The sequence below is a fragment of the Patella vulgata genome, chromosome 8 (assembly GCF_932274485.2).
Source record: "Patella vulgata chromosome 8, xgPatVulg1.2, whole genome shotgun sequence".
NCBI classification, from domain to species: Eukaryota; Metazoa; Mollusca; class Gastropoda; family Patellidae; genus Patella; species Patella vulgata.
In genome coordinates this window covers 28,122,276-28,182,943 of record NC_065886.2, presented here as the reverse complement: position 1 = coordinate 28,182,943, position 60,668 = coordinate 28,122,276, and the positions used below count along the sequence as shown (strand labels likewise).

The 60,668-nt window shown below is 34.7% G+C and overlaps 1 protein-coding gene across 1 annotated transcript; it reads left to right on the top strand.

Annotated features, from left to right (window-relative positions):
• Positions 1-12,479: 12,479 nt before the first annotated feature.
• On the top strand, positions 12,480-58,046 carry LOC126829610 (putative carbonic anhydrase-like protein 1). Its single transcript, XM_050559558.2, has 11 exons — positions 12,480-13,577; positions 38,421-38,468; positions 48,158-48,294; positions 48,531-48,722; positions 50,682-50,777; positions 50,887-50,953; positions 51,963-52,117; positions 55,640-55,768; positions 56,329-56,368; positions 56,516-56,581; positions 56,809-58,046. The coding sequence occupies exons 1-10, from the start codon at positions 13,523-13,525 to the stop codon at positions 56,539-56,541; spliced, it is 945 nt and encodes a 314-aa protein (XP_050415515.1). The 5' UTR covers positions 12,480-13,522; the 3' UTR covers positions 56,542-56,581; positions 56,809-58,046.
• Positions 58,047-60,668: the final 2,622 nt, after the last annotated feature.

The following is a 60,668-nucleotide window of genomic DNA, read 5'->3' as shown; positions in this document are numbered from 1 at the left end:
TATCTCGCAGAACATTGCTGATTTAAAATTAGCGTAAAAACGGAAACGATTGAATGTAAATCAGTTTATATACATTCAGATTACATTATTATATGCGTTGCGACCCATTTCTTGTCAATAGCTAGGTCCCAAATATTAGCGATTTAGCTCCTTTAATAAGAAATTCAAAATGTGGCCAGATATGGTCTCGAAATTTTAGACCCGAAACTCTGAAATCCTATAAGGTTCTTCTTTGTACCCAAACGAGTTTTAAAAGATATGGGAGCCACTGTAGCTCGCTAACCGATGTATCGGGTTTGCCTCAGGTGATCCCCCTTGTCCATGGTGCAGGATCGGGGGGGGGGGCGGCATAAACAGCGCCCAGTTGTTTAGATGGGACGAATATCCGCATTCTAGTGTACACGTTGGCGTGCACGTAAAAGAACCCATGACATGGGGCCCCTATCGGGTCAAAACTTACCTCATATTCTGCTTTGTGCAGAAAAGTAGACCTTTAAACACCGTTTCATTCCATTATTCAAAAATAGAGTGTTGCCAAACACGTTTTCAGACCCGGAGCAAAAACTACGCATACAATTGAATGGCAACTCTGAATCTCTATACGATTCATCATTACGACTAGCCGAACACGTTTAAAAAAACTATTCTGTTAGTTTGAAACAAAACTTCTCTCGGTCAATTAGTCTCTTGTGATCTATCAAATCAAATTTATTTTCAGCTTTCTTAGCCTAAATATTAAACAAAAGTGAAATCTTCTCTACTCAGACAACATCGTGTCTTTGATAGGGTTATCTTACTAGAGAGTTTCAGGGGCGTGGGAGCTATATTTTTATTTTGAGTGGGTTGCCCCCCCCCACCCCCACCATGCTGTATCCTAGAGTTATTTCCTAGTTCTAGTAGGCTATATCTGCGTGAATATACCTACTCCTGAAAATATATATTTGGAAACTAAGTCGACATCTTCAAGTAATTACCGCCGTTTGTATACTTTCAATTGTGAGCTTGTGAATCTAAAGGTGTCAAGTGACAAGTGATGAATGTGCGTTGCCAAAATATACCTTATTGCCGATCACCTGTAAAATCTGGTCCATGAACACGCCAACCCAGTCGATCCAGTTCCCGCGCCACTGAACCTTGTTTATCAACCCCCGATGGTTTGTCAGTTAGATTGCACATATCAATATAACTTACGAAAAGTCGAAGTAAATCTATCAGGCAGCACACTTTACACCATAGATCAACAATCTGTCGCCAATGGAAATTTCCGAGAAATAATCCTTGGTGTGCCCAGGTCTGTAGTTGATAAATGGATTTAAGGTATTGTGTTATAAACAGATTTAAATCACGTACGGTCCAAGGGAGGTAAGCATAGATAATTGAAAGCAGTCTACCATCACAGTTCCTTCCAACATTAGTCTTTCTTTTTCTCTCTTTCTCCCATTTGCATGGCTAATTTTGTTGATCTTTTGGTCTAGAATCCACGGAGAAGGCTTGAATTTACATTTTCGGAGGCAGAAAGGTCACACAGTTAAGAGGTTGGCCAGGTGATATGTACGACTGATATTATATTTACATGTTTATAGTATGTCATTTCAAGATTGTGTATCTGAAAATTTGTTGCTCCGTCTGCAGTGAAAAGCGTTCAACCCAGCGGAAATTTGGGGAAAAGAGACCTGAATCAACCTTAAAGATGGTCTGCACCCAATTAAGGTGTGTTTTATTGCCACGAATACAGTTTTTTTTTCTGAATTCAGCATTATGAAATCAATCAGGACAGTTTTGGTGACCCGATCTTGATGTTTTGGTAGTTAGTTTTGTTTAATTTTTGCTTTTATTCAAGATGTTGAATACTACTTCAATTTTATTTCGCCGATTTTTATCAACAGTGTAGTTGATAAAATATTAGTATTTTGTCTTAAAATCAGCTGATCTTTAGTGAAAATGTAAGTCTAAGGGTTACAACTAGTAGTGAGACAAATGTTTGAATTTATTGACACATATTTGCAAATTATTGGGGATACAAACGGACTAACAGAGAATGATCATAGATGTCTCACCCCCAAGGGAGAGGCAATATTAACGGGAAGTTAGGGTCCGATTTCCACCAAATTATATTAATTTATATTAAATATAATTTGACTATACAGTTTAATCGGGAAAGTTGATTGATTACAAACTTTTAGACAAAACAGACGATCAGCTGCTCAGAAGAATAAGTTTTAAATTGTTAATTGATTTCCAAGAGTGCAAAGAACACTCCTTCAAAATACCTTACTGTAATTGGCTTAAAAACCTGGATTTTCGATAATCTAATTATGGATTCCATCTTGATGGAATTGCGTGGTACACCTAATTATGAATTCCACTTATCCCTTATCTATTAATTATAGTTTATAGGATCATACACGATCACAAGTACATTTATCAAAATAAAAATATTTACCCAAATCGATCAATGGCCATTTACGACAGTAACAACGTATTCCATTGATTTTTTTCACCGACTTCTTTATTTGTCTTAATCGAGTAATGACCATTTTACTACCCCTTTCGTAAAGGCAACACCTTTCTTCGTGGTGTATTTTTATCCCAATATGCTTAATTACATTAATTGTCTTTATATTAAAGTAGTACAATTGTTTTAGTTTTAATATATATATGATCGATCTGACATGGGGCCAAATGTGGTAGAATTAATGACCCGAATACATGATCGAAATACTGGGGTAATGAAACTCACGCAATTACACTCTTTCATTCGTAAGTCTATATAAGACACCTAACATTACAAATACTAGCGGTAAATGCAAATGAAACATTCAACAAATTAAAAAAGAAATACCAAATAAACCTTTCTGATACGAGGAAACAAAATTATGTAATTTGATGACTAGGGTAAAGGGATCGTGCTAAAAGGGCAATTTTTGTTATATGATGGTCTTTACCCTATCAGTAGAGTTAGCTCCCATGAATCAGAACAATTTAATAAAAAAAAAATGTCTTTTATGGATGTAGAAATATTCTAGAACACAATTTTCAAGCCTTAATCTTGGAACCTGTTGTCTGACATTTTTTTTTATGATATCCTTAATTTGATATGACGTAAAACATATAATATACTTCTACGTCTGCTTTCATAACTTTGGACATTTCTGGGACCACAAGATAATATCTGTGTGATGTTATGGATATGTATGAAGATATAAGTATTGTATATCAAAATAAATATTTAAAAAAGGTCACAATTTAAATACGTCCTTTAAAAATAACACTCCCCAAAACACACATCACGGTATTACCCCCCCCCCCACCTCTCCCCCATTACACAAGTAACAATACAAACAAAAATTACCAAGTTAGTCTCAAAATACTCGAATTATTGCGCTAACGAGACTTTATACTCCTTTCCGTTCCATAGCTATGCTTAACATAGTGAAGATGGCCTAACAGAAATAGTGGACTTAAAATCGAAACAACTCAACGAATTGACCTTTGATTAAAAAGAAAAACATGACCATTTAGAACATCAAAGCCTGCATCGGAGCTAAAATAAAGTACAACCGTGACCGTGCATTTCATCTTTTGTACATTTATGTATTACCAGTCATATAATGATTTGGTGTTAGGATTTGAACAACATGCTTTTTAACCTGTCACTGAGATTATAGAGAGTAACGCTGTTCCAGATTTTAATGAAGTTTTTCTATGTGCTGAGACAAATCGGATGTTCATATCGATAAGGGTTAATTTCACTTCAAGAATAAAGGCACCCACCAAACAGAAGATTTTTAGTGGGTTCTTTTTTTATCGCTGGAGATTTTCTTTTACTGATTATAAACTCCCAGTTAAATACTCATGTCAACTGAATGATATCTATAACAGCTATCAGCTCTTATTGAATTGTATTATGTGTCCACATGTGCACAATCATCTCTTCTACAGTATAAATTGCTCCCCTTGTTCACTTCTTCAATTCAATTCTCCATCAACAATCCAAATTATTATATGACCATTACCTAAACCATTGTTCGGTTCTATTCTTGAAACTTAAGAATAACTAAGCCATGTAAATGAATACAATACTCCTTAAAGGCCCGGTCCCACTGCACTTACGGATGCAAAGAGGATGTAAAAAGGGGAAAAAAACGTGCCCTACATTTGAAAGTTTGCTCGTCCACTGTGTCCTTTTTGCATACGTTTTGTGTCCATCGGCCACTGGGACCGGGCCTTAACAAATATGTTGAGTTCATATCATTCTAGAGGGTTCTCAATCTTGGTACATGTATTACATACTTTGCCGCCATTTGCGAGGTCTTTGGAATATACATATATCTTTTACGTTTCATAAAGAAAACACTTCTGACCCACGAGCTATGTACGCTATAATCCAAAAAGTTACGATCCGATATATGCCAAAATCGAACCCATAGTCATATATTTAGTGATCCGTATATTCGGTAAACAAATGTAAACGGACGTTCGGATGGACAGTGGCGACGACATAATACGTCCGTATGAAAATGTTGGCATACAAAAACCATAAATGTGATGTTTTCAACTTGATTGGTCGACTTCGTTTGTGGTTCTTAATCAAAGATTCGCAGTTTCTTTGTCTATGTTGTAACACGTACGTGATAATTGAATCGCTGGGTAAAATAACGCAACAAAGCAATAAATTAAAGGAAATGAGATAATATGTAAATTAAGTACACGGGACCATCTATTATTCATGGAGATAAACAAGATGCCATCCCCTAGTAACTGTAAGGTAATTGAGACGTTATTAGAATATGCGTGTTGCAGGATGCATTTAAGAAACAAAGGAAACGAACTAATCTGTTAAGACGTGATGAGAGGTCATTTTGTTATTATTATATGTTTATATTTATCAATAAATAATGTTGTTATTAACCAACAGGTGTTACTCTCTATAGAACGCTTTTTTTTCTACTTAATAAAATGGAGTTTACTGTAGATAATTAAGGTATAATTGTTAAACATTAACAACGAAACGCAGGTGGGACAATATAGCACATGCAGTACAATTTTATTTCCTGTTTGTATTTCCTAACCAGATTTTGTTCATAAATACAAAATGATTATGTTTAAACTATTAAAATAAGCCTTTTTGCTTTTTACTGATTGCTATGCACGGTCAACATAATCGAATCACCCTAAGGGAAGAGTTCAGTTTCAAAGATTTTCTTTCTCAAAGATTCCTTTGGCTTAAGAAACATAGTTTAACTCCGATAATAGAATCCAAATTTTAGAGACATTTTAACGTATCTATTCTAGTAATCAAGACACACATGAAAGAAAACAAACTATTTGATTTCGTTCTCTTTAAATTGAGCCATCGTCCATTGTGAATAGATACGAATTAACAGAGGAGATCAATTCAATATAACTAATTAATTATTATCTGAACAGGGAAGACTACGCCAGATTGGAGGTTAAAATACCCTGTACACTTGGTTTACCAGAAATGCCAAAATGCCAAGTATGGCTATACGTATCGACCGGAGAAGTTGTGTGACATGACTTTCAATGATTTACTTGATTACAAGTTGAACAACAATCATTGGAACATGTCACAATGCCAGACATGTCCTTCGACTAACTGAGTTGCTGTCAGATATTAAAGGATAAGGTCGTGTTGCATGGGGTCATCACCAACCCGATCTTAATCAGTCTGTCAAGGTATTGTCGCTATTTCAGTTAAATAAAATCTTAAAATGAACTTAGCATTCGGTTGCCATCAAATATACATCACCCAACAATTTTCATTGCGTGCATTTATGTAATATCAATGTACATGTATATAAAGTAATTTACGTTCAATTACTAACAAATCTATTGTAATTTTTAATCAATTTATATTCGGTGAAATACCTGAACAGTCCCACTTGAACGGAAGTCGTTTGCACCTGCTTAGATCAGTCTACACGTTGTTGTTTTTTTTTTAAAACTATTTTGTCGTTTGTGAATCAACCATTTTTAAATACTTCTGTATTGTATTGTGGGGTATAATTTTCTTTGTTCATTACAGAGAACACGTGTACAGATTTTAAAATGTTCACTGTGTCTTATATATTGGATATTAGGGTCTCATATTTTCACGGTAAGATAACAACATCCATATTGGTTGAAATGGACCACTTATTCGTGTTTTTAATTTCGAACATTATGGATATTATCGAGTTTTAGCTCCTGTAATGTGTTTAAAAGCATGTTGAACGGCCAGATAGGGTTGACAATTCTCAGTCCAACTACCTTTCCTTCCAACCAAAACTCATCGATGGTTCAGTGTGAAATGTGCTTAAGGTTGGGTTATTTTTTTTTATCTACAATAGGCATCGTTCCTGTTTAAAATGGATATTACTAAGATGGCATAGACTATATACCAACACTTAAATCAAAACAGAAGCTGTACTATCGTATAAAACTCATATTACCAATGACAACAACTTTATAAACTCCTAAACCTATCGAGACCCATTAAAACCCTACAATGGCATGCTAGTGCATTCTGGTCGTTCTTCGGTATCAAAACGGAGTACTAATATCATTTTTCGTAAAGAAAACTACCATTTAAGCCCTTTTACGCATTAGAGCTATCATATCTGTCGAATAGTATTCAGAGCGCTATAAACAGTCACAAATTCCATACAAGAAACCTTATCACTGACAAGAAGACAGGTTGTATGAAGTTTTGAGCTCACAGGATAATTAGTTTTGTAGTTTTTCTTCTCTTTGAAATCGAAACATTTAATATGTCGTATTTATCTCACTGTAAGATGACAGTAATAGAGTTTGACATATTTCATTATTGTTCTTATAGCTGGTTTCCCCTTGTCAGTGATGCCGGACGGAGGACCTGACAAGGACAGCTGTCTAGTCCTTTGGCTGAGACGAAAAACCGAGGTCCCGTGTATATACTGGAATGCACGTAAAAGATCCCCTGGCAGTTGGAATTCGATATAAGATTAGGCGATAGTGCCGCTGCCCGGGCAAAATTTCCCTCGTGGCACACTGTATGGCGTATGCACGTCTTCATCAGCCCAGTATAGGAGCAGAACAGTAGGACGTTAAACCCCATTTCATTTGTTCTTATTGCACATATCTATTTTAGTATAACTATGTATCTGAAGGTATCCGGCGAGTTGTGTACATACTTCGTCTTAGAAAACCAAAAGTGACCTATTTATGGGAAAGTAAGGGGAACGAGCTGTCGTTAAACTCTTTAAAAATCACTAAAATTTGTAACCTAGTAAACTCATGGAAGCTAAAATGTCTAAAGGTCAGTGAATGGTTAAAATCGTTCCATACAATCTTAATTTAAACATCCTATATGTAACTATAATCAAACCAAACTAAATGTTTTTGTACCTATTGATACATTAAATTAATTTAAAGGCAACCTATGTAAAGTCTGAGGTAATTTAGCACAATCTCAGTATATTTATTAAAAAATACGTCAACATTGTTAAAGCCATTCGAATTCAGACATTTCGTTAAGATGGCAAGTCTTTTATAGCCTACCATTAGTTCCAAGAGCTACTAATTCATTACCGTTACAAGTATCATCCAATGTTCGATTGTCTTGTTTCCAGCTCAAAAAGAAAGAAGATATCTAAAAAATAATCACATCATCGTCACCGAAGTCCTGTTACGTAGATCCACTTCCTACACTCGTCATCAATAACTTCTATAATCAACTATTCTATTACAGAATAAATCTTTCTGGACATTTTTAAAATTGCCAATGTGTGTTCTTTAATTACGAGGTAAATAGTTTTATGTCTAAAATCTTGGAAAAGTGCATTTCACACCAATTAACTACTTATGCTGAACAGAGTTGTTTGATAGAGCAATATCTTCGATCCCTGTATTGGCCGAGAAAGTTCATCTGGATTTTCCGAGGTGGTTTCCCCTTGTCAGCTGTCTAGTAGTTCGGGTGAACATTGGTATGCACGTAAAAGATCCCTTGGCAGTTGGAATTCGATATAAGCGTAGGCCATAGTGCCGCTGCCCGGACAAAATTTACCTCATAGCACACTGTATGGCGTATCTCCGTCCTTATTAGCCCAGTCGGAGCAGAACAGTATGACGTTAAACCCCATTTCAGAGAATATCAGATGATAGAGCGATATCAAAGTGCTTACAGAGAATATCACAGCACAGAAACGGCGCTTACACGAGTTCTCAATGATATTCTTCTCTCACTGGACAGTTGAGAATGTGTTCTTATTCTCTTGGATTTGTCAGCTACAGTTGACACTGTGGACCATAAGATTCTACTAAATGGTCTTTCTATTGAATTTGACAGCGCTAACTCTGCTGCACATCTACTGCAATCATATCTTGAAAACCATGGACAGTGTGTTGTCATAGGTGATTTCACATCAAAGAAGGCTGGACTACTTCAAGGAGTACTACTGGAGTACCACTGGGATCTTGATAGGCCCAATTCTGTTCAGCCTGTGTACTAAACCGCTCGGTTCATTTGTCAAGAAATATGGCCTTCTGTTCCATCTTTATGCTGGTGACATGCAGTTATACTGTTCTTAATTTACGCCTGAAAATAATAACTTTGATCGTTCAAAATGCAGCATCGAAAGCTGTATGTAGGAATTTAAGTCATGGATGTGATCAAATTATTTGAAGTTGAATTCTGAGAAAACAGAATGTGTATGTATTGGCTTTAAACAACATAAGTTGATGACAGTCAAATTACTAGGCCTTCATAAGCCAGGAACATAGTTGCTGTATTCGATCGACATGAGTATGGAAGCACAGATAATAAATATCTGTATACGGAAAATTAGTCAGCTTATTAAAAAATATATTAGAAACGATGCAACAGAAACTTTAATCCGTATGTCACGTCAAGACTGGATAATTTCAATTTAATACTCTCTGCAAAATTAATTTTGCAACTAGGTTAATAACTCAAACCAACCATTTCATATCATTTTACTCCCATATAGTATAATCTACATTGGCCACTTAACTCCCTTAGAGTTAAGTTCAAAATACTCTTTCTTACTTATAAATTCTTAAATAACCTTTGTCCCTCATATTTGTCAGATATTCACGCATATCGGAACGTAACGACCTGAATTAAGTCCCCTGATTGTTAAAAAAAATCACGTTTTTCGCTTGTGGACACTCTAGAGGTCACAATTTGTATTCAGTTTTAAAATAAAATTTGTATTTGAATTTCGTAAATATCTGACCGCACAAAATGACCAATATTTATCCAATTTTGATGAAAACTTGAAATGTATGTTTATAACCAAAATATCTCGATTGAATTCGATATTCGTGCATATAGGACCATAACTGACTGGATTATGGCCCCTGATTGTACGAAAAATCGCGTTTTTTTTTAGCTTGCGGAAACTCTAGAGGTCACAATTTTTATGCGATTTAAAAAAAACCCTTTAAATATATCACTATTCCACCCTAATGATGGTTGAGGTTAATTTTCCTGAAAAACGAACCGAAACTGCCCGACAAAATGGCTGCTACATGTACGCAAATAGTGTAAAAGTATGCAATACCAAGGTTGTGGACCCTCTAGAAGTCACAATTTTTATCCAATCATGACGAAACTGAAAATAAATGTTTATATCACAAAGATCTCGCTTCCTCTCGATATTCGTGCATATCGGACCGTAACTTCCATTTTCTTTAGTTTGTTCTCCATCTCTTGCAAAATGTTGGCGTATCTTGCCTGGCAACCGCTAGTTAATTTCTGTACCATATTTTGTAAAGCACCTGTGGGCACTTAGTCGTGGAAGTTGTGCGCTATAAAATGTACAGTAATAATAATAATAATAATAAAGGGTGGACATGATCGAGACTCATTTTAAAGCACACTATTAATACCCATTATATTCAAAAGAAAGTATGATTACATAACCCGGTAACTTTGTAATAAGGTATTAAAACAAACTCCCAATATTGCATTGTGTAAGTATCGGGGGTCACAATGGCTTGGTTACAGTGGCACCAGTTCACTAACCAAATGTTCCAGGATTCGTTCTCGGTGGTAGCCTAGAAATTTCCTTGGGATGTTCAAGACTCATTTCCTCTTGTCAATGACGTAGGACGGGCCCTGAGGACCAGAAGCGACTTCTCACTTGGATGATATTAATAACCGATGGCCCTTCTGTCCCATTCACCAAACGTCAAATATCCCCTTGTATTTGGAATATGCTCGTCTTCATTCGGCCGTTTGATCTAGAACACTAAAACACTCATCCCCATTTCTTTCAAGTGTTGGGCATTTTATTATCATATTAACTAACCTTATTCTCTGATAATATCTCGATCAATTTGTCTCAGTCCGGGTTATGTATTATTGAAACACACGGGACCTCTGTGGTCAAGGAATTAAACTGAACCATAGACAACTTTTGATTAATAGTTTCTTCTAAAGATTTAACCAATGTGGACATTCGTGTTTAATGAAAGATATAGCAGCAGATTCCTTCAATCTTTCTGGTGGGGCGGGGGTAGGGTGGGCGATGGTAATACTGTTTTACAGAAAAAAAAGCACAACATGTGGTGGGTTAATGGTTATCTAGAGTTCTAAATATTCTAGCAATTTCATTAGACCAGAATATAGGAATGTTTTCAATGTGTGGTTTTAGCCTAAAGCTACTTTATATTGATAGCTGTAAATACATCAGTTACAGTTCGATACCCGCAACAATCACTTTATCAACATTTTTAAGTTCTGGAAGACGATGAACAAAAATGAGCTTCTCGCACTTAGTTTTTCAAGCATTTAGTGTCAAAGAAGAGAATGATGTTCATCTGAAAAGAAATATTTGGGTGGGTCAAATTGAGTTGACAAGTTTATTGTAAGCGTTTTATCGATTGGCTTGCTACAATTAATTCGATGACATTAGCCAATAAATGATGGCGCTGTGGTTTGAAATGATTCGAAAGAGGTGTTGACATGTGTGAAACTGTTTGGATTTACAAGGTGCCGTGTTTTAGATTTGTTTTCCTGTGAACATTAATGGACAACTCTTAAAGACAGGACATTGATCTACAGCCTTTGGCATCTATTTTGCTGTAGTTTTGTAGGAGTTTTTAATCAATAAGATGAAAGGATTTTCATGACTGCTGTATAGATGTTTTTCCACTGGCCATTAAATATTAACTATTATCTAAGTCTCTTATAAATTAAGCCCTCTATTCCGATACGGGGAAAAGCTTGACGAAGATAAAGACGGATAAATGGTTGATAGAACAGACGATTTAATAGGTGGATGTAATCTAAGAAACACATGTCTATTTCCAAAGATTTTAAGTAATTCATTGAGTAAATTTCTATTGAATGTTGTAAGCGATATACAAGTCTAGGGACGTTTTGCTGGCTGTCTGATGCTCTAGCGCCATTAATTGGCAGCTTATGTTCGGATATAAATAATTACTATTGTAGATGATAATTAACAGTTCCATCTGGTAAATTATATACTTTGAATGGAATTCTATTATCGGGAACAGGATGCCAAACATCTCGTAAAGATTTCATTATCTATCATATGTTTAATAAGCACTGAAAAAAACATTATTTGCTCAGATGTAATTATAATGTTTGCTTCTGTAGTCGGTATTATCTTGTTTTTTTTATATATTCGCTGCATGTAAACAGCAGACATATTGGAAATAATAGAATTGATCACTGATGCCAAAACGGAAGTTATAACACAGAAACTTTTAAACCAGCATCAGTAACTCTCATACAATTTAATTGTTTGTGTATACAGTGTTATAGACGAATACCACTCTTAAGATTGATTCTTTGCATTAAGTTAAACAAACCGTAGAATTCATCATCGATGGCGGAAAATGAAACATACGGAAAAGATCAACTTGATAAATGACATCGTCGAACCTGCCTGCTGAAGAAGGAGATTGCTCGAACCAGTGAAATTTATTTGATTAAGAACATTTCATTTTTATCTGCCTTTCGCTAGCCTATTGAGAAGAACCACGTTTAGCTTAAAATAGAATCAGCATTATTTCTGTCGTCTGTAAGTCGTGAAAGTCCGAATAACAGAGATAATCTTGTTATGTTTATACTTGTTAAATTAGGTTTGTGACATTTAGACATCTTTCATATTATAGTTCAAATCGGTAGTACAATTTAACATAATTTAACTTGAATTTTGAAATTTGAGAGGAGACTGTGCGGAGCTAGTTTGAAATAAACTCTTATCTTGTGTATATTCATTTAAGATTACCCAAATCGTACAAAGATGATTAAATAACAATCTAATATATTTGTGAGATACTAGCTTATATAATCGCCGGATCACTAATTTTGTGTTTTCATCATTATATAATCGTTCATTTGCTACTTGGATTCATTATAGTGACGTCGCACTGAAGTAACACATTGGAGTACGTCGAATTGGTATGTTGTTTTATGGACACAGCAGATTATTTCTCAGTGAATGATATACACATGACCAATTGTATTTATGAGTAAAAATAGTTGCAATAAGACGAATGTTAGATGCTTTAATGACAGATGGTTTTTGACAGTTAAGGATAGTGAATAGTCCCACCAGGGTTGTTAATGTGCTTATTAAGCAAACAAGTAGAGGGAGGGGTATGACGAGAACATTTCCTTCATCTATTGATTACCTTTTTACTACAACACACAAAGAGTACGAACCATTCACAAACCGCCAGAAATTGATGGAAACTTCACTATGTTCGACTATACCCATTATATCAACGATTATGAATTGTAGTTTTGTGTTAGAACTTAAATAAATATTTGCCACTTAAATGGATGTACTGTGTTTGGAACCACACTTGACTGCGTTCTTTGTGTTACATTTGTGCAACACCTACTTTTCAAGGTGAAAATAATTAATCAATTAATTAATAGCGTTTTATTAATTCTACAATTTTCTTTATGATTGCTGAATATTTTTTCGTACTACTAGTTTGAGATTCAAAGAACAAGGCTGGGATTATTCACCGGCGTCTGAATTGATTATTTTCATTATATTCATTCACAATGCTAAATGTTTACATTGAAATGATCCTTTGAAAAGTGAAGAAATAAATGCCAATATGTTCTGCCATATTTGACAAGCATAATAAATAAGAATAACTGATTAGATTATGAATCAAGAGCTTAGCAAAAAATCATATCGTCTAAACCAGCCATGCGTCTGTTTTCTAAATTAGTTCCTTTAAGAGATCTCAAGGGTTGCCTTTTTATGGAACGCATAGTGTGTATGGAATGAAGTAGTTGAAGAATGCGAACAATATGATTTATATTAATTTGAATTAAAGAGATATCGTCGTATTATGTATTCGCCCGAGTTGATGTGGTTTTAGAGAAGTGCATGTCTGTGGATACTCTTACTTCTACTCTAAGACGCACTTCAAGTGTTTTAGGAGACATACCTGGATTTATGTGAATAATTCAACAGATTGTGAGGACGAATTATGAACTATTGACAAGAATCACTGGTTAAGCATGGAGTATTTAATCTATATCTCACTACTGGATTTACTCTTTTGTTTAGTTGTGGGTAAGTACTATAATTGTATCTTAATGTGTATTATTCATGATCTGTGCTTAAACAATAAACTACCTTTAACGTTTTGGTGCACCTAGGCATACAAAATTTCAGACAAATATGCCTTAAGCAATCTGTGTCCTAAAGAACATCTATATAAGACAAACATTTACATAGTTGGAAAATATTTGATACTTTGGGTGTCTTAGATCATGATAATCGTTTCAGTGACTTTATTGTTGACTAATGCTTTTCTCCAAACTGAATTAATGCTAAGCTTCTAAAAAAATAACTACTAAAAGCACTAATGTATCACCATACCATTTCAAGCTGGTAACAATTTGTGTACCACTTTATAATTGAGTGAAGTATTAGTAAACATGTGACTTACACGAAGATCAGCATAGCAACTCGACATAACCAGATTTTAAGTCTGTAATGCCCTGGATAGTTTTTCTAGTATTGAAATAATTTCACACGGTGAATGGTGTTTTTATAAACTCTAATAATAACGATCACTGGGCATAGTAGAAAGTGGTATTTTAAAATTACTTCATTGCATCTATAGGTCTTTGTGATAGATGCAACAGTCCAATAACCGTTTATATAGTCCCATCCTTGATGATCCTTGATCACCCTTGAAGAGGTGAAGTTATAACTAAATATTCTAGTTTATTTTGATTAATGATGCATTTTACAGTGTGTTAGTATGCCCAAATCATAAAAATGCACCTATTACCTTTTGTAAATGTTTCAGCACAAAGCATTGAGCCCTCTCGAAGTTATCACTAAGGTTTTTTTTTGGGGGGGGGGGTCAGACGAGCGTATTTTTACGCCCCGAATTTTAAAATCGCTCGAACAAATCGTCCGATTGCCCCTTCACGGCGACGACGATTCTACTCGACGAACCATTCGTCCGATCAATCACTTGTATCCAGCATGTTAGATATTTTCGGTCGAATCATTTTTATAAGCCAATCGGAGACATGATTGATATCACATGGTCTCAAAATGTCTGCCTCCACTGCCGAAGCGTGGAATCTAACTCCTGTACCACAAGTTTCGATTTGTCGAACGAGCCCTTCTGGGTATTCTGCGTTTTATTTTTAGCAAATAAATAGCAGGTTACAACAGCAATCTTACGATTTCGGCGATTCGCCATTTAGAACAAGTCACATAATCGAAATAATTTTCTCGTAGAACGGCATACCGAGACGACCGCTACGTGTTCCCGTTCGTGATCGGCCGTAAAAAAAAAATCACTGGCGAATTCTAATCGGCGCGATCAGGCACAAAATTCGCTCGTCTGCCCCTAGCATAAGGAATATCACTGTTCATAGGTTAATTCATATTTGAAACGAACAGGTACGGTTAAATCTATTTGTTAAGGCCAGCTCAATTTTCGTCAATAAGGTTCGGGCACGTGATTGTTGGCAAGACTGTAGGTTAGAGTTAGGGTGAGCATTAAGGCTAGGTCCAGGGTTAGGGCTGGGATTAGCGCTAGCTCCGTTTACATCACGCGACCTTTGACCAAACTTGAAGTTGGCCTTATCAAATAGATCCAAGCATCAGTTACCACTATTACCACGTCAAGTATACAGATACATGGTTATCCAGACACTTATATTCGTGAATATATTTTCAACGCGACATGAAAGCAGAAAGCTTTCTTCGCAAACGGTGCACATAGCTTCAGCTAGCTGGACTGGACAAGGGTAAAGAGTTTCTTTTAAAATTGACTTTAATTCACTTAATTATATCCTTTTAAACGACGTTTGTCCCTTTAAGACGTATTTCGACAACAGATCCTTTGCCTTTCCGGAACGCCCAGTACCACATCTAATTTAGAAATAATTGTTGTATGTTTGTATTGGTTGTTCACTTCCTATAAACTTTTAACAAGTAATGACCTCTCGGCGTCCTATTTGGATTTGCTTAGAGTTATTGACATCAACTGTAAGATAATCTGGACGATGTTGTTGTTAATTCCCTGTCTATATGCAGTTATACACCCCAGTCACCAGCTTACGAGGTGTTTATTTCTCATTTAAATCATTATGCTAAAGGGTATACACGTTATGAATACTTGCTAACTGGGGGTTGAGGGTAATTCTAACGCTTAAACTAGGCCTTCCTTAGAGAACAATATTTAACACATAAAAGCCAAAAACTGCATTAAATGGTATTGGCAAATATAGAAAGTCTGTGTCTTCTAGTATCACAGATCCATACCAATACTTTTTGGCGGGTATCATTCACAACACAGAACTGAGTGTGCTTAATCGTTTCGATTAATCTAATACTATTTTGCCATATCGGAACACACGTGTAGTGTTACACCGATTTGTCTTTATTGTATCTATGATCAATCATACTTTACTGTGAGTGGGTTCACGAAGCTAAGTTCTTGATTCACGCCGACATTTCATTTTCTTTACTGTTTATGCGCAGTTTGTTATACGTATTGTTACGCATTTAGAATCCGCTGTCTATTTAAACTTCACTGTATTTAAATCTGTGATCTTATTTACTTATGTTATTATCGAAAGCAACGGGTTTTGTAATGAAAATGAAGAACCAACAAAGGATTATTACAAATTTAAAGGTATTTACAGTTACCTGTTTGGCAATAAACGTTCAGTTTTGTAATAACCCCTTTTTTATGTTTTATAAAACTCAACTTTTACTATGAAACTCGCCTTTAAAGAGAGAGAGTTTAACGTCCACTCGACACAAACAAGGTCATTTCGGGACTAATATGTGGTTCAGTTTTATTTCAATAATTCGCTTGCGCTTAGGGGTCTTTAGCAGTAGGAGGAAACCGGAGGACCTGGAGAAAACCCACGAGGTTGGATAAGCCACCCCACTCTTTGTCACGTACAACCGGGGAATCGAAACCATGCCAGTTGACTCGATGGCAGAGCTTATGATATAGCGCGCACGCGCTAACTATTCGGCCATCCAACCCCCTAATGAAAAAAAGATGAACCTTTATTACAAAAAATAGGTTTTTATTCTAGAGCATCTTATACCATTTTTTACAATATGTTAATCTGTCTGATCCCAGATTTAAACTAAATCATTAAATTTATCCAATTTCCTTGTTTTCAATAACTCTTATTCCTGCCCTTAACTGGCCAATCAGCTTTATTTTCACATTAAGACACTGATTTAAAGATACATTATGTAAGAGCTAAATCTTTATTTTGGTTTCAAATATTATACAAACTATTATTTAGACAATTATTCACATGGCAAGCCTACATGACCGAGATTTGAATGGATTGGAGCATATTACAGATACATATGAATGTAAATACTGGAGAATATTACCCCCAGGAATATGTACAAGAACTGAATGATATTCAACGACTTCAAAGGGAAATGAATCAATCTGATTATATACACATGTATCAATTTTGCAATTTTTAGTATTGCTATCAATATCAAGAACATCTGCTTTTTGAGTACCATTAATTTCTTTATTCAGAGTTAGTTCGGAAAAATAAATCAAGTATCCATTAGAAGCAGTTACCTCATCAATGTATCGAAATTGTTATCAGGAGTTCGTTTCACAACATAATTTGTCTTTTACATATTTTTTTTGTAGATCATCCCATAAGATAGCTTTTCACTTTAAAGTCATCATTTCCTTAAATTGGATATATAATGCGACGAATTTCATTCAAATTCGAACAAATACGCGATTAAATGAATATAACACAACATTAAAGATACATTATGGGAGATTAGATAAAGAGCTGACGGTTCTCACTATCATAGTTTAAACTAGATAATGTAAAGGCAATTTGTTGAAAATATCAGTCAAATTGATCCACTATGAACCGATAATTAAGGGATTGATTATCCATTTCATGATTAAATCATGAATGAAAGTTGAGCAGCAAATCGGATCATAATCCAATAAATATTGCAGGCTAGCGTTGACATCGAGAGTTGATTATGGTCTGGATAAGTTAATTAATGTCTAATTTATAATTTAGATAAAGAAAGACCTGCAATTGGCATATTTAGCTCTTGAATAATGTATGTTTAAATTAGATCTTTTATAAAAAAAAAGCATATTGTGTTTCTTGCTACCCGGAAATCATATTGCATTGTGACATGGTAATCTCCCGTTTCGAGATGATACACTTTGATCGGATGCTTCTATCCATTGTTCCAGAGCCTCCCTGTAATTGGTGTCCTGCGATCAAGAAATTCGCCAAATACGAGTGTGGTGATCTCAAGACATTGAAGGAGGACTCTTGATCATATAGGCGGCTATTCTCCTTTCAAGTTGCAACCAGTTCCTCACCCGTTCAGCTTATTGGCTCTCTTCTTCTTCTTGCTTGTCTTACCAGTTTATTGTAATTCTGCTCTGCTTCCAACAGAAGATGCATGAAACCAATGATGTTCAAAGGCTTCATGGTTCTGTTCGAAATTTCGAGCCAAATGATGAACCAGAGAGGAAACAGTCCATATTTTTATACCTTACCTAGTTAATCTGATTAAATACAGATCTATATTTCGTTTCGTTTTTTTTCTACTTTCGATGGAGCGGCTTTTAACCTATGACGTCAGACATTGATTAATCAATCAGCGTTGACGTTTCTAGGGGTTACCCACAGTTCCGTGCAGAGAACACCAAGAACTCGCCATAACGACATTTTGAACTATGAAAAACGAAACGAAATAGGATCTGTGTTTTATTCAGATTGTTACCTAGTCCGAGCGTATACTGCAGACGGAGTGTGACTTAGGGTCTATAAATTGAGTCGGTCGTACAGCCATTCGATGCTCGACCACGTCACGTTGTTACACGTCCCTAGTAGATTGGAAGTACGGCAATTCAGTTCGTAACTTATCACTTCGTCTAATTCCAGGAAGGGGGAAATTTTGAACAAACTCAAGTTCTAAAGCACCTTCCCGTCCATGTAGTTCATAAGTAGATCGTAAACAGTCGCTACTACGTTCACTCTATTCTCACATAGTTTGGCAACATTTTCCCGAGCGTAGTGAGACCTAGTTTGGTGTGATGGGGGCTTAATCAGTTAAGTAGTGACGGATGACGTATACTAGTGTGTGTATAACTGGAACTCCCGATACAACTCCCATTTATTTGATGAGATGACATAGCTACACACGCTATTGTTGTGTTTCAGATGCACAAATATTATCAAAAAATATTTAAAACTTAGTTTTTTTTAAAGGGGGACACCTTTATTATGAACTGAAGTGAAATGAAATGGGGGTTTAACGTCACTTTTAATATCCAGTACAAAATTATGGACTAGTACTGCAGAATAGAAACACAATAAAGTCATGAAATGAAATGAAATGTGGTTTAACCTCCTACTGTTCAGCTCCTATGCTGGGCTAATGAAGACGGGCATTCGCCATACAGTGTGCTATGAGCGAAATTTTGCCCGGGCAGCGGCACTATCGCCTACTCTTATATCGAATTCCAACTGCCAAGGGATCTTTTACGTGCATTCCAATGTATACACGGGACCTCGGTTTTTCGTCTCATCCGAAGGACTAGACAGCTGTCCTTGTCAGACCCTCCGTCCTGCATCACTGACAAGGGGGAACCACGCAATAAAGTCATAGGTAATCGATTAAATCTTTATTTATCAACTGGTATTTCGCCATTGATATCCGAGTACGTGTAGTACTGTCACGTTCAATAACATCTGTAGCTGCCACCAATTTATCATCTTATACGTATCCATTTCATTCATCCTATAGTTTAAATATTATAAAATAGCCTTCTCTCTAAGTATTTCTTCAAATGGTTTGTTTCTAAGGTTGACAAATATATTTTATGTGGTAGTTTGTACGTATTTTGAAAGAGATGGTATTCAATTAAGATTACGACTTTTAAAGAAAAATATGTTAAGAAACAAGTCCAAATGTATTAAAAAATTTAGCAAAAAAAAAAAAAAAAAAAATAGGTTCCCAAACCATCTTATGGACGGAACACGACGTATATTGAATATGCATGCCATTTGTATAACCAGTTTTTCAATTCTAATGGAGTTTGCAGTGTCACGAAATGGAATAAAGCTTTTTATCTCAAATTTTTGTTTTGTTTTTGGATAATGTTTCAGAGTAACACGAATTTACATTCTTTAGGGATAATGAAATCAAAGATTTTAAGTATTTTAAAAGCGTCCTTTCACTATCTCTATCTCACGTATACATTTATCAACCGTCCGTGTGATTGTAAAACTAATGAACATAATATGATATCTTCTGTTAATGCCCTGCGTATATTATTATTAACAGATATGAAAATCTTACATTATATTTAACTGGAGGAAAAAAAGCTACTGCAATGAAATACCTACAATCTAAAACCCATTTCGACTATTTGGTTAAAACAGATTGAAATAACTCATCTTTCGTATCTTCAAATCAAGTAAAATGGACATAATAATAAACATAATTTAAGAATACTAGCACACACCATTTAACTTACTTCAGTTGGAGAGTATCAAGCTGCCCTGAACATCACCCGTGGTTCGCGTAATTTTAGTTTAAACATTGTTTAGTTACCGGTACGGTACTAAGACTAAGCAAAATACAGTTAATAGTTATCACGTAATTATTGTTTTGACTTAAACAGGGATTAAAGAATGAATGAAATAATGTTTTTTGGCACGTCAGCACCAAAATCAGGGATTAAACTAAAACGGTGATTAATTTAATCAACGTTCAAGAATACAGCCCCAAATGTAATAATGAAGTGCGGTTTAATATCCCACCTTCCTGAAACCATGAAATTGATTATCATACCAATATTTTGTTCCTATATTTTGGCTCATTTTCTAAGTGGTAACATTTTAAATATCTGTTGTAAATAAAATAAATTTTAATAGGATGGCTACCAAATTGTTCGTAAATTTTAGAGCAAATGCGTCTAGAAAGAAACTATTCTGACCAAGACCAAATTATCATATTGAAAGGTTTACAAATACATTACATACGAGAAACAGTTCATTGTCTCGTGTGATTGTGTTTTTTTAAAAGCACTTTATGGCTTACTTCCTCAAACGTATTTAAATCAATTTGAGTCTTGAATGAGAGATCGTTAAGGACCGATTGCCTGCTTTGGAAATCTCAACCTATGCTTCAAAAAAATAATAAAATCACATTATTTCAATTTTTCATGATAAGACTCTACAACTATACAAATAAATCAAGACATCACTGAGATACAGATGTGTTAGATTTCAATTTATGTAGGAGTCATAAACATTTCTAAATTTCAAGTAGTTTAACGAACGATCGCGCAAAAATGCAGCTTACTAGAAATAAGCCAGTTCTAGGATTTACAATAATTAGGACAGTTTAAGATTATCTTAGAGTCTTAGTGTTTCATTTGCAATTTTCTCAAAATATTCAAATCGATTACTTAAAGGGGCATCATGCAAGATTTAGATAAAGAACTGGCAGTTCAAAAAATATTTCAAAAATAGATAATGCAAATTTAATATATTTAAAATTTCATTCAAATCAATGATTGTAGTTTGGACAAGATGTGTGCATTGGTTGTAACCACCGTACTCGTCATTCAAGTTTTAGCCTCGCTTCTCCATTTTTAAATTAAATCATTAATGGCTGAACCGTTTTAATCCACTTTAAATCGGAGTCATGCGATGCATCGAGTGTTGATTATATAGTCTTGTCATGTTAATTCATGTCTAATTACTAATTATACAACATTTAAGGTTCAAAGAAAGGCGGCAGGGGGAGGGGCGGTGTTGGATGGCCGAATGGTTAGCACGTGCGCTGTATCATAAAGCCTGTCATTGAGTCAACTGGCGTGGTTTCGAATCCCCAGTTGTACGTGAGAAGGAGTGGGGTCGCTTGTCCAACCTCGTGGGTTTTCTCCGCGTCTTTCGGTTTCCTCACACTGCTAAAGACCCCTACGCGCAAGCGATTTATTGAAATAAAATTAAACCATATGTTAGTCCCGAAATGACCTAGTTTGTGTCAAGTGGACGTTAAACCCCATTCTCTCTCTCTCTCTCTCTCTCTCTCTCTCCCTCTCTCTCTTTAGCGAAGATTTTGGGTTGCACTTGCTTGTTTTGACCACTCGTTGTCTGCAGATGATGCCGAATGTAGAAATGATTTAAATTCATCATATTATTGTAAATACTGAACGATAATTAACCATTTTTGGACATAATATATTACTTTTAGAAATTCAACTTTCACAATATAGTAGTTTGGAAGGGATTAAAATTCTCAATTGGAGACTAGCAACTTTCAATCTGATGAAAACCACAAATTCTATTTCGTTTGTTCTTTATAGATCAAAATTTCGATTTACTACACCAGGCTGGTTGATGAGAGGAATTAGCCAATGAAACGGTCTGTTGCAGTGAGTTCTTAGCGTGTGATGTACGGAACTGTGGGTATCCAACTACTGTTAAAAAAACATGTAAGAAGCGCACCATCACTTCAAGACTCGACAGTTTTGACCGTACTGTTATATGGTGCGATATTTGATTGTTCATAATGTAAATATATTCTTTATCATCAACTATCTTTTAAATTATTGTAAATGATACATAAATCATAATTGTAAATACCCTGTACATAGAAGTTAAATTTATCATGTTATATATCATATTAAAAATATTCATGGGTAAAATTTTAGGCTCGTAAAACATGAATTGTCGTAAAAATTACCACAAACCGTGGCATGTTGTAACCCCTCTATACGAAATGAAGTCTCCCGAAGAGTGACATAATCAGCTTCCAACTTGGTATTTGTCGATGTCAAAATTTTGTGTGAATTTAATTTATCAAGAGAGAACAATTTTTATTCGTTGAGATATTAAATTGTGCTAATTTCAACCCCACAGCTGTAAATTTATGATAACCAAAGTTGAGTAGGTTGTTCATAAACGAAGACATCTGTTTAAAATTTACGACAGTTTAGACAGTAGAAACATCAACGCTGATAGGCTAATCTAATGTCTGACGTCAAAGGGTCAAAAGCCGCCTGTATGACTCATGACTCGACCTCCACTGCAACTGGTCAGATCTTCATGTAGTAGAGGCCATCGAAAGTTTATATAAAAAAGAAACGAAACGAAATATAGATCTGTATTTTAGTCAGATTGACCAACTTTAAATAAGATGCCGTTCAGTATTAATTTCTGGTCACTATTTGAACATTTTGGTACTGATGTATGTAGGATGTGGATTGCCTGTATATCTATAAACATACTAAAATAATTAAATTTCCATTTTTGTCTCCAGAATTGTTTATGGCTCAGACATTTAGCCATTAGCGTTTGGTATCATTAACACTGCTTGGTTGTTTCAAGCCTTTATCTAAGTTATTTTACTTATAAACTATCGTGTTCATGTTTTATGTAATTATAACAAGTGCCTATTCCCAGAACCGTGATTACCAGGCAACACTTTTTAAAATATAACGAAATATGCAGAATTAAAAAAAAGAGGACGAAATGTTAAAATTCAATGTTTATCAATCATGCATTTATTCTGTTTTCGAGCTTTGAGACATGGCTCAAATATATAAGCATCTCATATATTGTTTGGAAAGAAAAGTTAATCCATTTACCTAGAGGTCTCTATGTAAACATTATTGTGTTGACAAGAGTGTCGCGATGTAGGGGGGGGGGGGATAGGTGGACGGCCGAATGGTGCGCGTTGTATCATAATGTCTGTCATTGAGTCAACTGGTGTGGTTTCAATTCCCCTGTTGTGCATGACAAGGAGTAGGGTCGCCTGTCAAACCTCGTGGGTTTTCTCTGGATCCTCCGGCTCCTCCAACTGCTGGAGGCCCCTACGCGCAAGCGCATTATTGTAATAAAATTGAACCATATTATAGTCCTGTAATGACCTGGACATTAAAACCCATCTCTCTCTCCCTCTCTCTCGCCTTGTAATCTAGGCGTAAACATAGGTGCATGTAAAATGGCAAATGTCTGTCAAATATAACATTAAACTGATGATCTCATTCAAGGGGAAATAAGTCATCTGAAACCAATTCTATATCAGTAGATACCATATCAGAAGGTAAGAAACGCTGCCACATAAAGTTGAGATCATAGAACACAATGTAGTGTCGTGGATTTTGATTCCACCTTTCGTTGTCAGTGTATTTCTTACCTTCTGAGATGAATTTGTGCCCCAACTTTGACAATCCTTACGAACATGAACGTTATTTTAGATACATATCCACAAAAAAACGAAAGGAAATAGAATCTGTGTTTTAATCAGATTGTGTTACAGGCGCCCGTGGGCATACATTGAAAATACCTTTAGAGATTTTTTAACACTCTGACCTTTGAGACTGGTAAGAATGCGCCTTATCCTTAGGGTGGAACGAACAAGTACCCCCCCCCCCACCTTTACAATGAATTTCGAAAAAAGTTAGGCGAAAAGTCCACAGTTCCAACACTGCTCCATGACTGGCAAAAAGGACTTACATATTGTTCAAGGAAGGGTCACTGGTGTGTACTACCGTAACGTGTGTACTACCGTAACCACATCCTGGCACTGATACTTCTGCCTTTTGCTCAACGTGCAGGTCGACGTTTCATCTTTCAAGATGATAATGCCCGTTCCCACCGCGCTCGTGTCGCGAATTACTACCTCCAGCATCAACATATTGTCCATATGCCTTTGCCAAACACGAGTCCTGACCTTTCCCCTATAGTGCATGTCTGGGACATGATCGGAAGACGTGTTCGTCAACATCAACCGACAAAACTGCAAGAATTGGCCGTGGCACTGCAAGAGGAGTGGGTCAGATTGCCCCAAATCGTGATGGGACGGTTGATTAGGAGCATGCCACGATGAATTGATGAATGTCTGAGGGTTGTTTGAGCAATTACTCATTATATGGACAAAAATCAAAAACGTCCATTTTCACATTTGACAGTGTATCTCTTTGCGAATGAAATGGGGCCGTCAGATAAGCCGCCCATATGAACTGTTTATGTTCATGTGTAGGCAATTGGTCTGTTATTAACATACATTGGTTACCTCTAATAAAAACAGCAGTGCATTTCCGGCAGTTTTGTATTGTTTCTGAATATCCACTACATTTTGTGAAAAGTATAGTTTTAGTTAAAATAAATGTTGAGAATTTGCTGTACTGTTCTTCGATGGTACGAACTAATCTATCTTTAACACGATTATACAGGCACACACCAACGTCTTTATGTTACTATCCCATATAGAAGTATGATGATGATAGTCTAATTTTACATTATCAATGATATTAACCTTACTTAAACCTACCTGAAGACTATTTGATTCCCATGTACACAAATGTTTAGTAATTTGTTCTTATCTTTTACCGATAACGTATTATACGGTTATAGTGTTTTGTTTGAAAGGTAATATGTGAAACACACATACATAATTAAACAACCGGTGACGCGTTTTTAAATTAGTTGCGTGCCAAATCATTCTTTTCATTAAGGACTAGTATTCAGGCGGAAACTTTTTATAGTCGTTTAATGATTGAAAACGCTTTTATTGTTTTTCCATCAAAGGTATTCACAGTGCACACGTTCCGTCTTTATTTATTGACTCATTAACTTTATAACAGTGAACCTAAAATGTAACGATTGTTGCAAAGGCCAGATCAGAAGTAAAAGTAAAAGACATTACTTAAAGATGGGTTCCCAGAAAAGTATTTATCGGGTGGTTATTTCCAATAAAAGTATGACAATTTTGGTATATATGGAAAGTAGAGATATCCAATCTTACTAGAAAAATACTGGATTCCGCGAAAAACATTCATGGAGCGTATACAGGCCAAAAATGTAAGGGTTCCCCTAATCAACAGCCCGACGATTAGAAACTTCTGCACGCGTCATGTCAAAGGTCACAAGCGAACATTGAGCGCATGATGTACACGTTGATAAACTTTATGAGGAGTTAGACGTACAACAGTTTCTGAGATAAAAATGACGAAAAAAGACGCGGGTAGTGTATAATCCGAGAATTTAATTAGGATTCGATATTTGTAATAAATAGTAAACGATTAAAGACAACATCGTCTTATGTATGCAATGAATTCTCCTCTGGTTTGATCGAATTTTAATAGCAGGGCATTCCTTCGCAATTACAATGTTTGAGAAGGATTTGAAGCATAATTATGACAAATTAATTAGTTTGAATATGTTTTTGGTCCATATATACCATTAAATCACCCATTTTGTACGCGGTAACCCATCTTTAAAGGGATCATCCTTAAATTTGGTTCCCTGATATGGTGTCTATGAACCGTTACTCTGTTTTGTAACTTGTTCGTGCAGCCGATGTACAGTTCGGCACAGCCACTACATTTTATGACATATAATACATGAGTTACTTTACAGTTCATACTTTCATTGACAAAAAATTCTTTTCCACTGTCAAATATAAATGATTTACCTTCAATTAAATATCTACACGTGCCACAATTATCCCTTCCACATTTTACAACTTCCTTAATTGGACTGTATGATTCAAATTTAGCCCTAGTTAACAGTGATTTAAGGTTTTTAGGTTGTCTTTTTGACGGGATAAATGTATGTGTATCAATAAGTTTTTTATATTTTTTATCTTGTTGAAGTAGTGGAAAATGTGTTTTAATTACGCTGGAAAAATTAGGATTGTGAGGATTAAAGGTGGTGACAAATGCAATTATATTGTGATTTGTATCTTTTATCTTTACCTGCCCTAATTCCGTTCAAAATATACCCTTTCTTTAAGATGCCGTATTCAGAAACAGGAAAAAGTTACGAAACAGGAAAATATATCAAATTAATAAAGTTCAATTCCAGATAACCTAGATACACACACAGATAATTAATTAGATACAGTACAAGTATTTCTATGTTTACGGTTCATATAAGTAAATGAAAAAAAAAATATGTCCATTTAAAGAAATCTACCACATCTACCATACATTTTTATACATACACACAATAATGGATTATAAATAATATCAGGTAAAATACAACACAAAAGGTATTAACCTATGTAATACATAATATGACATTAATTTACTTGGTCTTCCTGGTATAATCTAACATAGTACAATATAGAAATAATGAGATGAAATGAATGTCCATAGATCAATTATGTAATCAGGCTATAGACCTAGCAATACACAGTAATGTAACCTTTCATTAGAACCTATATCAATCGTATCACCTAATAAACCGATAATAATAAATTAGATGGTTTAATATTCCCTTATAGTATCGAAGCAAAAAGTGTAAAAAGATATATTTAAACATACATTATGCAAGAGCTATCTGCCTATTGCAAGTCTTTATTTAGGCTTCAGATGTTATAGAAATTATTAATTAGACATTTCTTTACACGACAAGCTAAAAATCAACTCTGTAGACTCTCGGTTGGCTTGGATACAGCTTGGATTTAAACAGTCGTCCATTTAAAATTAAATCAATAGATGACCGACCAAGCTAACGTTTACCGTTAGTCACTGACGTCACTACCGGAAACTGGTGATGAAATGCCTACCAAGCGAGGGTACCATAGCCATTGGGACTGTTACGTGATAATCGAGAATATGTGGTGGAGTTATCGTCTGTCAATAAAACGATCGGCAATTCTCGTAGAAGGTGAGGATACAGTTGATGCCTATTTTTAGTCCAAAATTCCAACAGTGACAACTTCGATCAGAATAAAGTAATTCAACTGAAATTTTCAATATTTGCTATTTTTATCATCTATTTTTGAATTATTATAGCAAGAATGGCCAACTATTTATTAAACTCTTAACTAATAAATGTATCTTTAAATTTGTATATTTTACAGGGTGGGAGGGGGCATATATATATCAACATTGCAGTATCATTATTGATTGTAGATTCATAAACCTAGTACACAGAAAAGTAGATCGAAAGTTAGGGTTAAAGATAATCTATTCTAACCGATAAAGACCCGTTTCCTGTTTTATACTAGAACTTCACTTATAAATATCACCACAAAAAAGCCCTTACGTACTAAATTGTCCTAGATTATAATAACCCTAAGGCTATTACATATTGATAAAATGTCTATATAACAGATTTATTCAATATATACCCTGGTGTGATAATGATGAAATGTTTGTTCTTGATTGCATTGACATTAACGTCGGTACGATCTGAAGAATCACAAGTCCAATCCAAGTTCAAGGTCCTATTATACACACAATTACGTAAATAACAGATCAACAGGATGTCCAGGCGATGACATTTAGGGGTAACATTGTTTATTGTACGCACCGAACTAACATAAAAAAAAGCCTTATTCGCTATAAAAGTTTCATCTTCCAGAAATATGGAATATTAACAGAAGATCTGAGCTAAGTCAAATAAAAGATCTTAGAGATTATAATTACCATTGTTACCCAGCAGATGAGTTCTGTCGTTATCCTTTCCATTTTGGAAATATTCTCTTTAAATTACAAGAATGCTCCATGTCATAAAACAGTTACTAGATCTTATTGACATTTACTAAACAAGGTGGGGGGGGGATTGTCGAATGGTTAGCACGTGCGCGCTGTATCATAAGGCCTGTCATTGAGTCAACTGGCGTGGTTTCGAATCCCCGGTTATACGTGACAAGGAGTATATAGGGTCGCCTGTTCTACCTCGTTGGTTTTCTCCGGACCCTCCGGTTTCCTCGCACTGTTAAAGACCCCTACGTGCAAGCGAATTATTGAAATAAAATTAAACCATATATTAGTCCCGAATTGACCTAGTTTGTGTCGAGTGGACGTTAAACTCTCTCTCTCTCTCTTAAACAAGGTACAATGTAAGCGACGAAATCCACCATTCCATAAAGTGATAGTTAATCTTCTTGTATAAAGTGACCAGAAAATATAATAATCCTATGATTGACCTCCATTATACCTTCGGTCAATCTCATTTCTATTAGTACACACCAATTTATAAATTGTAATAATTAATAAATCTCATTAAATTACTGTTTTAAAGCAGCTGTAAAAAATTTGTCTTTAAAGGTGATAGGAACATTTGTCATTTTTTGCTTATTTTATAGATACAACCATTTATCATCAGCCGTTTATCATCAGCTCTACGTACTGACCATTGATACAAAATATTATAATTTTTTATCCTGTTATTATTATTAGTATGACATATCACATATAAAATCATAATATAATTATAAATATATTGCCCTGTTATTATTGTTAGTATGTTTTTTAAAACAATATTTTATTCAAAAATTTAAAGGAATTGGGGACCAGGCATAGCCTATATGACATCTCCCATAAACACAAGAATAAAATGGATACGTAAAAGAAATAGGTGGATAAATAACAAAACAATAACATGGATAGGTAATCAACAACATTTGTATATACATATTTACACATCGGCTATGCAGTTGTTCTTGACCGCATTTTGATTATAATTGTTAAAGCTGTTACACTGAATTTAAAACCTTCAGCTGATGTCAACAAAACAAATGAGCCTTTTCAAAGATATGGCAATTTATACATATATTATTATTGTTAGTAAATCAGTATAAAATACTGTATAACATCATAATATAATTATAAATATATATTTTATTGTTAGTATATTAGTATGACCTACTATATAACATCATAATATAATAATATATATATTGTAAAAGAACCAAAGAACGGTCTTTAATGTTTGTCTGAGAGTACGTATGGTTATATGTATATTATCGTAAATTAAAAGCATTTGCGTGTTTTATTTCTTTATTAGTTTGTGCATGTACTCATATACTCAGCTACTTAATACTGGGCGTAAAATTCAATATTCCTTACGGTTGCCACCATGTTGACTTTATAAACACTGTATAATTTACATTTGAATATATTTACCTAGTTCAAATGCAATATCAAAGGCGAGAAATTCAGAACGATGATATATTAATATTTGTTCTGTGTACGTTATTCCTAAAATCTATAAAACAAAATTATGTTTAGAATTTAAGTCAATGAAGTGTTCTTTTTAAGTTTTGTTTTAGACAAAGTTAAGGTTAGGAAGCTGCTTAGATAAACTGCATTGATAATGTTTTATTGATATTTGGTTCAGGTATGAAAATAAATGTTACCCTATAGACGGTAATGTTCGTTTGATGTTGGTCTCTCAACCCAAACCTTTCTTTTCATAGCGTAGAATCATTTCTCACCATGAAACCATCGATCGTTTTATAAAGTTAGGACAACCAGAATAGACAACAGGTGACCCCATTTCTGTAAAATACATCAATTTAGACTTAGCAAACAATGTATAATTTGCCTTAATTTTTACTGCAATGAAATAATTGATTAGAAGTAGCCAATCGATAGATCTATACACAATAACTGCGAAGAATATATTTTCTCAATTAACCAATCAAATCAAACTTTGACACATTTCCACACCAGTCCTATAATGGAAGTAGTAATAGACGACCACATATGCACACAATGTCAAGTTAATTCAATGAAACGGCATTTAGATTGCTATCGAACTCAAACACAGAATAGTTAATGGTCTCCTGATTGTTGGTATATCGTGGCATGCCAGAAAAGATCAGAAGATATCACGTATAGTTGGCGTCTGTAGAAGTGTGTTGTAAGGATCCTAAAATGAAAAAAAAGAACCCATAGTGATATCGGCTTATTGAAGCACTCTTTACTGTTTGGCTAAACACTTCACAGTACTGTCTACCTTCAACTAAAGACAAGTTAATGTTTATTACCTACTTCACGGTGGCTTAATGCGACCATATACACACACTCCGGTTAGAGGCTGGAATGGCGTCCCTTAGATATTAGCAATTGTTACTTGCACGTGGATTCCGTTCCTAACCCAGCCTTGCATTAATTCCACTAAAAGAGTATACCTTTTTCTCGAATAGGCAGTGAAATACCCTAGACACGAAATAAAGGCACCAATTGTGCCATTAATCAATGGCACTATCTTAGGAGGAGCATACGAACCATAGAAAACAAACCTGCGTACAACATACACACACATTCACGTCATAAGCAATAAACAATAAACGTATATCAAATCAAGTGAATAGATGCGGAGGCCAGCCGAAGCCACTGGTCTGTGTACAGCCTGAGTCTTCACTCAAAATGAAAAATTGCTAAATAGATGTTCCATCTGTTTCTATTAAATTTAGATAACTTTATTCAACCTTTAAAAATATTTAGATATCTTCGTTCAAGCACTACAGTTAATGTGTTTGTTGCGGTACCAATGTTACCAGATCTTTCAATATTGCACCCTCAAGCTTAAAATGGTGATGTTTTTGTTAGTAAATCGGTCATGTGTCTTATTTGTTTGACGCACTCAAATGTCAGTCGTGTTGCTACACTTTCCAATTGGTAATTACTAGGTCTGGTTCGACCATTCACGATAGGGACGCAATTTACTGTTGCGCTTGAACTGAGCCGTCTAGGAAGTTTTGAAAAGTTAATTCTAGTACTCGTCGTTATGGTTCTATGGATAAAATATATAAATACGTTAACCACCACAATTCCAGCATGGCCAAAGGTTCACAAAGCAAAGGTAATAATTTAAAACAGCGTCAGATTTAATACGTTCAACTCTTTTTACAGCCCATTAAGCTTTAATACAATCTGAATCAGTGCCTGCATATCTTAACTGTCAGTATTCGATATGTCAGTTCTTCTAATTATAGCTTTTTATATCAATTATTATGTAAAATTTCTTTAGTGCTACTTCTAATTAAGACAGGACGACCACAGGAGAATTAAACCGCATTAAACAAGCTCATAACTTTAATTCCAGGGAGAGATACAAATGAATATCACTCTAAAACTTTCTACTATAGGGCATTGTGTCTTGTAGAGGGAACGTGCACATACCTCGCCGTTTTATTACCGTCATTGTAAACGTGTACATACCTAGCTGTTTTATTACTGTCGTTGTAATCGCTCTTCAGGACAAAAGCTTTCTGAAAACTATCAAAAAAGTCGCACATCAAAGTTACTGCCCTTGTCATTGACACCTTTTTTTTCCAACTAGCCCTATTATCGCACATAACTGATTTGCAGACGTATTTCTATTGTCATCAATTTCACTATTTTTAACTCTACATGTTGCAGTGGCATGTCTTAAAGATACATATTGAAATTCAGTTTGTCATTGAACTCAAATACGTGTATAGAATACCTTTAACTGTGATGGCGATTTAGCTGTTGGTGGACGTATGTTATGTTGCCAGGAAACATGTTTTTAATAAGTATTTGTTCCTTGTGTCGGTACTGTTTGGGTTTTATTTGTTTAGTTGAGCATATTTGCTGCCTTGTCTATGATATATTAGAGCAGTTTTATTTTTATGCATTGGGCAATACTATGAGTGAATATAGCAAAATAATATTGATCATTCTCCAATACATCTGTTTACAGACATTACTATTGTGGATAAAATAGGCTTAGTGGCAGCGCCAATATAAACCATTTAACGCCGCTAATAACCACCTTAAAGCCATGTCTAGGCTAACATTCTTATAGAAGGATAACTACAAACTACTTCAGCTGTCTTAATCACGGCCTTCCATATCAAAAACTCATAATGGAATAACGAAAGACATTTGCAATTTCTTGGAAGAGAAATTAAACTCCTTGGAAGCATGGACATTGATTAACACTAACAGTAAATAAAAATACTGATTTTTAAAAATGAGTAACCTGTTAATACCGTTTTCCTGACTTTATTCAGTTTGAAAGGCGATATCACCAGGTTATTGATGCAGGTTAAATTATTTAAAAAGAAAAATGCGGGTGGACAAATAATTTCTCCATATATTAGATGCCGATAGAACAGCACCATGTTAATCACAAACTCGAAAAATCATAATGACTAGATTAATAAGACAGACGTGGTGTCTTGAGCTCTTGATAAGATACTAATTAATTTATAACAACGAAGACCCTGACTGTTGTCGTCACCCGGTCGCTATATTACATTCTTTGATTAATTAAGACTAGAATTACGCACGTTTTGATAGATGGTGGAGGATGCGTTCGGTTATATCTTAGTATACACTAGATAGTCTACCATCAAGTTAAATCCACGTCTCATTTTACCGCTAGTCTCTTCGTTAGACATCAGCCACGTTCGAATAGATCAAATTGATCGAAGTGATATTTGTTTCACTATTCTGTACTTCCAGGGTTACAAAAACTACAGACCTCTATCTATTTTAGTTATTAACTGCTCGTCACGACAGGCAAGCGAAGTGAACCGCTATATAGGATATATCATACTGATTTCTGGTTATTGTACAAGAGTAATCGGTTTCAGTTTTAGTCAGAATCATTCAGTTGCAAAGGGCAGATAAAGCACGGGGGTCAAAGCCACGGTAGACAGAATTGTCTAAAAAAAACTCGTTTTTTTTACAATAACGCAGCCGAAAAGGCATTACTGTACAAACTTCATCTGCGACAGTTGACCGTAAAGGACGACATTTTTGAGAGGAAGGGCTATTTAAAAAAAAACACTCTAAAAATATGTGACGCCTTACATATAAGCGATTGACAAATATAAAGATATCAACATCAATGACAAAAATACCACTAAAAGACATCTTCTGGGTCAAATGCACCTTTCGTGTCAACTGTTTTAAAATTACAAGTTGGAGCTGTAGAAAATATAGTGATCGTATACTACCAAGGTTGGGGAGGCTCACGATAACATAGCAGGTGGAATATTCCCGTCATTATAGTTCCAGGCCTTTTAATATGGTTACCATAAGTAACTAATGATGCGTAGTTCTCGTGTTTCTGATTAGTAAGCTATACTTTGAGTAGTAATTTATATTAAAACCATGTAATTAATAAGTAATATAACCTCGGTGGGCGATTCACCATTTATTCTTAGGTTTTCCCTTTTAGTGTTTGTCTTATTAGCTGATTATATAGAATACTCACAGTCTCTTTTAGTATCATCATATATCATTTCAATATGGAAGAAACCTAACTATATGAGATTGTATCAAATTGATGGGGAGAGAAACGTCAATCAAATTATCGCCACGCTCAGCCATCGGAAATTGGAATTGGTTTTCTAGTTATTGGCTCAAATTTATATGAGTTATTGGTCGAGAGAAGTATACTGTGTCATAAACAAATAAAATTTATAGAAATATTTTAATAAAATATTATTTTATGTTATTACTGTGCATTAGGTAAATTAAATGAACACCATATTATAAATTTCATCTATTGTTCGAGTGCAATATTAGTTTTTCATTGTTAGCTAACTGTTTTCTCATAATTCCAAACGGTGGCTTATATGTTTGTTTGTATTGGCTCATGAACGGGGTAAATAATGTATTTGAAGGAACAGAAATAATATCATTGTATTTTTAGTTTCTTCAAAGCACTACGTCGTAATCATTTCAATTTATATAGCTCTAGGTTGCCAAGGGACACACAACTAAACGAATGACCACAAATATCTTTTATGTACAGGTCGCATTAGATAAGTCCTACTAACATATCAATAAAAAAATGACACCCTTTAATGCTTGTATCATCTTTACCAAATTTCAAGACAATCTTTTTAGATTTCAAACGCCTATTATGAATTTTTTCTGCACATAAGCTACAATAACAATTCGAAAAAGAAAACGCTTACAAGAAACGTGAAATGTACTTAAGGAGTCGACCAACATAGTTAAACCAGACATATTTTAAAACAAATAATACACTTTTCCTAGCTCTCGCTATCGAATTTTGAGATGGATGTATATAGGAACCACTCAGTTGGTCTGTCGGGACCTTCTACATAAATCCTTCAAACTATTTGATTTAAAAATACATCGTAAGAGGGCAATTAAGATGTATGCAGTGTAGGTGAGAGCAATATATTATAACGAGAGCCTGGCAAACTGCGGTCATGGTAGCCATTTTATTACCCAATCTGTAATTTTAATAGATCAACATTAGAACGAAAGAAATATAAAATTATAAGTGTCAGTGAACACGAGTAAGATGATAGTTCTGCATACTAACTAGTGGGTGGGAACTGTGTAAGAATCTGTAATATCATAACACTAAGATTAGACGGAACAACAATTTGGTTACCCAAATGAATGAATGGAATGGGGTTTAATGTAAATATTCTACTTTTCTGCACTATCCGGGATAATGAAGACGGACATACGCCACGTGGTGTGCTATGGGGGAAAATATGACCGGACAGAGAATGTAAAAGGGCATGGTGTGGGAATTCAATGGATAAAAGAAATGTGATCAAACCCCTTCACGTGTACAGTTATTATCCCTAGACATTTTTTCTTGTACACACGTGCGACTCTTCCGAAACCGACCAAAGGACTTCATTCAAAATTAATATTACTAAACCGTAAGAAAACCATAACAAGATAATTCCGATTCTCTTATTTCTACCGGAGTTATTACTCCCTGATATTTCTTCTTGTGAGTGCAACTCTCCTGAAATAGTTTTCACTTAGGTTAAGAGAGTTTCATATTCCCGTCTGTAGCTCTAGTACATTTAAGAACCCATAAGGCAGGGGTGGGGGATTATCCCGTTAAGGCTGGCCCAGTTCTACATGAATCTTCTAATCAATACGATATTGTTTGTCGAAATGATCTTATTCATATCTGAACATGGGAATTGTTTTGTAAAAGGAAATATGTATTTTCTGTTTCGGACATGTGCACCACTTGTTTACAGATAAAGCTAGAGAAAGCTTCGTGTACCCATTTCTTCTTAATGGCTACTGGTTGAAACTAATCACTTTGATCTTATTTGTTCCATTAGATTTAGTAAAGAAAGGGAACGTTAACTATAATCAATATAAATTTAGAGGACGGGATGACATCCAAGGATCAATTTGTCCAAGGAAATAACCCTAATTCAAACAAATTTCAAATCAAACATTATACCTTAAAAGAGATAGAATAAATAAATTTAATGAACCATTCGGAAAGAATAAGTCAGGTCAATGCTTTAACCCGTGGCACAGTAAGTAACTCATTAACGTGTAATTGTCCATCAAATAAAATTTAATGAACCATTCGGAAAGAATAAGTCAGGTCAATGCTTTAACCCGTGGCACAGTAAGTAACTCATTAACGTGTAATTGTCCATCAAATAGTTTTCATGTATAGGTACATGTATGCAGGATGAATATTTCAAGAAATGCGAAAAAAGAAGTATAATAATATAGAGATGGTTAGGCGGCTGTGGGTTTAGTCGCCCCAAATTCTTGACGTAGCTATTAGCAGTTATTTTGGAAATTCAACTCTAAAGTACACAAAACGTGTTAAATCTGGACACCATGTTTTGGTTGATAATGAATACTATTTTGACAGTTGCAAACATTGATAATTTCAAAAATTTCATTAATCAAAAATTAAGAACGGTTTATTTGTATACATTATATATAATTTACAAAAAGGGACACATATGTTTTCCAATAGAATCGAGCAGTATGGACAGGTATTAACGCAAATATGTTTTAGTATTGAGTGTCCCGAGGGAGTACGCATAAAAACTTACCAGACAAACTCAAAACCAGATTTAATTTTGTTTTGTTGTTTTAAAAGGAAAAAGCTGAAGAACCAATTACGAATAAAGTATAAAAGTAACAACGGACATGTGGATGTCTGCAATAATTTCTATTTTCATGTAAGATATACCTTTATAAGAAATGTCAATGTCAGTTGAACTAATCTGGCACGAAGTTTCTGTTCTCAGCTGACAGGAACAGTGGTATCAAGTCAGTTGTAATTAACTACTCTAAGACAATGTGAGTACGTTAGAAGGTTTTAATCAAGGTTGGCATTTTAAAAGGAAATGTGTGGGAAAGCTTTTACTAAACGAAAGAAAGAAGTTTTATGATGATACGCAATCTCCAATTACGTTAATCTTTATATCGGTTACCTACACTCCACCCACTGTAGTTCGTATATTCCATTTTGTCATCGTTTTTTTCGATTCCTTGCTTGTGCGTGACAAGGAGTTCACCTGTCCAACCTCGTGGGTTTTCTCTGGATCCTCGCACTGCTAAAGACAACTACGCGCAAGCGAATTATTGAAATTAAATCGAACAATATGTTAGTCCCGAAATGACCTAGTTTGTGTAGAATAGACGTTAAACCCCATTTCTCTCTCTTTCTCTGCAAAGTAATGGAGGTATTGCTGACTCAAAATGGGTTGATTTTGGGGACTACTTAAGCAAATACACCATATCCCGGAAGATGCAAATAAACGCTTGACGGAGGAAAAATAGTTTTTCCAAAAGGACAGGGAAGATTGCAATTTGTATATGTCACCAACGAATAACTCTATCGCTGTTATATATAAAGGTCACTTGGAGATCAATTCAAAACTTTCTGTAAAGTAACTTTATTTTATTCTTAATCATTGTTCTGTGTAGTTGTAGTTACTGTCTTGGTATAATTTACTAGATGTTATTGTTTCATTGTGGGTAGGCTTCTTAATTGTTTATCACGCCTTTTAATAACGTAATGCATTAATACCTTTAGTGGCACAAATTAAATCAGTTCCAGATTTCAAAGTGCATCAGTTAGTCCAAGGGGTTAATAAATAACTAAATATATTGGCCAGTTAGGAAATTGATTAGAGAAAAAAATCCAACACAAGATTTGCAATAGTTGACTGCCAATTATAACAACGACATTAAGACACGCTTAAAGTCATGGTTTTCCAATGTCTGTTTAAAAGCTTTTTCGAAATATAATAATATAGCTTGGGATAAAATAAACTTCAGACGTCTTTCAAGCCGAATTTGATTGAATTCGTAAATTTATTCGATATACTTATTTCAAGACTTTCGTTTTCTGTTTAGTAATGAACACTGTTGATAATGCAGCATAGTACTTAATACGCCAGCGAAATAGCAATTTGATGTCCGCGCTGGAAAAAGAAAAAGCCTAACCAGCACTATTTATTCCATCAAGACACTACCAAATTTATCCAAAGTCAATGTCCTTCTAATTAACGAATTTGTTAGGTGTACTAGATCTCAGAATAAGACGCCCTGTACAATTGTACCATCTGATTCAAACAAGCAGGTGGGTGATTATGAATTCTGGTGCATTATACACAAGATTTCGATATATAAAAAATTACATTTTACGTCGAGTGTCAACGATATATTATAATCTAGTAATAAAAAATTACAGATTACAGCAGATGAATTTGATTTATGGTTATATGAAATGTTATTATTCCCTATCATGTAGCAAAAGTTAAACAAAAATACAAAAAAGTGTGTCAAATAAGTGCCCAGTGGCATTTTAGGTTTTCAGTAAGTGGTTAAACCCACCAGGACAAAGTGGATTTAATCTCACCGAAGCCGTGTTATGTCCCTGTTCTAGTTCCGTTTACTGTAATGAGTATACCAATATACAAGGAAGGATGGGATAAATTCAGATATTCAAATATCAGCTATAAAACGGTTGGAAAAAAAGATGTCCTCTTCAAACCTCATTTTAAGTTTGATAACACCAAAATGTACTTAGATGTCAGTTTAATCCTTACAATAAACAGTGTGCAAACAGTGAATCCCTTTACAACCACATAATATTGTGCCAGAACTTGTCTGGAATAAATGTTAATCCCCTTAATATGAGCCATCATAAACAGATTGTTATTGTGCTTATTAACTGGGGAAACAGTTTTTGTAAAATTTTCCCTGAAAACGGCCGCAATATGCCCGATAACCCTACAATATAGTTTTACAAAATAAGAGTAAAATGCAATGAGTTTATTGTTCATCGATCTAATTTGCAAATCTAGCTATTATTAATTTGGTTTTACTGTATTTTTACATAGGTGATTCAACACTCTGGTCACAATGGTGGAGTTATGATGGCATATCAGGTAATCATTCCTTTCATTTTCAAAGAAAATATTTTGATGTGTATCTGTGTTGAATTTCTACCCTTGATATCAATTCTACTCACGATTCACTATTTAATGATGCATGTTAGCCAATTTTACAGTTATTTGCATCTTGAGAGTTTTGTTGAGAATGTTGATAACGGTAATAAAATTGAATGGAGGTTCAATAACTTGCTGGTAAATGAAGTAACTAAGCGGTTACGATGCATTATCATTGATAGGAAAAAATATTCGGCGACATGACTAACCTTTATAGGTCCATAGACAAGAAGATTAGTTTTCAGTATAAAACTGTGTATACCAATTTCATACTCTCTGCTTAAAAAACACTTTATCACCCAATAATACATTCTACAGTAGATATCGCTTGTGTGATACATTTCATAATCTACTAGGAGATATCGCTTTACACGAATTTGATTGGTCAGTTGAAAAGGAACTACTTTTTTTATTTTCAAAAAACCAGTTTATTTTTTTTTTATCAAAAGTAACTTCTTTTTTTTATTAAAAATGAACTATTTTTATTTAATTGACCTTGATGGAATCACTGGTTCAATATAAAGGACTTTGCAATGGGTGAATTGCTGTCACAAAAAATGATGCATCACTACGCCGAAATCTGGTTCAGTAAAAGTGAAATCTATAGCAAAGAATTAAATTTATTTATTTGTGCATGTAAGAAAGGATTGGGGGATAAATAAAATCTCCTACTCGTCTTTTTTTGATACGATTCTCTCTGTATTATTGGTTGTCAGTGAATGCTATCACGAGTTATCAAAACCGATATATTAAAGATGGGCGGGGAGTGAGGTATCTAACGTATTGTATTAATGCATGATACTTAAATTTTCTGTACATGTTTTTCTATCAACGCCAACAAATCTTTTTCTTATTTCGTGAAATGTTTGCACAATTTTCTGCATCATAGACAAGATGTGGACGTGGCATGCCACTGTTTTTGAACGCCGTGGGCAATCACCATGTTTGTTCTACAAATTGAAAACAAGTATGGCGATTATATAGGGCGTTAATTTTTTAATTCAGTTTTTTCTGTAATTTTGTAATCGGAGTTCAACTTTAAGCTGTCTGTGAAGATTAAACTATTGATTTTATTTTAATAGCTTGCGATACGAGTAAGCTTTTATGTCTGTGTGTCAAACTCCAGACATTTTACAAGGCCATTTGATTTAAGCCATTTGTAGTAGAATATAAATAAATATCGATAAAGAAAGTAATACTTCTTGGAGAACTTAATATTCGATTAAAGACACATATTGATTGATGCCATAGCTTTACGTTCTGCTGTAAATCAGGGTCAAAGCCAATGACTTTCACATTGTTTGGTATTTTTGTCACCCCAGTCTGTGTCTAAAGGCATGTGATACTTTCAGATTCTATAAGAATGTAGTTGATCATGTTTATATACTTGTCGAACTTGCACCAGGTTACAGATACAAGTGGAGAAAAGCAATCCATTCATCTATCAAAAGTTTGCTTCAATTCCCTCCCAAACATTTCAATCTTAAGACAACGATATGTGTTAAGTCACCTTGTTTGTCACGTGGCTTGATAGGGAGAGAGTCGTATATGTCGTTATTCGCTGTATAGACGCCTAAGTAAAGTTTTCCGCCGTTTAATCTCAAAAGTCTACTGGACGTTTAAGTCTCTCGGTATCCTCAGAATAGTTGACTTATTAGATCAATACATAAGATACTAATAATAACAATCATTTTTTAGAGCGCTGAACATTCAGTCAGTTTGGCTGCTCTGTGACGCTTTACAAAGGATAGAAAATAGACAACAAAGACAAGTAAAACACAATCATCCGAAATGCACAAACTTGACGCGTTTCATGCACAAAATATAACATACGAGGGCTGGCTGAAGAGTTCTGAAAAGGATAGATCAGTTGGGATGAAATAAACCTTTGCCACCCACAAGTACAATCAATGAATGAATCATGAACATAAGAACTGCAACTGTAGTGTTATTATTGTCTTCGTACCAGACCCTCTTGTGAACCTACCCATTGAAATCACCAGAAATGGACGAACTGGCTATAGGGCAGGCATCAAGTAACTGGCAGGACTAACCCCAACACAGATATATACCGACATGGTCTCCGCTTAAGGGGATGATGAACCTTCCTTTTGCACAGTAACAAACGGGCAGAGGGAGCCTTGACAATGACCCGCGTCCTGGAAGGCCATCGACATGGTGATGGCTGATCGCGATTGACCACTCGACATATTGCCAGTGTTGTGGGCACCTCTCATGAGGGGGTTGAGCACATTATCGCCCACGAGTTAGGAATGACAAAAGTTTCTGCAAGATTGATGCCAAAGCTCTTGACTGCGGACCAGAAACATGTGAGATTCCTGACGTCACGTGACAATCTGCGCCGTTTTGAAGCCGATCCTGATAAGTTTTTGGCCAGATTTGTAACTATGGATGAGACCTGTTTCCAGAAATGAAAAAAAGGAACTGACCGGCATCCAGGCCTTGCAACATCGTCGGCAAAAGTGCGGACACCACGAAAGGGACTATGTAGAAAATAAATGGAAACAATCGATTCTGTACAGGTCTTTTACCGATAGGTTTAAAACATTCCAACCAGCCCTCGTAAATTTAATTTTGATGATTAATTAAAAAATATTCTGCTTTTAAACGTTTCTTGAAGGTTGATACATTAGGCCTATTTCTTCCGCTTTTTTGGACCGTCTTAGGCGAGCGCCCAGGAACAGTACAAACTAACTGATTACTATTTGATGAACCTAAAGTTCTAGTTGCAACATATTGTGTTGATAAATCATTCAGATAAGAAGATGCGTTCCTTGCGTCACTCAAACAGGAAGGCGAAGGCTGTCAGTAACACACTTGCATTTAAGTCCCGTGGGCGCCTTATGGGTGTTTTTCGGGGAATCCAGTATTTTTCTATTAATGTAATATTGAGTGAGTTTTATTGGAAATAACTAAACATACTTGCCTGAAAATGTATCTTTAAGGACATTGTACACCTATTTCTGACTTTTCGAGTTTCGCCTAGAATTTATCACACATGCAATTTTGTTAACGCGGATTGCACGTTTTCAAATGAGACCTGGAATGTAGGAACTCTAAAAGTCGAAAGTACGGCAACAAGCCAAAATGATAGGTCGCTGATATCGCGGTGTGTTAATTTCCTAAATTCTACTTTTCGAGTTTCATTTTGGCTAAGTTTGTGTGTTTATTTCTTAATTTCCTATTATCGAGCCGATTTTGGTTGGTGTAGCCTGCTGTTGCCGCGATCTGAAGGGGCGAAAAGTAGAAATTTCGAATGGTAGTTACAGGCTTCCATAGAAATACGACTAACACACACTTTCGACACACAATATAAACAAATTTGACGGATTTACGAAAACCAATATAGAACCGCCCCCCCCCCCCGCCCCATTTTTTGCATTGCGATTTGTGCCGAATCGATGAGAGGGTTTACTTTACATTTGTTTGGGTCAGGCTTTAGTTAATATTCATGTTTGTGAGACGGAAGGATAAAACAGAATGGTTGCTAATGCGCCATTTCCAGTTTGTGTGTCTCAAGATTTTCATGGTGAACCTCATACATGCCTTTGGGGAAAACATTGCCCTATGTTACTCTATCTGCAGTAAAACAGAAATGTGGGAAAATGTTAGAGCCGGTCAAAAAAGACCAGAATTAACAGCAAAGTCAATGGGGACATGCATTGTGACCAGGGGACATTTACATACTTAATTCAACCTTTCCTAAGGGTATCTGGACTTTCGCTTTAGATACGAACCTAAAATATGAGAAAAACACATGGAAACTGTGAGAAAAATACACAACAGACAAAAAGTAATCTATCAAATAAGTGCAATGATCCACCAAGAGGATTTATTGGTGTTTCCTTTAAATTCTGTTTCAATAATGATAGATTCCGTTGCCAATAATAACAGTATCTTTATTGTTCAGACAAACGGTAAACGAAGTGTTATTTTCCGTGATACCGGACATTTTAACTAAGCGACGAATACTACTCGTTTTAGATTCCGTATAGACAGTTTACATCGTGACAATCTCACTACAATAAAAACTTATATACCGATGTATATTATAGTCAGAGAAACGTATAGAGATGTAAGCAGAGCAAGTAACATTTTCATATATCTACACGGCATACGTTTTAATAAAAATAAATGTCAATTTGCGATATTTAGAATGAAAGAAATCAGACATGACAGTGAGTATCTTATACGGTATTGTTCGGGAAAAGATTTCCTCATAGCACACTGCATGATGTATGTCGGTCTTCATTATCTCAGTCGGAGCAGAAAGCCCCATTTCTTTCCGGATAAGGTATGGAAAGCATCATGGACAGTTTATACTGCACTGTATATTTGACTAACTGCCTGTGATCTAAGTAACCAGAAGTGACAAATCTAATTTCAGGCTAACAGTTCTTTGTATTTAAATAGACACTAGCTGTGATATATTCTTAATATTTTTCTGGGGTACATAATGTTAGGTACAGTTCATTATAATTCTCGAATGTCAGCAATAATAACATAATATAATGATTTGATCATTCGAGCAAATGTCTGGTGTACTTTCAGCTGCAGAACACCATGGCGTGCAATTTGAAAAATATCTTTTATTGTGTCATGTGGTGAGTTAGTAAGCGATATCAAGTGTTTCTTATAGCCATGTACTTAGCCAAGAAAATTCAGTATACTTGTAAAGATATGTCGCCGCTACGGCCTAAGGTTAAAGTATCACAATATAAAACAAAACACAGCGGACATTAACTAACTGCCAACAGAACAAGAAGATTTATTGAAAGCTTAAGAAACATTGCTACATCAATTCAATTTTATCACAAGTTAATGATCTAAAGTAACCGGCACAGGTTTTGCTGATTTCAATTTAATTTGTGACTCATGTTGCCGTCCTTACAGATCTTTGCCCTCCCGAGGCCAATGTTTTAATCGACTCATTGAAACGTGTTACTGTTATTGAGTATTCTGTAGAGTGACACCCGCCAATAATTCTGTGCAGATTTTCAAATGATTTATGGTGGGAGTAAATTGGCTGAGCACAGCGATACCGGGGCTTTTAGCTGTCAGACGCAAGTGACTGATTTTGTTGTGTTGTAATTTCAATAATTTATACCAGCTAAAGGGTATTTACAATATCAATCATGATATATTGATGATGAATAGGTTGATAGTGTTAACCTCTCCACTATTAGCTAATTCCAATATAAACTAAGCGTACAATATATATAGCATATGGTCTACAATTCTCTCGGCATCAGATGACACTGAATGGGTTTAGATTTAAAAGAAACATTTAGTCTTAAGTCATGTTATCTTAAAAGGAAAATGATGTTCTTAGAATGGCAATTGCTCTAGTCTCGTCTAAAATAAATTTGTCTTGGCACTGCCATTCTATATTTGTAAAGTCAGTGTATCTATGTCCACGGGGAGGCGATGTAATAGAAAGAGTGTGTTATGGATTTGAAACGAGATTTGAACACGCAAACGGTCGAGTTATTACACACTTCTTAATTTAATGTCATTATGAGCCAAAGCAATGTTTCGGTTGCCCCGAACATCTATATCCGTAGAGGCAATGATTTAAGCTGTGGATTACTATTGATATAATGTGATTAAATAGTTTACAACTGGAATGGAGCAGACGTTCGTCGTCGGAATGACCAAACACCATTATTGTTGTTTGTAATTAACATAGTCTAGATGAGGATATGGTTTAAACGATGCCCACCATCAAGGTATTAAGCATACAAACCTTGGTATACAAACGAGAGAGGGTACAGTAATGAGTTTATCAAGCGAAGAACCCGCTAAATCTATTATTAGTTTAGTTCAACCAAGAGCCACAGGGGGATTTCGTTGTCTGACTGTCTGGTCTTCGAGGATATATCCCCTTTTAGCATAATCCAGTAGGGATACGTATTCAGTAAGCTTACTTGCTCTTTCAGTCGATTAATTTACTAGATTACACAAAATGATCTTCGACAATGTATCAGTATCCTGAATCCCATTCATTATTTCAGTGCTATTCAGTTTATTTTTTTTTGTCTCTCTGTTTCCCCATCTGTTATTTCCTTTTGTGTTTAAACTTAATAATCTGTTATAAGTCGTATGTTAATGTGATCTTGTAATATTGTCGCCTCTGTCGTGCGTCAGTTATTTCCATTGTCAGCACCTCATGCCATCGAAAACGTGTAATAGCTCTACAGGTCAGATTGCTTAGCTAGCTTAAATATACCGACAGTCTTTGTCATCCACAATGACCTCGTCTGTATGACTTTGTCATCGTTCATGCAAAATGCAATACAAGGTTTAAATAATTACCAATAAGTTCCGAACCACTTCTAACATGTGCTTTAAACATTTAAAGTCCTACGTATCACAGTTCGCAAGGATAACTAATGTCCCATTCAAAATATTCTGTTTTCTTCACTTTAAACGTTATCATTCAATCTCAAGATTTATGGCTTGTTCTTCTTTAATGCGTGTTTTAGATAAATTATATTCTTTAAATGGAGCCATTTCATTGTTTCAGCATACCACAATACATTAAAATTAATTACTTTTAATTTACGCATATTATTATGTCTTAAATTTTACTTCTATTTCTTTCATCGTGAATAAACCTGTATTACATATCCTATAATTTTAGATTTCCACTTGTATTTACTTACTAAGTATATATGGTCATTGTTTGACAAACTCATTAGTTATTATTCCCCTTAACATACTCACTTAAACTCATTGGTAATTCCCGATTGTAATCAATATACCTGTGAGAAAGTGGCTTAATCAATCAAAGACACGTCTGATTTAAATACCACGGTATGTTGTCCACATGTAACCTTAACTTTTAACCTTGGACCCGATCTTTATTTACGTTTTACTTTTTAAAGTACAAACATAAACATAACATTAACTTCTCCTTATATAAATTAATCTGACAAAAACACGGAAACGGCTACCTCCGAATTATCAAGGCACCCTGTTTTAGCTTTTGTCACTTAAAACCCCATACCGAATCATTCAGTTTTATATATTTACTTGAGCCCTGGTAGAACATTTTAGCCTTTACGTGAATTTAAGCAACTACATGTATATAACATTACATTACTGAACCTTTAATCAAACTTAATTATTTGGGAATTGCGCTCTCCTTAGCAACAGATATCATATCATTACCACCAATAGAATAACACACAATATGACTTACTTTATTTTCGTAAACCAAATTCTGTATTTTACTTAATCCCTAACCTTGATATTTAATTAATTGTATACTCTAGTTCACGGGAATTATAAGGAAAGGGCACTTACTATAAAGCAACACAGGATCATTTTCAACTTAGCAGTAGACTGCTCCTTTTATGACGCAAATATTTCATTAGGTCATCGGTATTTTGTATAAATGGATGCTCGAGGCCGATTATCAATAGGCGCAACTAAGCGTAACCCGATATAATGTTCTCCTGGATCGAGTGATCGTTTAAAGTAAATGTGTAAATTTCTTCCTGGAGCCACCTGAAATCTAACATTAACTCGTGGATAATATTTTGCATGACATGTCGTTGCTAGCCCGAATGATTTCAACCACCTTATCAGTAATCCACATTTAGCAAGGAACACTGTCTGCAACGGATTTTCTCTCATGATCGAAATTCTGGTCACGGCACCAGATAACCAATATTATACTACCGCCCAATATTCAGACTTCGCGTTGTGTGTCCTACACCGCTGACAACGGGAAATTATGGAATTGAATTCCGGAAGTCATCAGATGGATTTAGAAACAACACTAAGTTACTTTTGTACGTAAAATATTAAATATAACAAATATAACCATGGATTAAAAGTAATAATGACAATAGAACAAACTATAAATTGTAACTGTAGTATTTAAGAAATAAGTCATAAATTAACAATTTTATATGTGCAATTAGCCAATGTACTATATGAAAGTAAGTATTACCAAGCAAATACACTTTAGCTTCTTCACATGTTTCAGAATATAACTCAAATATTATATTCTTTGAAACAAAAGTGTGTCTATTTCAAGTAGCGTGTACAAGTATTATTCACCATGTAGTGTCAGTACTTTAATCTTGAACAATTGTTTTATACGGGTATGAAAAAATAAATAAACTGTTAACCGCGCAAAGCACTTCAAGTTCTTGAAACAATATTCAGCAACACACATTTAAGATATATATTTCTAATGATTTAAGTGTGGGCGTTTAATGTTGTCGTCCCTGACAGTCCACTAGTCAACAATCGGCTTGTGAACGCGATAAGAGGTGTAAAGCATTAGATTTTCAGGCTCCAACAACCTTAAGTTCCGTAGTTATCCCTTGTTAATTAAACATTGTTAAAATTATAGAGGCTATGGGTTTTCTACAGATATTTTTCAAATTTTGTGTGAGACTTCAGGGTCCTGAGCAGAGAAACTCTTAGCGTACGATGTTCAGCGCACCGCGGTAACACCTACGCCCCCACCCCTCACCTTTTCCGCGAATCTCTAAATGCGATAGAGACTACAGTTTATGGTAGAGATAAAATAAACGCGAAGAAACGATATCATTTATTCAGTGAAATTTACACAAGACAACTGCATTTAATTTGAATGAGACGATCCACCTGTTTCGACTTTACTCAAAAGATAGATAATGTACATAGGTACACCCGTCCAAGCGCTACGCTTTATCATAAAATGTTTTTTCTATATGGCTTTCCAAGCGTAGTAAAACGGGCAATGTGTTTATTTCGTATGTTGAAATTAACTGTTAGTCATGTTTGTACTCTTTCCAATTGACAATCGCTAGTTCTAATTCCGCCTGTGATGTCATAAATGCAGTCTCTCATTTAGTGTGGTGTATGTTGCTAGTAGCTGTCATCCTTATATAATTATTGTTAGAGTGTAGCATTAAGATCGCATGCAGTGCCACTACCCACCATCATTTTTATTGTGAAGATGCTGTTAGCAGGTGCGGATTCAGGAATTTTTGCAGGAGGGGGGGGGGGGGCAGGTTTGTGTTAAGGAAATTTAACAGTTGACAATGCATGATGCCACCATGGTTTCCAAATTACGTAGGCATACATAAACACTGAGCTTTTTAAAAGAGGAATCCAACACCCCATTTGACGTCAATTTGTATTATGAATTATTAGGATCAAATTGTGATTCAATTTCATTGATGTAAAGCAATCATTGTGATATCACATATGTCTATATCATTATCTCGTGCTTTGAATGCCCACCCCACCCAAGCATTTGATGATAAAGGATAAGGCAAACGACAGTGATACTGTTCTCATAAAAATATAGTTCTTTTAATTACCTGAGCCGGGGGTGGGGGAACAACTGCTCATCACTTATTTTATCTTAGATTTAAGAGCCGATATATATAAGCTTTGGTCTATGTTGTATCTGAGTTCTAAGATTTAATTTTTCAACTATGCTGTGTCTATGCTGTATCTGAGAAATGTTGTATCTGACTATACTGATTCTGGGATCTGAGACTCAGTAAGCGGTCTGTTTCAGGTTTGAAACTCGATAATGTATTGGTTTAAACCATATATATCTTAATTATACTAGATCTTTGTGTTATCCTTGTTTCCAGGTCCTGAATATTGGGGATTATTAAATCATGAGTGGAGTTTATGCAGTCATGGTAGATACCAATCACCAGTAGATATAACACCGAAAGATCTGGTCTATGATCCTAACCTACGACCAATAAGAATGGATAGACGCAATGTAAGATGAAGTCAAATTCAAACTCAAAGTTAAATAGATGTTGAAAAGTGAATTCTAATATATCGAAATACTGTCGTAAATTGTAGAGATGCGCGGTCTTTTTATCCTTTCAAAATTCACAAACTGATGCTATGGTGGTAGACATCAATTACCGACATACACATGCAGTATATTGTCAAATATGCTCTTTTTGTTATTTTTATATATATAAATATAGATATTGGTCTTCTTTCCAGGTTGATGGTATGCTATATAATACTGGATATGATATAACCTTTAGATTAAACATGACTTCTCACTCACACTTTAGTTTTACTGGTGGTCCTCTGTCCTATACATATAGTATTTACGAGATTAAACTTCATTTTGGAAGTATGGATCAGCTTGGATCGGAACATACAGTTGGTGGTCGGCCGTTTCCTGCTGAGGTAGGAGTTTTGTAATTGACTAAAAAAAGTATAATGTTTTGTAATTGACTAAAAAAAGTATAATGTTTGGAGGGAAATTTTTTCAGTGAGTTTTATGGGTTTTATTAATCTGTGGGTTCTCGAGATTTAATTCATCCCGATAAAGCGATAGTGACAACACCCTGCCTTGATTGAATTTGTTTTCCGAAAGAGTTATATTATATTTAGTAGGACATTAAACCCCATTTCATTTCATTTCATTTATTATATGTCAGGGGATTTTCATTTAATGCGCAGCAAAATACTTATAGTTTCTTTGATGCATATTTACCTGCTAGTAGGTATATTTGAAAGATGTATTGACGTTAACACCAATGCATCATCACTCAACGAACCAAAGATTTTAAAGTTAAAGTTTAAAAAAGGATAAAAATTAACCCCTTCGGGTAGTCACTTCATATTATTTTATTTCTTCCAAGAATCTGTAGGGACAGTTTAGCTTAAGTGTGGTCGGCTGTCTTATGTTTGGCTTTCTAATTGAAAGCCTTTTGAAATGTTTTCTTACAAAATGTTAGAAACCATATCCATGTCAGCAGCTGAACTTACTTTGTTTGAAGACATGTTAGCTTTAACAGTGCGGAAGCATTATGCTGAAAATACGCCATTTCTCCCATTATCCATCCTTGATTTGTTTCCATTTTTTCAAATTACATTTTGAATATCTATACAAATTCTTATACAGTTTCATTTTCTTGTTTATTTTTGTAGATTAAAGAAGATTAAGCTCAGTACTATTTCTGAATTCCTTTTATTTTCTAATAAAGCAATGGTTTCTCACTATTTCGGCCCACCCGTTCTAACTTTAGAAAATTATTTTTATAGATGGTTTTTGTTTTAGCCGCCACTAGATTAAATCTAGTTAAACTAGGGGAAAGGAAAAGGCAATTGCTTTGCCACACGCTTTAATCAATTTAAACCCCCTTAAAATCAATCAAATGTGTCAAATTAAAAACAGTGTAATTTGCACATACCAATTTATTTTAAGCCAACGCACAGATCTGAATTTAATTAGAACACAGTATCGAAACCGTGAACACACGACTGAATTCTGAGACAGTATGTAGTTTCTGAAGTACGTGTATATATATATACAGTTTCTCTTGATATGCAGCAAATCGTTCTTAATAGAAACGGGTCAATGTTGAGATTTCAGACAACCCACGAATCTGTTATTTTATACAACTGCTAACTTTAAACACATGACATTAATTTGTACTAAATCAACACAAACTAACCATTTCTTCATCTAATTTAAATGATACTGCAAAAACTTAAAGACCGGTTTGTTTTTAGTAAAACTTCCTGGTTTAGTATTCAGAGTTGTGTCTACTTGATGCCCATTCCGTGTAAAGTTCAATGATATTGATTATTTTGAAAGCATTTGGCAACCGTGTACAAGGCTGTGAAATTAATTGACGAGCTATATTGTGATGTAAAGTGATAATTATGCCTAAAACCACTTTTAGCTTGATTTTTACATAATGAAACCTTTCAATTGCCCCTTGGAAATATTTGAACTCAGCGGGACTGAAGAGAGAGATAACGGTTCTTAAATGGCTCGCCTGACGACCAAACTACTCTTATGAATCGGGTTCTTTCTCATTTAAGTCGTGTTAATACAGAGCTTTTTCCATACTACTCTTGTTGCAGGTAGCCTAATCCGTTGGCTACATGCATGTTGTCAAATTTCAATTTTCTCTTTTCAAAGTTAATTAGTCTTTTGCTTTTAACTGAGGTATTTCTAAGCACAAACCTTCCCTCAAAATGTCTTTGATCTTGAATTCAGAGAGAAAAGGCTATTTATTAATTCCCTGGTCGTTTATCTAAACTGTGAATGTAAATGGACTCAAAGAAAAAGAGCGATTTAAGTACTGATTGAATCTCCTAGACAGCAATATTTGTTTTTTTGTATCATTACAGATTCAGATTTTAGGCTTTAATTCTGATTTATATGATACGTATAGTCAGGCTATTATGAAACCTCACGGAATTGCTGCTATGGCTATGTTTGGCATTGTAAGTATTTACTTTTTTATGTAGTAGAATTGATGAACATTGAAACATTATGAAGTTTAAATGTTAACAAATGTAACAGTTATTAGGATTGATTTGGGTTTTTTTTTAGATACGAGATGAAGAGAATCCAGATTTTGAAATGCTAGTACAGGCTACAAAATCAACAAGATTTAAAGGTACCAACAACCTTAAAATACTATTGTCGTTTAAACATGTTGTCACATTGATTCATTCAAGTTCCGTGCTTTTGGGGGAATATCTGTTAATTTGTAGTTTATTTCGAAATACTAATGATGGTAAAAACAAATACAGTCTTTGGACCAACATTGTTACAATTATTGCGCGCCCACATTGTTACAGTTATTGTTGGACAAAACATATGGTTAACTAAATTGATCTAAATCGTACGTAATTATAGTTTCTTTAATTAAATTTTGTGCTTATTAGCATTCTAGGGTTCAGACAAATAGTCTTTCCAGTCAAATACATTTTAATTCAATAACGGGCGGCATAGAATACATTTACGTTTTTCAATAACTTCCATTCAAAATTATTTAAACTAATTGATAGCATTAGGTTTCCGACTGTTGTCTGGACAAGAATAAGTTGAATATTTAGGCAGTTTCATTTCACCTCCCTTATTATTCATATAGTGTCGCAAGATACCCATTTATGCATTGTTGGCGTGTGACGCAGAATAAATGACAGTGTTCATATTTGTTATAAACACATTTAATGACAAGAAGTCCTTCTTGTCGCTAGTTTTATGCCATCAATCATGTTTCTAAGAGACAATCCAGCTTGATGGTCTTTGATGACTTTATGTTGACTTTATTGCTAATCGATATTATGTTTACACTTTGTCGCCCTTAGTAAAATAGTTTTCTTAGCTGTAGAAAAGGGATCGTTATTTGAACAAATTATGAAATGATGAAAATAAACTACCAAATTTACTTAAATGTGTGCTGTTGATGTAAGTAAGCATAGGCCTGACCTATAACCCATATTTTCAGTTCATTACATGGCCAACAGAATCAACAAAAACAATCATCTTAACTCCTTATCAACATGGTATTGTAATGCAGATAAAAGTAATTATTTTCGTTTGACATACGTTGATTGGCAATGCAAACGTGGGTAGTTAGCATTTGTAGTATTTATCGTTCTTTTATCTTATTATTTCAGATGACCATATTACGATAGCAGATTTTTCTCTCTTGGGTCTAATACCACCTAGTGAATTTTATATAACCTACGAAGGGTCTTTAACACAACCTAACTGTATGGAAACTGTAACCTGGATTATATTTAATAAACCACTTTATATTACAAAAGATCAGGTAAGATTGTCACCAATTGTTGAGTAACATTAATATCTGGATCTCTAAGGTTCAGACGGCTAGCTTTATGGTACCACAGATGATTAAAACGGTTCTCTATGACCGTTCTGGAAATTGTTGCGTTTGGAATTATACTGGGGTGACATGCCAAACTGTTTCAATACTTTGATACATAAGTATATGACAAAAGCGTATTCTTTAAAGATACCACATTTTAGCTTGTGTTTAAAGACCCACGAATACTGACGAGGTATCCTATAAATTCATGGCGGTTTTGTTGTAACCAGTGATAACCAGCTGTATTATGTCTGTCTTAGAATACTCATGGGAATCATTGAATATTATCTACATCAAAATATCTCAAGTAAACATTGAACAGAATAATGACATTATCGCCTTGGTTCATGTTACTTGTTAAAACCAGCTCTGTGTATAAAGATACATCTTGGGTAAAGATATTTCAGATTTCACGGATACCGAGATATATCCAAAAATATTAGCACAACCAAAAAGCTGCACTACTTTGTTGCGCGATAAACGATGAAAAGATAAAAGGTATTCCGACACAAACTGATTTCAACATTTTAAAAGTACTTTTCGCTCATCTGGGGAGCTCTTCAGAAATAATGCAATTGAATAGAGATGGTCAAAATAAACAATGTATACATATTTACATGGTAACGCTGTCGTTTTAATAGTATATAGTTACAACAGTCTGTGGTTACATAGTATATCTGTAACTAACACAGAACATGTATACACGTGCGCTAATCTGTTGTAATGGATATAACTTAGCAAGAATGAGTGGGAAATCTTCCCCGGGATAGATTAATTTGAAAAACTAGTCTTGGCCAAATAGCAGATTTGCATAAGCTATTAAATGACTTAAGTATTTTTAAACATACATTATGCAAGAGCTAAATCTGCCTATTGTAGACCTTTCTTAGACATTAATTAACTTATCCAGACCATAACCAAGTCTCGATGGCGTCGCTAGACTGCGATGTTTATTGGATTAGGTGCCGATTTGCTGTTCAACTTCCATTCATAATTTAATAATGAAATGGATAATCGAGACTATGTTTTTAATCGTACTGACTTTAGTAATGTTGATCGAGGCTAGGTCGAAAATTCAATCGCTAAAATCTCGGTTCAGAGTGAATCAATTTGACTGAAATTTTCAGCAAATTGCCTTTACTTTATCTAGTTTTTAACTATTATAGTGAGATCTGCCAGCTCTTTATCTAATCTCTCATAATGTATCTTTAATATTAAATTCACTTTTGAAACTAGTTATAAAGAATTTGCATTTTTAGATGTTCTCGTTAAGAGACATAATAATGGAATTATTACAAATTTTTACTCGAAAGAGACAGTTACTAAACATTATTTATCTTGTAAGTTATGCCATCCTCGTCATGTTAAAACTAATATACCCGTTTCTCTAGTTGCAAGAAATGTATGTGGTTTCGATTCCCCTGTTGTACGTGATAAGGAGTAGGGTTGCCTGTCAACCTCGTGGGTTTTCTCCCGGTCCTTCGGTTTCCTTCCACTGTTAAAGGCCCCTACGCGCATGCGAATTATTAAAAAGATCGAACCATATGTTAGTCGCGAAATGACCTAGTGTGTGTCGAGTGGACGTTAATTCCCCCCCCCCCCTCTATCTCTCTTCTATTATTGACAGTCCATCAAAAACCAACAAAAACCTGCTCAAAAATTGTTATGGCTGCTCTATAATGGTAAGCAAATGCTACGCAGTAAGTGGGATGTTAGAGCCAGAAGCAGCTGGGTATTCAATTCTATGTTTGAGTTATGTTACATTACACATACTAGTGAAATGACACCATTCCTTTATAAGTTTTATAAAAAAAAGTCAATACTTCAGAATGTTGAACAACTGGATGCCATTGGAGCATCCAAAAGTGCATTTATTTTTTTAGGTCCGTTAATCGATGACTTTCACAGTTTGTGTAAAACGTTAAAATAAACGAAAGCCTATGAAACCATTAATCTTTAAACATCTTGTTATCTATCAGGCGCATCATTATTTCAAAGCTTAATTAGAACTGATTTCTCATGACACTACCCAAATATAATAAATCTTTTATATGTTTTTGATTTAAATTCATTACATTCATAATGTTTTGTAGACTTAATACTGCTCGGAAATTTAAATTAGCGCAATTATCTTTGTCGATATTCGTAGCGGAACCCAGACTAAATTGTAGCCTAGGATAGTAGACAATAGAAATCTAACTGGGGTTAATCTAATATAACTAATATGATTCGTGCGATATGCCATGACTGATGTCTTAAGGGGAAAATTAATCTACTGATATTGTATTATACAGCGAGTCAATGGCGCCTGCTCCATTTATTGTCTTGTTTAATATTTGGTATCAAGCATATCAATTTGTATGTACTACATCTAAATTTTTATCTTCTCAACCATTAATAAATTTGTTTATCTATATGAAATATTATATTACAAGGGCATCGCTAACCAATTATAATTTCTAGATGATAGTTTAGATTAAAACGGACATGGTTATTATTTGTATTACTAAGATATAGATCCTATGCTGCCTGCTCAGTCAGAATTGGATCGGTGTGTGTAATGAAGACGTAAAATGGTTCTACTTGCCAATATAGAAATAGTAGCCGAACCATTAAAATATTGCTATCTAAAATTGAGCTAAGCATTGTATTTGAGCAGTTGTAAAGTTTTATTTTTAATGAGGCACTTTCTACAAATTGCTCGAATCGTGGTGTCTTTTGTAAATCAATAAAAATAATGAGTAAGAATTTAATTTTACTTTTTTTTATCTCTACACATAGAAGGGGATGGAGTTCCAATCAATGTTAATTATCGACTATTCTAATTAAAAAAAGAATTCCAGAATAGACAATGGAAATATTATGGCAGAGCTCTTTAATAGTTTTGATAATAACAAAATGTAGATTTACTATTTTTAATTAAAGAAGTTCTAACGTACGTACACGGCACAGCTGGTTGTTTTCGTTTAAATTAAGCCCGGCCCATACCGCTACGACTACACACAAGCCGACATGACTCAGTATCTTGGGTAGTTGTAAAAAAAAATCGGGTCGCGCCTTTACTTCACTTGTCTACGACGGTACCAGTCCACATAGGCCCGACTCTCACAGATTATGCGTCGTGAGTTACGCCACTTCCCTCTAGCGAGTGATTCCAAAAGTAAACCGGAAGCATAAAAGTGACATTATATTTTGCCGTAGTAGAAATGCTACTCTCTGATTGGCTAAACATCAGTAAGACAATTGATCGCGTCGTGTGAGTGTCCACACAAACACGATAAGTTACGACTGCAACCAACTGCATCCGACTACGATTGAATCGTGGTCGTGGGACTGTCCACACTGCACTGATTATCTGAGACAAGACGTTGCGTTGGGTAGAGTCTAGGCAAGTCGTGGCGGTATGGGCCGGGCTTTAAGCAACATGAATGTTATCAACAATCGTTTGTGTTCCATATTTTGTAGCTTTATACTTTACGGCAACTCCATCAAGCACCAGAAGGAAGCCCCCAACTTCTGATGGAGAATAACTTCCGACCGCCATTACCCATAAATAGAAGAACTATAAGAACAAATATAACACCAAAGACAGATGTAAGTATTTGTAGAAACGGGTTAAAAATGTAGAGCCCTAAGCACTGGTAAGAATACGATTATGGTGGCCCCAAAACAGATGTAGTTTTAAAACAGATGTAGTTTAAAATAATAATAATAAAAAACATACTAAACCGTAAAATAGGATTTTATCTTTCAAAATGTATAGTAAAATAAAGATAGCCCTGTTTCTAGATTTTCAGATCGCACAATCAAATATTAAGATATTATATGACTTTTGAAGTTGCTCTGTGTAGTAGTTGTCAGATTCTAATGGGTTGTATTCCCGCGTTTAAATACACCAATAACGGCTTCAATAGTTATTTTATAAATTATAAATATTCTTCTTGTTGTTATTTGTATTCGTATACGTTTTTGTAGTTTATTATGGGGCTGGTTTGTGGGCACTTATTCAGTTGAGCCATTTGCAGCATGGTAAATCTGGCACCGGTAAAGATGAGGCCTCATACTAGCAATATCAGATCGCATAATATCAGATCGCATTTCTTTGATTGGTTCATATAGCCAAAATATTTTGATTTGTGTTTTCTCTTTTAAAGGAAAATAATTGTGGAATGAAAAAGATAACTTTTTATGAAGGTATGTTAAGTTTCTTTTATTCTTTAGTATTAAATTCCAGCTGTAAAAACAAACATGGCGATCCGCACTTCGCGAGCTAAGTGTTATTTTATTGTTTTAACAGTGAGATTATGAAATCATGGTCTTGTTTTATTTTACTTATTTCAGTCAATGAACGATACCGATTTGGCTAAGGAATTTTATAGGATTTAGTAGTGTTTCGTGAAAATGTGTGTAAGTTTTATTTATATAAATAGCCAATATGATTTTAAACTTTAATTAATTTTCAATAACTGAACCGGTTACTTTCTCCAGAATTCAATGAAATGTTATTTATTGTTTTATTGGGAAAATAGGTGACATGTTGAAATTTCTAGTTAAAAACCCAAACAGTCCAAGTCTGGGACATCTGAACATCTGAATACTGTACACTAACCTGAATAATGTTATCTTTTTTATAGGGATGTTTATAATTTGATGATTTGATGGAACACAAGTCAGTCATGGTGCTTCTTCCACCTGGAATCCATTCCGGTGCTAGTTTGATATTAGTTGTTAATTAATACAGTAGTTGTTCAGAAAGATTAACAAGTTGTTAGACATATCCATAACATATCATTGTGTGTGTAAATATCACGAATCAATAAGGTGGCAATGGGCAAGCTTGCATAACAGATTCGTGGCTAGGTATAGATTTGAAAAAAACAATTCTAATGGTGTTAAAGGTCTCATTAATAAGACAAACAATAGCTACTGCTTCATTATGGATGAGATATGCCATTCTACACGATTATCTTAACCCCGGGGAGTTGGATGGCCGAATGGTTAGCACATGCGCGCTGTATAATAAGGTCTGTCATTAAGTCAACAGGCGTGGATTCGATTCGTCGGGTGGTACGTGACAAGGAGTACGGTCGCCTGTCCAATCTCGTGGGTTTTCATCGGGTCCTCTGGTTTTCTCCCAATCAGGCTAAAGACCTCTACGCTCAAACGAATCATTGAAATAAAATTGAACCATGTGTTAATCCCGAAATGACCCCCCCCCCTCTTTCTCTCTTCTCTCTCTCAACCCACAATCCAGATTAATTCGACTCGAGAAACACACTGAGAATACTAGCACCGTTATTGTATATTATTTTAAAACTAGTCAGCAATCAGAAAGGCAGAATTATTCCTAAGTACAAAAAATAAGTAAATATTATAAAATATATTAAGCTCGTATATTTTTTTTAAAATTTGTACATTTTAATAGATTTAGAAAGATGGTAAATCATATAATCTGACTAAAATGTTTGTCTCTCTATCAGTATACACCGGTACCATTATTATAATTAAAGAAACCAATGATTGGTTTCTAGATATTTAGAATTTTATAGATAGATATTTAAAATTTTATAGATATATGATATTTTATAATAAGTTTCATTTTAAAATGGTGTTATCCAGTACCCTTCTTACCAAACACGAATCTTAAATTCACTCTATCAATTATTATAGTCAATATTTAATAACAGATGTAGAAAACTTTCATAGCATGCCTTAGAACCAACTAGTTATATACTACAAGTATATAATATGACTTTGTATACTTTTCTTTTAGCTACCATAAGATGGTTTACGTATTTATTTTATGTTTGTAAATCTTTGATGATGATGTTACATTTGTAGTGTAGATACAAACTTACGGTTTTGATAACCAAGTGTGATTTCTTAATAAAAGTTTATAATGCAAATCGCGTTGTAGAAATAAAAGATCTCCCTTTAAACAATGATGTCAAACAGTAGCACTTTCGGAATTTTCAAAGAAGTTGAGTTGACGAGATACAAGGTTTAAAATGTTCTTAAAGGACAATATTGGTGCCAGTCATTATCACATATGTGATAGAGCTGGTTAAACACATTCCAAATATAATTTTAGCACAGAGATCATTGCTACGATAGCTGAGTAGTACAGGTTTCCTGAATCGGAAGTGACGAACGCCAAAGGAAAACACGAGTAATCTCTCTATATAACTGACTAATGTGGCGAGTGATAACGGATATACGGGCGAATTTCTGCTCACTAATAATTCCTTCGAAGACCAAAAGTTATGTGAGATGGTGAGAGGATATCTGGCAATTCATTAAAAGAATTGACTACCACTAGATAAGTGAACACGAAAGAAAAACAGAAAAGTCCGTGCATTACCATGTTTTTATAAGGTATAGAATGAATATAAACAATGGAATGTACGGACTATTTCTATCTTTCTCGTGTTCTCTTATCTAATGACATTCAATTACTTTATTGAATTGTCAGGTATTCTCATACAGTCCCATATAACAACTTTTGGTCTTCGAAGGAATTATTAGTGAGCAGAAATTCGGCCGTGTATCTGTTATCACTCGTCACATCAGTCAGTTATATAGAGAGATGACTCGTGTTTTCCTTTGGCGTTCGTCACTTCCGATTCAGGAAACCTGTATTACTCAGCTATCGTAGCAATGATCTATGTGTTACAAATTATATTTGGAATGTGTTTAACCAGCTCTATCACATATTAGATAATGACTGGCACCAATATTGTCCTTTAAATGTATATTTAGAGTTGTGTGTTATATTCCTGGCTATTCTTTATTTTTATGTTACGTAAATTTGATCCAACAATATTCTTCACTTCGCGCAGCAATTGTTCAGTTCGAGTCTCAAGCATAAGGGTAACCGATGAAGACGGAATGACAGCCAATAACCAATATCAATGGTGACAAACCCAAAGCCATCATAAATTATTAATTAAGAGCCACTGGATGAGCAATCTAAACTGATTAATCATTGGCAGTATGATTTTATAATCTATTCACTGAGTGATATAATTAAATAGATAAAAAAGCGATGAATGCAATGGTCTTTGTACCCGACAGGTTGTTTTTGTCTCATCAGCTAGAATCATGGGTATTCATGTGCGTAAATCAGGAATTATCCACGATTGATACATATTGCGGTTCAGGAAATTAAATGATTATTCTATAGTGGAACCAATGAACATGACGTAAATATGGCTATAATCTGGATCATATCAGTGATGTCCTAAACGTTAATCAAACGGAAAGAAATACTTCCTCATGCAAATCGAACAAGAAATGTAACACGACTTGAGGCAAAGATCAAAATTGGTTGTGGTAAATCAATCAAAATCAATTGTGCATTACTTTACTAGCATCCATTAATTTAAAGACGTTCTAAACCAACAATTCCAAACGCCTTGGGTTATTTAATGGTGCTTGAAATATAGATACCTAAGATTTTGCGCTCTTTCCGATATTGAAAAATGTACCTGCTCACTTCAATAATTGTAATAAATTAGGAAACGAATTGAATTGTTGGCTGCTTCAAATATTATTATGCAATTATACTAAGTATTTTAAATTTTACATGGAAATAATCAGAATGCAAATTTATGAACTATTGAGACGATGTCACACGAAGATGGACATTTCATTTTACCATAACATAATGTTTTTCTTACCGAGTTCAGATTTTACGGTTTTTCGTCATATCTGGGTATGGTGGGTTTCAGAGATGATCCCAAAGAACCACCAAGTATGTTTACACACAACAATAGCTGTTATTTAGAAATGTTAAACAATTTTTGATTATCTACGTTCGTCGATGCGTGTTTCCGCTTGTCCATCTGTGCAACCGTCTGTCCAGTGAAGAACTAAAAAACTATTCTGTTTTTTTCAGTATAAGCTTTATATATATATATATATATATATATATATATATATATATATATATATATATGTTCTACGAGTGCTAGTTCATTTGACACTTCAGAAATCACTCAATATTCTGGGTTACATGTTTAAGGGTAACCCCAGAAAACTTTATAAAAGAAAATATCTGTTGTAGGCTCTTGTTAAAAATTTAACATATCTAAAAATACCAAGGAATTGTATTGTTGTCTAGCCCAGCTTTTAACCATTTAAAATTTAACGTATTTTCGGCTTTGTTAATATTTTGATTTGTTAATGTTATTTTGGACGTTATTACAAACCGATGCTTCTAAGCAATATGGTTTAGTCTGGAGGCGGGGGGGGGGGGGTGTCCAGCAAATGGGCACAAAACCAGACCCAACTTTTCTAGAGTAAAATTTTGCGTAGAATACGATGCCGAGTGGTAATCAGTCCGCCGGTGGGGCGTTTTCGAGATATTCGGGGTCAAAGGTCAAATGGATTTATTTGCACTGAAAGTGAATGTGCAGTCATTCTTGTATTATAAAAAGAAGCTGAGAATGATCGAAAGTAATCACACTTTCAATAAAAATGTAAACTTGCTAAA

Excerpts from the sequence above, each read along its gene's own strand:
- LOC126829610 (XM_050559558.2), top strand. The coding sequence starts at position 13,523 with ATGGAGTATTTAATCTATATCTCACTACTGGATTTACTCTTTTGTTTA. Across the intron at positions 50,778-50,886 it reads CTATGGCTATGTTTGGCATT|ATACGAGATGAAGAGAATCC; the intron begins GTAAGTATTTAC and ends GTTTTTTTTTAG. Across the intron at positions 52,118-55,639 it reads TTTATATTACAAAAGATCAG|CTTTATACTTTACGGCAACT; the intron begins GTAAGATTGTCA and ends CATATTTTGTAG.